Here is a 71,660-nt window from a genome sequence, read left to right on the forward strand (position 1 = left end):
TACAAAAACAATCCAATCTCTTTCTTTCACTGGTACTCTATCTTCCGAGAGTTTCTTCCACCGATAGAGAGTTCTTTCACTTTTCAACTTTCTATTTTTTTTTATCTTTTTATCTTTTTTGAGCATCTAAAGAAGTTGGTCGAGTCAAGCCTCCACAGCAATCCTCCTCTAATGAGGAGGATTGGACTGAGCCGGGTTGTACCTTGGAGACGAGATCGCCACAGACCGAGGGCGAATCACGTTTTTAGGGCAGTGTATATTACATGCCTCGATCCAGATAAGCTCTTTTGATTTTATTCTAGTAGATTATTCCTTTATAACACTTCTATAAAATAAAAATATAACAATTTCTAGACAAAATATTTCTAATAGTCACTACTTGGAGGTTGGTGTCTAGGTAGGTCGCTTAAACTTCTTAAGAAAGAGCTCAAGGGTCTGACTGCAAGTTGTCTGAGATCAAGTGCAAGAAATGAGAGGTCCCCAACGGAGGTAGCTACCTCTAGCTAGAGGTTCTTTACAAATATAAGTCGGAAATCAAAATACGGATCAGATAGTTGTCTATTTATATCAATATCTAATTTTTTTTATGAATATAGATACAAATACCGATATTTATTAGATGCTTAAATTTTTATTCATATCTAAACAAAGTCAGATATAAAAGTTGGATGTTGTCCGATCTATTTTTATTGTACGACATATTATCTCTTATTTAATAATTTATGTTTAAAAATTTACAATTTATTTTTTTATATTTTATATTCTTTAAAATGTGTTCGTATTTATTTTTTTAACCCCACCGGAGTAGCGGGTGTATACCCGGACATCAACTTCCTCACGTTCCTCGCCTCGGCGGCAACGGAACGCTGTCATCGCCGGAGCGTTGGCTTGGTGAGACAGCGAGGTATCCATCCCTTCGCCGGACCGGAGATGGAACGGAGATGCCGGGCTGGGGCTCAGCGACGCGGATGGCCGTGTGGGAAGCCGGAAGAATCCCTTCTATTCTCTTCTTCCCCCATTCGGGATTGTCTTCCGTTCTTTACGACGACAAGGTCTTATTTTTGTTTAAAACGAGAAGCGCTTCAAGGTCCTTTTCTTCTCCCAAAATATCGTGGAAAAGATTATGTTTTTAGTTGTTTTTGGATTGGATGGGAGCTATGATTTCAATGCAAGGATCTTTCTCTGTTCAAAATTTCTTGGTCTGTTCTTCTTCTTGGTTGCGCTGGATTTTATGGTTTATCAGGGTTGATTTGTTGAATTTCATATCTCGCGTCTCGTTCTTTTGATTGGAGCTCCGTTGCTCGTGAATGCAGAAATATGGGATTTTGGAAGCAGTACCTACGATTAAGTGGAAGGATTTTGGGACAAATTTAAGGTAACAATAGGATTTATGGGACCGTTGATAGGTTCAGGTGGAGTACAAGTCTTGTAGGTTCATGCTCATTGGCTCAAGCTATTCTATTTTTTTTTCATCATTTTCTCTTGGGTTTTCGGTTCAAAGGTTGCTGGTTGCTTGTTTTAGCGCTTTATGCACAATGTCTATTTGGCTGGCTAGATCAACCTTCAATTTTAATATTTGACCGGAGGACCAATCACTTTTCCCCTTAGTTGTACAAAGGTCTTTGCGCCTATCATTTTGCTCATTCCAGCCTTTAAAAAAATAATAATAATAAACCACATGTTTGCCGGTATTGTTCTTATTTTCCTATAAATTCTGAAAATATTTCGTGTCAAACCTGCAAGATATCTTATTTAATCAGGTTTGGCTTGATAAGGCATGAAATATGGTGTAATACGCTTACACATGTATAAGCATGAAGAAAATTTTTATGGAGAAGCAATCTTGGTTTTGAATCAAATTGAAGGAATATTGGCCATTTAAACTACTCTCTGATGGACTTCTAATATGACTACAATCTCAAAAGAAAATTGTCACTAACTTATATTTATAGCCATAGCTTCTCGCCACCTTTTGAGTTAGAAAATATTAGAATTTCATCAAGGGCCATGAGATCAATCGTAGATCGCGGAGAGTCCTTTCAACAAGTCAAGGATAATCAAAAGCAAATATTCTTGGAAAAGTTATGCCTTCCTAAATATTGGAAGAAAAACATCACTAAATTATAGTCACGGCTTTTGACTCCTTTTTGACCCAAGAACCATTGAAATTTCACTGGAGCTCATGAAGTATTAGTTCTAGATATCAAACAGCAAGGTTGGCTATATATTGATGGGCACCTTATTGATATCTTACCAATATGGTGCTCGTCAGTATGATACATGCCCCCGTATGCATGGCATGCTGCTGGAGGTGAGACAACAGCTATACCATGTCCCAATATAGTGTCGAATTGTGCCCACATACTGTATTAGTGCCTTTCCAATATGATAGGGAACACTCAATACTGGGTGATATGTCTTGATATAGCAAACCTTGTCAAGGAGGCCTTTCCAACAAGTCCAAGATCATCGAGTTTTGATTTTTTGGAAAAGGTTATGCCGTTTGGAAAATAACTGCTTTTGTGTAGATTGGGGCAAACCTCAATTGTTTGTTCTAATATAGCTCCAAAAAAAAAAATCTATCATGAATTATAATGCAATAATTATATAATTGTATTATATTGCAACTATCTAATACTTGGAGTAGCTTAACCTTATAAAATATAAAAAATACATAATGTATATCTTTATTTTCAAAACTAAAATTCTAATACGAATGCCTCTGGTTATGTACTAATATAATTTTGATAATTAAGTTCTGATAATTATAATTTTCACTTCCATTGTTTCTTCTGCATGTGCATTAGCCTACATATGTGTACACACATAGACATATATACATATATATGTATGTATACAAATACATTATTTCATGGAGTAATAACATATTTGCTTTAAACTTTTTTTTTTTTTTTTGCATTTATGATTCATGATTATGTCCTTCATTAGTGGATTATCTAAACTAGAATCTAGTTAATCTTTGATTATACATATATATGTTTTTTATGATTTATGATTCATGATTAGTGTTTCATTGAGAATAAGTGGGGGACATCCCCCACCTACCCCACTTATTCTGCCAAGCAGCATTTTGGCACCGCGGAATAGGCTTATTCCCCACTTATATCATTCTAGGGATATCTCTCCGACTTCCATCATAAGCCAATTTTGGCCCTAGGCTTAGATAGGCTTAGCTCATGGAATTGAGTGGAAACTTATTCCTCCCAATTACCATATTACCCATCCAATTACTGTAATGCCCTTATCCACCACAAAAAATGGAAAGGCAATTTGTCTTTGTGATAAACCTAAAACATTGCAATATCAGATGCACATTAAGTAGATTTTTTCCCTTGTCCTTACCCCCTGCGCTTATCCCTCCAACCGGATACCAAAAAGCTCTTATCCCATGAAGTAAGTCCTATCCAATTTACAGTACCTGGATAACTTTTCCTTAATCTCTCAAAATTTATTTCACAACCAAATGCAACCTAAATTAATCTTGAGCCAAGCTCGATACAAGTTCAAACAAGTTTTAGCTTAACTTAAGGTTATCATGTCGATTAAACTATGCCCTTTTTTAGCTCATTTTGAAATTATGCTTTATAAGGCTTGACGCCTTGACCAAATAATAAACAAGCCAAACTTAAATTTGAGTTTTGGGTTTGAAATTGATTCAAGCCAAGCATGATCAAATCCAGTCTTGATTAAACTTGACTTGGTCACACCCCTATCATGGGTAAAAATCAGATTGGACAGAGATTAAGTAGGTAAGGATTGAGTCAAGTCAGGAATGGACACAACCCATTTGTAGTGCTATGAAAAATAGAATTCTTCCTTGGTTGAAGGTGGAATGAAGAAGAAAAAAGACACTAAACCTGAGAAAAAGAGCATGTGCAATGCATGATAGATGCAGTTGCTCAACTAGTGGTGCTTGGACATAAAGGAGAGCAATGCTGAATTTTTCTCACAAATAAGAGAAGTGTTGAATTGTGAGATAACCTACATGTTCTCTCTTATACAAATTACACATGCCCAACTCTATTTAAATACAAATGATAATCATCCATGCATTGGCAACCTAGACTGTATGGTTATAAATACCCTCATGATGGGGAAAACCCCCTATGACTTCAATTTAGACCGACTCCCATGTGAAATACTCTTCACTCTGTTCATGTTATATCTTTCTCCTTTTCACTTTTTAATGTGGAGGAAGGTGCCTCTTATTGTCTTATAATGAAGGCAAGGAGCCAAGGATCATGCCTCATATTCAAATCCTTGCAATCCTCATTGCAAGAGAACATGAGCATTGTACATTGGGAATAGCATCAAGAGCATTTCATACAGTGCAAGGAGGTTTAAAGTGAAAGGAAGGGATTTCTCCTTGTTGTAAGTTTTACAATCATGAAGTCCAATAGGCTGCTAGTTCAAAGGTAACTAGAGTTAGACACGCGCAATTCATGTATGTAAACATGTCTGTGATCACCCAATTTAGCAACTATTTTTCTTTCTTTCTTTGGAAAATATCAGCACTCTTTCCTATTCACCATTTTGCTAGTGGTTCGATTGCATTACACATGCTGCATGATCATATCCACATGCCTTCCACTGATGAGGGTTATTTTTTTAATTCAGTTCCACCTTCAACTAGAGAAGAAATCTATGCTACATATGGCTAGAAATGAGCTAAGTCAACCCATGACTCGACTTGGTCTAGGCCATGCTCATTTTCTAGACTCATGGATAAGGGTGTAACCAAACTGGGGGTTGATCAAGCTTGGTTTGAAATTATTTCAAGCTTATATTTTGCTTGCTCTATTTGTTATTTAATCAACCCTAATTTTGAATCTAGCCGAGGGCTAGCATATTTTGATTAGTTCGATAACCATCTATTCAACTCTACTAATCAAAAAATTAATCATGAAACACAAATTCAGGAAAAAACATTAAGTATACTGTCAAATATGTTATTCCTTCATGAAACAACTTATGTATGTATCTTTGCATGTATCTTTGCACATACAAGATTGTGGTACTAGTACCGTGATCGATGGCTAGCGTAGATGTGGTATTGGGTTAGCACGGTACCAGCATGGTGCCACACCAAGACACGGTACATTGGACCATGCTAATATGTTGGTTAGGTACTAGTAGCACCTAAAGCTCCTTGCTTAACTCCCTCATTTCCTCTTCGGCAACCCGGTTGAAGGCCTCTTGCATGTCCTCTTTGGCAGCCATGCCGCTAGCGCGCGCGGGGGCGGGGGCGGGGTGGGGTGCTGAAGAGGCTATTATCAAGGGCATGGTGGAGGCCTTGGAAGTTGTCTAAGGTGAGGTTAACGACATTGAGGCGGCTGTAGGCAGCAAAGGTGGAGGCAACCTTGGTGCCAAGTCTAAGGCGATTGACGGCCTGGTAGAGCTCATTGCCGGTGATCTCACCATCGCCGTTGTGGTTGAAGTGGTCGAAGATGCAGCGAAGGCAGAGGCACTTGAGGTTGGAGAGTGGAGGTAGAATGACAGTGAGGGCTGGACGAGGTTCGAGGTGATCAATGGGGGCAGTATGCTTGCCCCCGAGACCTCTTTGTGTGACAAAGAGATAGAGGCAAGGAGGAGTGGATCGCTAGGTTTGGGATCGAGGGAGAGCATATATATATGAGAGGGAAGGTTCGGCCCTGGGACCGCTTGAAACTGGTCAAAATTCAGTTCAGCCCGGTTCAGCCATGGGACCAAATGGGAAGGCTGTTTCATCCCAATTCTTGGCGAGATCAATACGGCACGAGGTGTACCGCACAGTTTGGGATTGTCAGACCAACTCTGTGTATGTGTGTGTTTATGATTTATCCATCCATCCATCCTTGTTTCTTTCAATTTCAGCTTGAAAACAATTTCATTTATCCATAGGAAAAAGAGCTAAGAAGCTAGGCTCAAATGCTATTTGGTCATGTAAGTTGTGACTTGTGAGAAAGAAACTCTATAGTCCAGGATCTCTTTGCTGAGGTTTTTAACTCTAAGGATTATTTGTTTAAAGAAGTATAAAGTTTGATTAATTGGCGAACCAAATATTCATCATTTTGAATTGGACATATGTGTGGAGTAGGATATCGTGGTTTAACTAGCATTCTGTACCCTGTGCAAGTGAAAGGAGATTTATTCATCTTTGATATATGAAATTGACTATAAGGGTGTTGAATGTTAAACTGAGAGCATGTTTTGAAGGTTGTAGTAATGCAAGGGCTAGAAGCACAACTAACTTGCTTATAACAGGTTGTATCCTGATTTATGTCTGACCTTAAATGATCGAACCTCCAGTTGTTACTATCTAATTCTTTTTTTTATATATTTTAAATTCCCTCTTGGATCTTCAGAGAGCAATTGAAAATCAGAAATTTTCTGGTTATCAGTTGAAACAAGTAGGTTGAAATCCATGACCAAAGTGGGAAAATCGTTCACCCAAATCAAAGATAAAACCACAAGTGATATCTAGACAAAAAATTTGAAATTACTTTCTATAAATCTTCTCTCCACTGTCTCTAAACTTGATTAAAATAATTCCAAACATTTTCTGAGAATAGCAAAATTTGTGATGTAGAAAGTTGTCATTGTCACTTTAAAACATAATTCTGATGAATAAACCTTTTCCTAGGTCAACCTAGACTTAATTAGGATCTATCTATATAAAATAATCCTACTTAAAATACATTAAATGAGCCATTAAAGATTTAAACCCTGAAAGAGAGCACAAAAGTCACAAGATTTTTCAGAATATCTGACCTAGTCAGCAAAAACTTATACAAGAAAATAATAGATATTTCATATTTGACCTCTTGGCATGGCATATAAGGCATCAGCAAATGTAACAGAAAAGAAGGACCTCAAGGAAAAAAAGTTAAAACACATGTATCTACACCTTATCTAAATTCAAATTGCAAAGTTAGTTCGGCTATGCAGAAACATTGCCATCAGATTGAACTGACTGCCAGTTAAATTGTCTCAGATCCTAAATTATTGTATTTAAGTTCTTTAAGATCTAGGAGTCAACTAAAGGCACCTGTATATTTGTTAGAAGCTTCTGATTGCACCATAGTTAGTGTCAGATTCCTTGGAAACTATGAAACCACTGATTGAGCACAGGATTAACTAGTCAATTGGAACATTATAAATACCTTATATGCTCCAATCTTTTGCATTCACAAAGTTGGTTATGGTATTATTGTGGTGCAGACTCCATCCAAATCCTATGGTTCTAACTCATAGCCAAGAAAGAGGAGCCTGGTGTTGATTTTAGATTATGGTCGAGCATCCCTTGTGAATTATAGTTGTCGACAGTAATCATGGATTGAGAGCCTTAGGGTGCTGACTTTCCTAGGCAATCCTCTAGTTATTCTTTTTTTCTTTTTCTTTGTAATTTATGCTTTCACAGATCCCTATTCTTTACTCTTCCACCTCATTCTATTGCTTTTACCTATTTATCTTGTATTGTGCACTCAAAAATTATGTAGGAAGAGACGGACCTCGCCCCTTGCTTGCTTCATTCTAACAACACTATCATTTGGTTAAAAACTTCACTGTACGATGGATATGGATCATCCTATTTTACTTGCTTCATTATGTGCTTCAATCTTGGTCTCATAGTGTCTCTGTGTGTATTTTTCAATCTTCTGTAGTTTTGACCCAATAATTGATTGCTTGTCCTTGTGTGACTTTCTTACTTGTACATCTAGTTTAATTGTATAGCAAAATCTTGTTTTCACTGGAAAATTTGCTCCTCAAGTTTCCCTTGTCATATAGATTACAAAGACTCATAAAAAATTCTTGAAAGTAGGTCATCGATGTTCATTATGTAATATTTTTAGAATCCACATTCTCTATGTTCCTTTGACAGGTAAAAGTCTTTGGAATAGCTTTTCTCAGTTTGTTAATACCAATTGATACTTTTCTTTACTGGACAGTAGATTACTGAAAATGTTCAAATTATGTAATATTTTAGAATCTATATTTCTCTATCTTCCTTTGACAGATAAAAGTCATTGGAATAGCTTTTTCAGTTTGTTAATACCAATTGATACATTTTCTGTAAAGAAAAATGCAGGATCATTTTTAGCCTTGTCATTTTTAAAATTATCTTCTCCTTTTGCATTCTTATACTTTATAATTATGTATACTTTTTTTCCTCATACTGGGAGAATTAAGGCAATTTCTAAATTGTATGCTGGAAGTTTCTTATAGAATCATTAGTACTACAGAATTAGCTGCAGCTGGAAAGAAGTAGGTGAATGTTGCCCTCGGTGATGACCCCTCAGCGTACTTGGTCAAGTTTGGAATTCCATGAAAATTTATTTTGGGTCTCTCTGTATCTAGAATGCTGGGTTTATCTGTGACAGCTTAAGAAATTAAGCAAGTTTGCACCCTAAACACCGTCTCTAGTTGTGCTGTATTAATTGTAATAGTTTCTTAAAGAAATCTCACCTTATAAATTTGTTAATTTTTGTTCAAATTCTTTGAATTTTATTTTCTAACTAAAGTCTGTGTCCTATACCAATGGAAGAATGGACCATCATGGCATGTTGATTTTATTCACATGCAGGAATTTTGGTTGTGGTTGCAGCCATTCTAGACTGCAGATAAGATGTGCCACCAGCAGTCTCAGGTTTGTTTGACTGCCGATGAACAAGTTGCAGCTGAAGAAAGTCTTTCAGTTTATTGCAAACCTGTTGAATTCTACAATATTCTTCAAAAAAGAGCCTCCAAAAATGTAAGTTCCTTAAGCATAGTTAAATGAACTGCTGTACCATTTGACTCTTATCATGTCTATGCACAGAATATTCATTCTGAATGTAGAGCTAGTTCTAAAGTTTTTAACTTTGTTGATAATGCTGCAGCCATCATTTCTTCAGAGATGCTTGCAATACAAGATACGGGCAAAGCACCAACGGAGGTTTTGTTCTGTCATATGCTTATTATTATTTTTTTTTTTGCTGTCAATACTTCCCTTTGTTATCTGGCTTGATCTTGCTTTCTATATGGAGTATTTGTTAAACTTATGCATCATTGTATGTTTTTTCCCTGTCTAGCAACTACCATGCTGGGTAGATTTTGGCTCAACACCAGATCTGTGTTTTAATTCAATTGATTCCTAAGAAATAAAAATATGCTACTTCTAACAATCGGCTACTTGTTTGATATACATATTATAAAATGTTTGCACCCTAAAACTTGGTATGATTGACTTTATGAGCATCAGGAATGTATACTTTAGGATGATATTTGATAGAGAATGCAAGTTATATATTATTTCCTTTCTGGAATGCTTTTGTTTTTTATTTTCTGTTATTGCTGCACTTATCTTTCTGCAACAATTTGTTTTCTCATACACCTTTACTGAGCAGGCTAGAGTATTATCTTAATAAGAAGAGGCTAGCTTTATTGTTTATGATATATGGATACCTCTGACCTTTTTATATGACACATGATTATCTACACAATGGTCCATCTTTGATTGGAAAGAAGTCTGTTAAAATCGTTGCTGCCTGGCAGTCAGGGTGTTAAGAAATATTTGAACGTCATTTGGAGAACATATTCAATAATTTTGGTTAAGTTGTTTTTAAGCAAACCAGTTGGCCCAAGTTTTCAGCCAAGAATCACTGACAACAACGAAAAGCAGTTTGTCTTAAACATATTGCAGTTGAACGAAATACATGTGGAAATTCTGCCATGAAGAATTTGAAGATTGGACTTGGAGCAGCAGTGCCACATCCATAACCGTACAAGTTTTCCTGTGGGTTGGTAATCATTGGAATCAGAATTCATTCAATAAGCTGGATTTTAGCCTCAAGTTGGTTTTCAGCCCTGATTTGGTTTCTGTTGGGTCAAATTGATTTCTAAAACCCAGCTCAGGGAAATTAATTAGGGTCAATAAGGCTCTGTTGGTTTCCTGAATAAATCTGAATAAACCTGATAAAGTCCACCATTTTAGTTTTATCTAGGTTTATTTAGCCAAAGAACTTTTTGGGCAACTCAGTAATGAGGGTACTTTTGGGATTCCAGAAAAAAATGGAAAGTACCTTGTACCTATTCTTAAAATTATCATCATTATTATTATTATTTATTTATTTTGGGGGAGGAGGGGGGGGGGGGCTAGATGGGGAGGGACTGGATTGTTTACCTGGTTAATGAGGAATAAGTACCTTTTCAAATAAAGTGATTCAAATATTCTGGTTAAAATTATCGAGGTACCAAACAAGGCCTAAATGATATTCTGGGGATTTCTGAAGGCCTAAAACCTATGGCTCTTTTCTCTCCATTCTTTGAGAACTTGTTGGAACTACCAGAAATTGCAGTTATGCTAGTGATATAAAATTTAAATCTATATAGATCTTAGTCTAGTGTTCGTCTTTTTTGTGTCACAATCAACTTCTAGAGCTTTGGGATTAAATCTAGATAAATACTCAGATTTTATATTTCTTTCCAAATCCTCAGGTTGATTAATTTTTTTTTGTTTACACTAGGATTTTGCATGAATTCTTCTTATAGGCTTTTATATATTCAACATTAGAAGGGGAGTTGATTGTCGAGAATGCTTTAAAATTGAGTTTTTAGATTTGAAGCTTTTGGGTGTAGATTTTCCATATTATAATCCCCTACATCACCATATACAGATTATGGACTCAAAACTGCCCTACAACTTAATGCTTATGAATCCATGAAAACAATCTTAGCAATGAATCTGAGAATTACAACAAAATTTTGAAAAATATACTTAACTTGCCATTAACCTCTTTTTTCTTGTTCAACTGGTCGAATTCATGCCATCAGCCTTTTAGGATTGGACAAGCCAAATGTTTTTGTCTATGCTCCCATATGTTGAACTTGTGTCTTTTACAGCGTGGCACTATCTGATGCTACCATCATGTGTTGTGCTGTGCCAATCATGTGCCATCGTTTAACACAAAAGGAATTAGTCCATGCCAATCTGTGTATCTATGTCTTCTGTTGGAGCACCCACTGACTTTGACCATTATGGAGCCACATGGACAGATATGTTCATACTTTATACTTCCTGTAAATATATGGCACAATCCAATCTCTTAATCCTGTATATTGTGGCCCAGCTAGAGAAGTGATAGTCCTTTGGTGCACGGCATCATGATCTACCACTTAATTGATTGTTCTGGTTGTGCATTCAATACTTCAAGATACATACTACTTTTCTATAATCTGGTAGTTATTGTATGGTACATTATTCTATGTATTGGTGCTTCAAACCTTAAGTTTTAAGTGGGCTAGAGTCAAAAAAGAGTACATTTAAAAGAAGCTACCACTGGTGCTATTACCAAAAAGAAGGAAGTTAGGAGGGGGGTTATGAAGGATAGAGTGAGGAAAAAATACTGGAGAAGGTTTGGACATTTCTATTGCAGGCAAAGATGCCCTTAGAGAAGACTGGATCTCAAATACATGGAGTTGGAAGAAGAGACACAGAGGCCAATGACAACTTGGATAGAAAAGTACTTTCCATCTTTCTAAAATGGAGGAGTTAAGATATATTATAGTGCTAGAAGTTAATCATAACCAAGGTCCCCTGTACTGGTACCGGTCGGCGTACCGGTGGCGGGCCAGACTAAAGTTGAAACATATGATAAAAACCTATGTTTAGGTTTAGGGTTGAAAGTTGAAACATAGATGATGCATCTTTTACTTCCTTCCGTTCGAAATAATACAAATGATAAAATGATACAATCTTCAAATTAAGATACAATCATTTACATACATTTAAAGCATTCTCGGATATCTAAAATCGGGACGAGTGCTGATGGCTCTCATAGATATCCGGATCATAAGTATAGTCAGGAGGAGGCAGATCAACCCAATCAGAAGGAACGCGCGCTAGATTAGAAGAACTGTCGGATCTCTAGCTCACGCTCTAGATCTGAGAGGTGTCTTCTGACTGTGTAGGGGCCCATCCGAATATGGCAAAAGTAAATTCCGATTTACCATATCCATATTCGTCAGGCTGAGGTTGTAGATAATATAATCTATATCCATATGTGAGCTCATCTGCAACTGTATCCTGTCTTCCTGAACGACCTCGAGGAGCCCGTCTTCTATATCCAATGATATTCTCACGGACTCTATCAGATGGTCGATCGTGGTCTGTATCCTGTGTAGCACCCATAAATTGGGACTCATCGATGAAATGAAGACCACTCTCCGGCTGTGTCTCATAAGTACCATACCGTCCTCCGCTCCCTTCATGGCTAGAAGATCCATCACCACCAGAACCTTTATTGCTGCTTGTCTAAGTCTTCTCCTTGACACTCTCCATTGGGACCCTTTGTTTTTCTTTTCTGGCCCTCGCTGCCTGGTTATGTCGCCTTCCTCTGTTGAGCATCTCTCGATTAGCTCTCTGAGAGGGTGTTTCATACCAATCATGTGGTGACTGGCTCCCCTGTGCCTGCGGCTGATTAGCTCTGGGAGCGCGTGGAATATTGCACTCAGCTCATTGCTCTGGATCGACCCTAGCCTCGGTGGCTATGAAGCTGGCTGGTCATGGAGGCGATCCTGGCTCGTCAAGCTCGGGCTCCTGTGCTGGCCCACAAGCCAGCCGAGCAGTGGATCATCATCATCATCGGTGAAGGTTCCGTAGATCGGATCTGCGTACTTGAGCTCCACTTTCTCCTGAATGCTCTTTAGCCTCAACCATAGATTGTAGTGCACATAAACAAGGTCGTTGAGGCGCTGTTGTGTCAAACGGTTTCTCTGTTTACTGTGGATGAGGGCGAAGGTGGACCAGTTGCGCTCACAACCACTAGAAGAGACTGTTTGAAAGAGGATCCGGATAGCTATCCGTTTTAGATTTTTGGCGGACCCGCCAAAATGCACCCACCATTCAGTTGCAAAAATATTTATAAAAATTACATATATGATAGGGCCATATTAATAACCCAGTAACACCAGGCGAATGTCTTTTTGATGTGTGACGTACCTGGATTCATACTCTGCTTGCTGACGACAGCCGCTTGTTGTCCAAAACTGTAGGTGCCCTCTCTAAATATTTTGCTTTGTGAAAAAGAAGCATGTTCTATCGTGTTAATAATTGAAGATGCCGGTATACTTACACATGCTGGTAATTACTAAATCATAGTTACCTCTTCAAAACATAGGGCTGCAGTTTCTGGATCATTCTCCATCTTGTAAATGACATTACGCAAAGCCTCCATAAGTGCCTCATCCATACCAATTCTATCTACGTCGTACTGAAACTAGGGATTTAGGTAGTATGCTGCACATATACGAGACTATCTTAGCATAATTATACAAGTACATCTATCACTATAATTGTCAATGTTCTTATTTACCTGCTAGATGCAATTTTCTACCCATTTGCGCTCTCCACTGTCGCTCAATGATGTTGATGTATGACTGGCCATGGGCTAGATCTGCCTCCATAATCTGAGCCTTTGTTTTGCCCATCATGTGATACAGAAATTCCATTTGGGGGTACATCTCGTTATTTACGGCCCGCAGCACTTCATATAATGGTTTGATAGCATTGACTATTGCAGCGGCTCGCTGCCAGAACGACTGTCTCGTCACCAAGTCTTCTATCTTGCTTCCTTCAATGCCGGCAAAAGAATATCTACTATTATTTCACTCAGGACTGACAAACATCTGACGCAGGGCTCCTCTCTTCTCGAGAATGCAATCAAGTGCAATGAAGTTGGTAGCAAACCATGTGACTCCCGGTCTCAAATCTCTCCTCCATACTTTCTCATCAGTGAAAGGACCTAGGTATGGTTATAAATATACTTGGTAATGCGTTGGGCTGTCTCCACCGTTTGCTGCACCCTACGGATCTTTTCAATGTCCATCAGCATGAGATCGATACAATTGCAGCAATGGGGTCCAGAAAATATGTGGTCGCCGCTCCATCAAGATTTTTCCGACGGCCTTATATTGCGGTCTATTATCAATAACGACCTGCACGATATTCTCCTCTCTTACCAGATCAATCATATCCTCTATAAGTTTTAGGATGTACGAGATGTTATGCACATGGGCTAAAGCATCAATCGATTTGTGGAAGAAGGTCTTCATATCACAATATGTCAGAAAGTTGATGCTCCGCCTGGTCGGACCGGTCCAACCATCGCACATGATGGTTAGTCCATATATGGGCCACTTGCTCTTGAAGGAGTCAATCTATTTCTCCAGCTCCTTATTGTTGTCTAGAAGCTCACTGTAGATGTCCTTCGGGCCTGAAGGAACTACACCGGGACCGACAGCTTGTATGACGGAAATGGCAGATCTGTAGTACGTGTGTCTGCTACATTCGCTGGGATGTGGCTAAAGTGGAACCAGAATGCAACAGCTCGCTATATTGTTTTCTTCTTATCCTTCATCCACATTGAGTCTATCATCTGCTGCCTTGAATCTCTGCTGAAAAGAGCATGCAGATCTACATCATGGATTTCGCTCTTGGTGGAATCCCTCTAAATGACTTCTTTCGGCTACCAAAACCACCCAGCATAGATCCAATTCGGCCACGTTCTCTGCCGATGCCCTCCCTGACTGAGGTTGTCCTCATGAACTCTGGATCTTGCCTGGTGCTCCCGGAACTGCCACCCGACTTGTAGGCAGAGGGCCCAAATCGAGCTCTATGCCTAGCCACCTCCTGCTGCCACTGATTATTCAGGCTTGCCTGCGTGGCAGCCTGGATCTTTGCCTCATTTAGATTTTCAACCTCCTCTGGCTTCCTAGAGTGATAGGAAGGTGGCTCTGCCGCTCAGTGATCCACCTCCGCCCTTTTCTTGGAAGTCCTCTCTTTCGCTTCTTTGACCTGACCGAGATTCTGCCTCATTAGCACACGGGTCTCACCTGGGCAATTCGGGCACGTAACAACCTCACCGGAATTTCCGGCTAAGTGTTGCATCAACCTGCTTACCCCTTCTCCCTTAATGATCTTGTCGCAACAGATGCACTGAAACTGGTGCCGCTTCCCGACTCTTCGCCCATAAGACCAGCCAAAATTACGCTTTGTGGGGTTGGTTTTTCTTGATAGCTCCATTTCTACAATAAATTTATAACGTATCAAAAAATTAAGCCAATATAGTAAATTTTGGCATGATTTTCTTTTTTTTTGGCAATTTCTAAACTACTTTTTTTAAGCAACTTATTAACAAAATTAAAGAAATAAAATAGGAGAAAGAAATCACACCTTAAATAGTCCCCGCTTGATTTTTTGGGAAGGACCTGCTCCTCAATTTGTGGGCTATCTCTCAAATTTGTCATTCTTTGGTTACCCCTCAGAGACTTAGAGGCCACTTCATTTATGTTGGATAGCTGAGGGCCTGAGGCTCTCGTTCGGTTTTTATAGCCGAACGAGAGTGAACTGCACGACCTACGTCTGCGGGGAGGTTTCTTTTTTTAAATAGTCTGTCGCCGTTTCGGCGATAGAATTCAGCGCGTGGCCGAAAGGCCGCACTTTAGCTGCGATGTGGCCAAAAGGGCCACAACTCGTGGCCTTTCGGCCACAAAAAATTTAAAAAGGTGGCCCTTTCTGTCGCCATTTCGGTGACAGATCTAACGCATGGCTGAAAAGCTTTTCGGCCACCTTTAAAAAGGGCCACAACGCGTGACCTTTCAGCCACAAATAAATTTAAAAGAAGTGGCCGTTGTCGGCCACTTCTTTTAAATTTTAAAACTTTACTGTGGCCTTTCGGCCACAGTAAAAGAAGTGGTCGACAATGGCCGCTTCTTTTTTTTTGAACCACAGCCCGCGGCGCTGTGCTTTACCACAAAAAAAAAAAGCTACGTACCGGTGCGAATCGACCAGTATGCACCGGTATGTCATTAGTACATGACCGGTACTGAGCGGTACCAGTCGGTACCAACTGGTACAGGAGCCGTATCGGTCGGTTTTCCAAAAACCAACCCGCGGTACCGGATCCCATGCTGATCCGGTGCCGTTTTGCTCCTGGACCGACCTGTACTGGCCGATACGGACCAGTACGACATTCCATGATCATAACCTTCAAGGCTCCCACCTAAATTGTCTGCTTTATGAATTTTTGTTCATGCATCTTTCCTTTTAAGGGCTAGGTCATTGCAGTAGAACTTATGCTAAGAAAATTATCGATTTTCTTTAACCAGCCCATACTTTGTAGTCTCATGTTGTTAGAAACCCTTTGTAGTCTCATTTTTAACTAGCCCATACTTTCTTTTACTAGCCCATACTCATTCTAAACCCTTTTGTATGGGCTGTAGTATTGTACCATAATGATAAACACATCATATTGTTAGAAAATCATGAAAACACATTACTCTTTGAATAGTAATCATCTCAATCACATTATACCAACCCAAATCTAAAATTAACATCAAAATTTCATTATTACAGAGACATGTATTACTCTGCAAAACTATAATTTCTAATTATTTGTATCAAACAGGGGGGTGGAACTGATTTGTTTAGGCCAAAACTAAGCTGAACAAATCCCGAAAACATGGTTTTGGTTAGTTTTGGCAGTTGTGGTCAAAACCAACAGGTTTTAGTCCAGTGTTGGTTTCACCTGTTTCAGCCAAAACTAACCATAGACGCTATGTTTATTCAACATTTTGGTATCTAGTACAATTTTGAGTCCATTACTTCATTTAATTAAGCATATTTACCTAGATAGTTCTGGTCTTGTTCATTTTTATTACTACATTAGTTCAAAAAAGAAGTTATATATTTGGATGATAAATTTTAACCCTGAGAAGTTTTCTCCTGAGATTAAACTTTTTGGTTTGCAATTTTCTTAGGAATTTGGAAACATTCGGGAGTTTGATTTTAAGAAGTTCAAAGGAAATGCATCTTTTTCTTAGTGCACCGAGGCCTTTGTAAAAGGCTTTAGTACAATACTTTAGTGATTAAATTTGAGACAAGTCTAAAGCTAGTTCTAACAACTGAATAAAAGAAACTTTTAAAACAATAACAAGCATGTTTTCTATATAACATTAGTATAAATGCTTTATTATATATACTATATGCATTCATTTGAAAGTCTACATAACTTCTAAAAAATGAGAAGGGGATCCCAAAGTCAAGATATTTTAAAAAAATTATTCAAAATGATAAATAAAACATCTATTTATTGGGTGGTAAAAGCTTCATAGTTATTAGATATAATGAATTTTGAACATTTAAACTTCAGTAAGTAAATAAAATATTTGCCCTAAATACAACTCCTTAGTAGATGTGAATTTTCTTATGCACTATATGTACTGGTTTCAGCTTAAGACTGTAGAAAGTATACGAGCAAAGATGTTAAATCACACTAAATACTCCATAATATCATGGTCTTTTGACCGCCTCCTTTTTTTATTTTTTTTAAGTTTTTTTTATAAACCAAAACTCCATAGCTAATATGGAAATTGTTCAACCAGTGAAACCGCCAAAATCCGAAACTCATCAAGACCAATCAAAACCAAAGTTAGAATAGCATTTTTTAGCATTTTAGCAAATAAATGCCATCTTTTTTGATGGATATTGCTATTCATTGTTGTTTATCGTACTTTTATTGTCAATTTGCTACAATGTTGAGTCAGTAGACTAGTTAATGGAGGATTGTCCATTATTAAGAAATCTAGGTGCACTTGTGTTAGGCACAAATATAGAAATTAGGAAATTTTATTTTATTAGAAAATTAAAAAAATATATTTTTATTAGAAACTAGAATTTTTCTCAGAACAGCAGCAAGTCAGCACCTGGTCGAATTCGAAAATTTTTGTAATATCCCAAAAACGAGGAATGATTAAAATCGTATCAATTGGAACGAAGTTAAGGCATACCTGAAAGCCGCCAATGTCACTGAAGTGTATAATTTGGGGATCTATACTAATCCAATGCCACAACATCAAGGAGGAAAGGCTTGAAGGCGGATCGTCCAAAGCCTGTGTTTTCGACTTCACGATCACCCACAAGTAAAAAAGCGAGGGAAAAGTCGACTTTCAACATAGCATCCGTTGCTTGCAGGTCCTTAGTTTAGTCAAGTAGGCGAGGGCATTTCCATCGCGAAGGATTCAATCCAGCCACAGGTTCCCCTACGGCTACCTTGTTACGACTTCACCCCAGTCGAAGACCCCACCGTGGTAGACTCTAGAATTAGAATTTTATGTGGACTCTAGTATTTTATTTTTATGCGAACTCTTATTAGGGTTTTGGGTTGTTTATATAAACCCATTGCTATGTCAACTGACGATATAGATTGAATTATTGAGATATCTCCTTTCTCTCTCAGTCTGCCTTCTTCTCCTTCTCTACTCTCCCCTTTGCTTCTTCTTCTCTCTCTATCCCACACCACTAGTACTAAGTTGATTGATATATCGGCAGTAAGGTCTGCTGTACCGATTGTACTGACATACTGGTGGGAACCGGTACCAGTACGGTACCGGTTCCAAACCGGCCAATAGAGCAGACACATGCGGACGCGAAAAAAAAATGCGTGTCCGCGCGCTTCCGCGTGTTAAATACCACTTTGTGGCATTAAATGGCCCACGCGGGCTGCCCCATGCGGACGCTCTTTCTCGCGTGCCCGCGCGGGGAACCGCATGCAAACGTGTTCTCAGCGCAGGGGACCCCACGCAAGCGCAATTCCTAGCTCGGGGGATCGCTCCTAGGGAGCAGCGCACGAGCACGGTTCCTAGCTCATGCCCGCGCGCGGGCGCGTTGCCCTGGGCACGGGTGCACGGGGAAGCCGTGCTTGGGCCAATGTGACCGGCCCGGTTCGCATCAGTACATAGCAAAAATTGGCCGGTTTCGGCCCCTATAGGGCTGGAACCGTTTTTCACAGTTGAACCGTACCGGTTGGGGCCGGTATCGGTACGGTATGCGCTGAATCGGCCGGTTTGGGCTGGTTCAGCAGACCTTGATTGGCACATAACTTTCTAAAATATGGAGAACTGTATCTTGCTGGGATGCTTTGATGCATATATATTACACAACAACATGTCTTGGTTTCTTAGACTCTGATAGCCAATCACGAATTGATGAGAGAGAAGGTTTGTTCCTTCATGACATGTATTTAGCTTACGTTCTACTGATTCAATTAAAGTAATAGATATTTCTTCTTTATGGACATAGTTTTATGTAGTGTCTTGAGTATCAAAACATATACCTCTAGTGAGTTACAGACAGGTTAGAAAAGATCAAATCTTTGATGATTCCATCATACATGATTGATTTGCGAAAACTTCTGGATAGGTATCCTTTTCCTGGGCCTAACATATGATTTTCATTGGGTGTTTGTGGAATCTCTATTTAATGATTTTTTAATAAATTATTGCCATAAGCAGAGCCACAAATAGTGTTCCTTATGTACTTAGTGGCATAAATCTGCCTTCTATTTCATGATGATAGTTTTCTTCCACCTCCATCTTGTCTGCATTTTCTGGGATTTTGAGCTTCTTCATGCGCTTGGTATTCCCATAGTTATGGATGTTGATTTTATTGATTTCCACAAGGTGTTGATGTTTTGAGTTTTTCTTAACTTCCAGAATGTGCCAAAGGCTGAATATTTCATGCACTGGCTGATAAAAATCATCATAGATTTTAATTGCTTTGATCATGTAGGATTCGGATCACAGTATCACTTTCTAGGGCCAAAAATGTGGTGGTACATTCAAAAGATGTGTTTCCGCTCCATGTCTTGTTGGGAAGACCTTTTGCTGATGTTACTGTTACACAGGTATACGATCACCCAAGTGGACACATCAATAATCTCTTTATGCAGCAAGTCTTTTTTTTATTTTAATGTTCTATAGAATGATTACTGTATCTTGTGATGTGATGGACACCAGACATATGCAATATACCAAATCAGTCAAACTGGCGTGGTTACTTCTTTCAGTGAATTTGGAAAGAAAGATCAAGTGGAAGCAAATTTTGTTATACCTGAGATCAAGAAACTAGCAACCGACACCAGAATTCGAATTCTGAACATCATCCTTGTCAGAAATGGTATAGAACTATAGACTGTATTTCATGATTGTCTTATTGATCTAATAATCACTCATTTTTATTTGAATGATATGTTTGTGTTAATTTAATAGACTTATAAATAGTTTTCATGACTTCATGTTAAATTTCTCTAGGGGAGCCAAAAGGTGCTTCTGGTAAAAATTTTCAACCAATAGACCGTAAGGCGTAAGGAACTCTCTTCTTTTCTGAATAAGAAAACATTAGTTGCATGACTAATTAGGGTATGGTTTATTAAACAATAATATATGCCATGGATATGGCAAATAATTATACCATATATAATTGTTTATGTAACTTGAAAAATTGACATATATATATATATATATATATATATATATATATATATATATATATATATATATAGTTTTAAATTGCCATGTTAGCTATTCACTCCCCATATACTGTTATATTTGAATCTGTTTACCTAATTACAAAGTCGTGATGAGGGCTTCATGTAATATACTTGAGAAAGGGAATGATAAAGGTGATAAAAAGAAAAGGACTTAATGAAGAAGGGATGTGATGTAATTAGGTATAAATTGTAGCTATTTTAATTTTAGCTTTATTTTCAGCTAATTTGATTTTTATTGAGTCCTAACAATCTTATGCCCAAGTCTTTTAGGAGAATATTAAGAAATTCTATTTTCCAAGGATTTCAATACTTAATTTTAGGGCTAACTTTATAGTGAGTTTTGGGGACATTTTGAATAGGAGTATCATCTAAATTATACAGGTCCTACTTTGGCCTAGGTTGGATTTGTAATGTCTGGTTGTGACTTGGAAAGATTTTTGATGGCCTTTTATTTGGGACCTTATGAAGTTATAAACATTTTTAGGAAGGTTTACTGTTGTCATTTTTTGCTAGGAAAGTATAGGGAAAATTTATAAGTGTCCTGGTCAGTTGAAGAGTCATATTCAGTAGAATCATTGGTATCTTTAGCTTAAAAGGAAAAGAAACAGTATATATTAAGTTTTGGTGATGAAGGTTGAGTTGAGCAGATTGATGTCCTTTTCCTCTTTGGTTATTTTAAGTTTTTAACTTTTTTATCTCCTCATCTCTATCTAGATTTCTCTTTAATTTCTTTCATTCTCTCTTATACTCTCTTCTCTTTGCTCTCACCCTTCAACTAGTCTATTTTTCCATTTTTATTGTCATAGAGTAAAAATCAGACCAAATCAGCTCTGAAAGTTATCTTTATTATTCCAACCAAATTCCATACTAGAATCTCCAACCGAGCTGCATCAAGCCATTAGCCTGTTACAGTTACCTGTGATTTTCATTTAATGTTTGCAATTGCTTGTACTTTTAATTCCGAAGGACTTGTCTGTATCAAACATACTAATTTCTAAAACCTTGCTATTTACTGATTATATCTTTAAGTTAAATAAAATGAATGCCATGGGGCATCAATAGGGCTGGATTTAGGCTTGTCAATAGATTGGATTTGATCCTAGCCTGAACTGGTTAAGCAAGGCTATGGTCAAAATCAAATATCTGAATGTAACTCGATCAGATTATTGACCTATCAATTAGTTTGGGCTCAGTTTTTGGTTAGATCGATTAGATTATGACTCAACTTGATCGTATTTACTATATAGTAAATAAAAATAATTATATAATAAATATACTATACATTAAGTCCATTGTAACCAAATTATGGTTTATAGAGAAGAATACCCGTGAGTTAAAAGCCTGTTGATATGATTGGCAGAGACAGAATTTCTTTTGATTTTGATTAATGATCGCCCATGAATTTCATGTCCATTTGTAGCATCTAAGGATTCTTTGCATTTTGCAATAATCTCCATGCCCTTTTCAAGGACCCTCGAGGACCTAGACTTGTAATGCTTTCATGGAAAGGCTTCTTCAGTTTCTATTTTTAACTTTGAATATGTAGTTAGAAACCCTTGATTCAATTAGATAGAACTGGGAACACTATGCCACCATTATAGAGTTGTTATCCATGCCAGCTTTAGCTATTGTATCCTATTTAGATGTTAATCTTTACAACCTTTCTTTTCTCACCAGGTCACTTGGTAGTCTTTCCATATAAGCTTGCCTCATCTTGCCGGATAGAATCCACCTAGATCTTCAGCATGATCTAAAGTCTCTCTCTCTCTCTCGTGCATGGGATTCTATTTCTGTCAATATCCAAGATCCCCAATATCTCTCTCTCATTTTTGCTTACAAGATAGTGACTTATATAGATAACTGCCATGGAGTGCACTTGGTGGATTGGGAGTCAGTTTGCCAACCCATTAGGGCAGGAGGACTGGGCATCCAGTCTTTGCTGATTAGAAGGAAGACATTGATTGCTCGGCATGTAGCTAGAGTCATCTTAAAGCCGCAGTGCCTTTGGAGTCGGACCATGGTCGCCTGGTACGATTCTGTTGAGAGTAGCGTGCTTCTAGATGGGGGGCGGAGGGCCTCACCGATATGGCGCGGGATTTGCAGATATGTGCCCATGGTTATGTCGCGAGGCAGGTGGCTGATAGGTGATGGCCAACGAGTAGATGTGGTGGAGGATGCATGGGTGGATGAGATCCCGCTGAGGCAATGGCCGACCTTAGTCAGTGTTGAGGTGGGGCGGGGACTCCGTGTGTGTGACCTGCTCCTTCCCGGTGGAGGGGGGTGGGACACCTGCCGGATCGGACAGCTGTTCGGTGAGCCACTTGTAGAGAGGATTCGGGCGATCCCCATTCCGGAGCACCCCTGCGAGTTTGGAGCACGTCTTGTGGATCTATAGTCAGGGTGGCTGATGTTCGTGATGTTGTCCAGGGCGGCGAGCAGCGAGTGGTGGACCTCGATTGGATTTGGCGGTTTGGGTTGCACCCTAGGGTGGCCTTATTCCTTTGGAAGGTCGCTTGGGGTAGACTTCCGACGAGGCTTCAACTGTTTGAGAGGGGCATGGACATTCACCCCCAGTGCCCTATGTCTGACAGATGAGTCGCTTGATCATGCTATTTTCTAGTGCCACCAGGCTAGGAGATCTGGAGGTGAGCAGGGTTTTCTATGGAGTTCTGGTGCCATGCAACATCCTTTCTGGAGACTCTGAGATGTTCAGCGGGTGCCTCACAGTCTAGACCGGAGGCGGTACGGGTGACCTATACTGCCTACTTAATATGGCTCGCGAGGAACGCATGGACGTTCGGAGAGTCTTACCCCCTTCCGAGGGTGGTGGTGGAGAGGGCGAGGCTGCTAGCTATGGAGGCCTCCCAGGCGGACCACTCGGATAGACCTTTGATAGCTCGGGATATTTGGGGCTCTACCTTTACTCGTAGAGCGTCTCGTACGGTGTTTTTCACCTGAAAGCCCCCACCCCTGAGCTTCCTCAAGGTTAATTTCGACGGTTGCGTCCTGCAGGCGGCGCGAGGGGAGGTGCGAGCTTTGTGATCAGAGGCCCAGACTCCAGGGTAATTGTTGCTGGGGTTGTCAGTTGTTTGATACTTTGGTGCCCGCGGCGGAGTTGAGAGCAGGGCCTCTTCCTTTGGTCGTCTCCTTGAGATAGTTTGCTCTCGAGACAAAGTCAATCAAAGGTGGCTGAGGGATATCTTTGTTGGCCTTCTAGAGGGAGCGGCTTGGTCTGGTCTGTGCTATGTGCGGCATGCCTTGCAGGCGAGGATGGTCCTTTTGGAGGGCGACTCTGTGACGATCATTAGGTGGATTCTGCGGACCTCTAGGAGGATCGGTGATTACCATCCGTTACTGAGAGATATCCGGGCCATGGTTCGGGACGAGCTGGTCATTCAGGCGAAGTATGTTTATCGGGAGGCCAACGGGGCGGCCGAATGGGTGGCTTCTTTTGTTGCTGACCATTCGGGAGGACACCTATGGGTGGGTGAGGCGGAGATGCCTAGTACTCTCCGGGATGTTTTGTATTTTGACGCTCTTGAGTTTTGGCTGTCTTCGTACATGTTTGGTATGATACTACCGTTTTTAGCAAAAAAAAAAAAAAAAGATAGCTACCTTGAGATTAGTGATCTCAAGGTATCAGAGAGTGAAAAAGACACGAGATGGAGGAGAGATTCTTTGAGGTGAGGTGGGTGTTATTGTGTTTGTCCTGGGGAGGGGCTGGGTAGGATCTTCGACAAGTTATAGAGTTAGTTTAAGGGAGTAGGCGGATTCTGTGCAAGAAAAGAGAGAAATTTTTAGATCTCATAGAACACGCAGCTTTTATCCTGTGAGATGAGGCCGGATCATATGGAAAGGCTACTAGGTTACCAGGAGAGAGAAAGAAAGGCTATGAAAGTTAACACCTAATGTGATCCGGGCTGGGTAGGATCTTTGACAAGTTATAGAGTTTGTTTAAGGTAGCAGGTGGATTCTGTGCAAGAAAAGAGAGATTTTTAGATCTCATAGAACATGCGGCTTTTATCCTGTGAGATGAGGCCGGATCATATGGAAAGGCTATTGGGTTACCAGGAGAGAGAAAGAATGGCTATGAAAGTTAACATCTAATGTGATCCGATAGGAAAAATTACGGACAGTTTAGAAAACAAATTTATAACAGTTGCAGTTCCAAATCACTTCAAAGAAATCCCCAAGTAACATTAGTTTTTAACTTGGAAAGAATGGCAAGTTTGCTCTGTTATCACATTTAGTTTGTAGATCAAGGTACCGACAAATATTGCTTCATATAGGAAATATATCATGGATATCAAAGTGATTTATAGAAGTTAATCTGAAGCAATGGGTTGGTGGGGAAGGTATAGTGGCATGCACCCTAGTCCCAAGCATATTACTTGTGAATATGATATATGTTTTAGGATATGGTATGATGTTCACTATAGATTGACACTTGGGTCCTTGCCTCTGATATTAGTGTGCATCATTTTGCTTGTGAATGCATTAAATAAAGATGATAAGACAAGTATGATATTGTAGGATAGGTATGGTAGCTTACTCTTGATTTGTGCTTTGCTGATGTTTTCTTTCTATTGCCCCTTCTTTAGCTTCTCTTTTCCTTTTTGTTTTGTACTCACTTTAAAGTTTCATGCTTGGAACACTTTGTTTCCGAACACGAGTTATTTTTGGGCTGCAAAATTGTTACGTTTCTTCTCATACACAAAAAACATGTCTTTGTTCATTTTTTCTTGATTGTTAATTCAAAATGGCATTCCTAGTAGACACATCCAGATTCCTATAATGTTTCACCCCTTTTTCTTCTGCTAGCTGAACTTGCAGGAAATTGCCTTTGGGGCAAAATACCGATTGATTCATTTTGTTCATCATCGGAAAATTGTGCGGCCTTGAGTGTGGGGCATCAAACTGAGATGCTTTCAACTGTTAATTTGCACCCTGGCGTTTCGGAGGTATGGTATGTCTTACTACTGAGACGATATTTCATATTGATCTCACTTTTTAGTTCTACTGTTAGTCCTTTATGGATTCTGCTAATGGGACAAGTTCATGGGACATTTGACAAGCCATCACTTTTTGTTCATCAACATGACATCAGCTGGATTTCCAAGAATAATGTCTTGTATAACTCAACCTATTGTCATACTGATGAAAATGGTATGCCGCATCAGCTGTCCCATGGAATCTGTCCCATGTAGTCCCCCAAATATTTTCCATAATTACTTCTAATAAGGTCATGGAGTTGATAATGCTTAAATAATTCATTCCCATGAATCCATGATGTTAATTATGCAGAATACCTACTCCAGGAAGTGCATTCTCACTATATGCTTATGCAGATAAACTGAGTAGGATTCAAGGCTCATATATTTATGAACCTTATAGAAGTTTATGCTCATAATAAAATTATATCAAATTAATGTGCAGAAAATGATGGGTGTATATATATTTATTTTCTTTCTCTATTTATGTGATGTCTGAAATTTGCACATACAAGCTAGAAAGCTGCATATGGTATAAAACATAAAATAAAAAAAAGGGTTCCTATGACCAGGTAATAAAGTAGAACTTATTTCAGTATCGTGGATTCCACCTAAATTATGTTTTGATTAGACATTTATTGATGTAAATTAGAGTCTGTTTTAAATTGTTAAAACTGTTGTTACATTTAATATACTTTATACTGTGATGAGGATACATGCTGCAGCAGTTAAATGATCTTCTATGCAACATCATTTACTTGTTTCTTCAGGTCTTTTACAGCACTTTGCATTTCTGTAAAGGGAATTGGATTAGCCAAAGCCTTTTTTTTTCTGTGAGTTAATATCCAGATTGTCTCATTTATTATCTGCCTTCAAGCAGTAAAAAACTTGACTGTTCATGCCAAGGTCTTAAATACCAATTCAACTGGCTCTACTGTAGCATACCACAAAGTGCCAGTATTGATGTGCCGCATGGTATGGAGCCATAGTGACATATGGTGCACACCTCAGTACCTCCTACACTGATAGGCATACAGTGCATCAGTATGGTCATATACTGTACCAATCTGTACCTTAGTGGTAAGGTATTGGTGCTGTTACTTCAAAGTTCAAACCCTAGTTCATCTAGTTTTTACGATGAAATGCTAACATATGCTTATTGAGAACTTGATTTTTGTTGTGTCAGATGAATACTAGCATACACACTGAATTTGCTTTCAAATCTTTAATTAATACTAATTTATTGGTATCTAGCTCTTTTATCTTTTCCTTCGAGTAAATTTCTATGTTAGACCAGCAATACTAATCGACGTTGGCTTTTCATGACATGGTCCCAGATTTTTTTGCCACTTTTACTCTGCTGTATTCTTTGTTCCCAATTTGAGTAGTATGTTAAAATTTTTCTGGTGTAACTTGTTATATTTGAACAGAGCCTTGTCATTTCTACTATGAGCTAGGTTACATGATAACATGATATGCATGCCTTCTTATGCTTGGTAGTGAGGGACTATACCTTAACTTGTTAAACAATATTGCCCAGGCCAATCAAGGATGTAATGCTTGAATTACAGTCAGTCCAGTCAATTGGCATGTATACCTGGATATTCCCTCCACACCCCAGCTTGACAAAATTCATGATTTGTAACCTCTTTTACATGAGCAGATATTCCAAATTGGCCAAGCCACCATTCTGTGACAAGGCTAGGTTTTACAAATCATGTAACACCACTTCGTGCCTTTTCCTTAAATTTATAGCTCTGTCATGTCAAACCAGCGTCACCTGGTTATGTATATTCTGACAACACTCAACCACACTTTTGCTGTAACTCCTAAAAATCACAGCCTTGACCTACATCAGATTATGTTCCATTGTCAACGAGTATGCCGAATAATATATGATTGTCTTCTGCATTAGTTTGTCTGCCTGCATAGATCCTTCATACTCTGTTTGTTCTACATGCTAGTTCCATGTTTTGAGATTTTTATTTTTTGCAGCCTTCTTTTTTGGAGAACTGCTTGACTCTACATTCTCGACGCATGGATTCTATGGTGAGTTCATGCTGCTTACCATACATTTTTCAACATTTATTGATCCTCCAATGATCGGTATTTTTTTTTTATTGGAAGTGCTCATATCAAGTGCAAGTGAGTGTACGTGCTCAAGAGATTGGAGCAAAAGAAAAGTCTCCTTATAATTCTTACTCATATGATGATGTTCCAACATCATCACTGACACATATTAAACGGTATCTACATTTATTTATTATGTTGGTGTAAAATTTTCAGCATTTGTCATTTTCTACTATTCAATGAATTGTAAATGTTTAGTATTTTTTTTTGTTCTGCTTAACTATTGATTTTGTTGTCTCATTCAATTTTTGAATTTTGATATGATGTTCAATTTGTTCATCATTCGTGATGTGTTCTTTTCTAGTAGAGAAAACATAAACACCATTTGGATAATTCAAATGAAGTTCCAAATTATAATTGAATTTTAAGCTTCTGCTTTATGGTTGTTAGTTGCATTAGATAGTTGAAGAAAACAAGTAAATTGGCATTTTTCACAAAACAAGATCTAGAAGGTTGCTTTACATATAGAAGAGTAAGATTATCTCATGAATTTCTAGTGTCTGGTTTGTGGGCATCAAGGTTGGCGGAACCATCTCGAACCGGGCGATTCTGGCCATTTTGAGCCATTCCGGCAGCTGACCGGCATGGTTCTGACAACAGAAACGAAATCCGTTACTAGGGGGAGAAGGAGAAGGAGAAGGAAAGATAAAAACAGAGAGCGAGCGAGGGAGGGAGGAAGAGAGAGAGGAAGGAAGAGAGAGGGAGGTGTAGGCCGGCCGGCGGAGGCCAGCAAGCCGTGGGGAGGATGGGTCCCGTGTTTCGTTCGAAACAGGGGTCCAGCCTGTTTTTTATTTTGCGATTTTTAAGTGAAGGTTGATTTTGATAATCATGGGACATGGGTGATTCCTTGACAAACTACATAACACCAGTTTTTAGCTAGTGGAAACATTGTGATTGCTCTTTTTTTTAAATTTATTTGCAATGGAATAAAGCGGAGCCCTGGAGATGAAGATACTCATCTGAAGAATTCAAAGTTTATCAGAGCAATATTTAATAATCCTGTCGGTGGGAAGGTAGTGAAAGAAAAAAAAAACTTGAGCTACCGATTGAATACACTGGCGGTAATGTTACATTTTAATATTACAGGTAGTGGTGTTTAAGTTGTTCATACATGAACGTAAAATATAAAAGGTCAAGGCTTGTGCTCAAAGTCCTCTTGATATTAGTTATTGGGTGTTTAGAGTCTGTTACACATCATGTAGGACTTAGGAATTTATCTGTAAATACTTTTATATTTGCTGCAGTTATAAACTAAACATGAGGTGAAGTAATACCCATATTTGTAAATTCAAGGTTTATTTTGGTTTCTATGCACAATGAAATTGAAAAAGAATTTAGTCATTTACTAACACTCCGAGTTTCCAACTTGGCTCAATTGATCTTATGTATAATTTGAAAAAATGAAGGTTATTTCTGGCATCCTTTATTTTTTTTTGAAATAAAAAAAAATGTGACATTTTCATGCGTTACTTTTATATTGAGCGGAATTCATGCAATTATGTTGCCCGGACATAAGTGTGATGGATGCTTACATAATTAATGACAAGAGATCTTAAATACAAATCCTTCTTTGTTTGTCAAACATTGGGTTCATTCATTATTTATTATTTGTTGCTTTCAATCTACTATATTTATATTATTTATTAATATCATATTCCCACTAATGGTTCTGTTTTTGCTGTCTAGATTGAGAAGTGGTAACGTTGTATTTAACTATGGATACTATAACAATAGACTGCAGAAGACTGAAGGTGGTTCTCTCTCTCTCTTCCCCTTCCTCTCTCTCTCTGTGCTTCACCCGTATGTGATAGATATAGTTGCTTTTATTTGGGACTTAATGCTAAGTGGAAAATTTGCGATGGAATTTTCCAACCTTGAGCTGAAGGGTTGATCCATGAAAGATGAAAACTTTTGATATCGGTATTAAAGTACAAAAACATTCATTTTTGGTTTATCTAAAATAATCTCTTGGAAAAAATTCAAAAAAGGCAGAACTGATTCTTATTCAATATAATATATTGTATTAAATATATTCGTTTTAAGAAAATTTTTTGATAAAAATTGTGTAATGCAAAATTATGCATAAATTCACCACAATCTAGGGACATCATGTGGACTTGATGCACAAATATTTATCTCTATAGCTTTACATTGAGACAGGTGCAGCTGATTCTTTTGAGATGGAACACCTCTAAGGATGTGCCACCTCTTACACAATAACTTAAAAATATTTGACATACAAGATTAATCAAGCACACAAGTAGCCATTTTATTTAAAAATGTTAGTTAATTTTTGTGATCTTATGGTGATAATTAGCTAAGATTTAGTTATTTGGCATGGAACCAGACTAACAATACAAGTTTGATAAGTGTTGCTATTTCACTTGAGATGGAGCACCTTTGGACATGTTTTGACTCTCCTAGAAATGATGAACAACAATCATTAAAAATATGCAGTATTTTTTCTCTATCTAAAGTTTTCACCAATCTGTTTTCTTACAAACAGTTACTGAGGACTTCTCCTGTCCATTTTGCTTGGTCAAATGTGCAAGCTTTAAGGTAAGTCTTGTGTTCTTATATGCAAACTTCCCTTGTGTTTTTTATATTAGTTCTCTGATATTCTAAATTTCATGCTTTATAGGGTTTAAAATGTCACTTGACTGCCTCTCATGACCTATTCCATTTTGAGTTTGAGGTCGGTAAACTTCTAAGATCTTCACTCTTACATATTCAATCACTGTTAAATTGAAAATGAACCTGACTTGTGCACAGGAAAGTGAGGAGTATCAAGCTGTGAATGTTTCTGTGAGGACTGATATTCAGATATTTGAGGTTAGTATTCTGTCATTACTGAAATATAATATATCAATAGTATTATCTTGCAGATTGTAGAGTGATATACTGGTGTCAGATGCTCTATGAAAAATTGGCATGTTCATAGACGTTTTGCATTTTGCTGGAACACCAGTGAGTTATTTTGTTATTGCTGTTTCTAGGATGTAATGGATCCATGCTTTGTTGGAAATTTTCATATTTGTTGAGCCCACTTTACATGACTGTTTTTAATATTTGATGCATGATAGCAAAAAGAAAGCTCTTCCAAGATATAAACAAGAGAAAGAATAACTGTGATTATTATGCGATGTTGAGATCATACATCGATTAGATAGATTGGTAAAAGCATCTTATCTCTCTTTAATGAACAAAACTTGAACCCTCATGTTGTTACTTGAAGAAGATAGCTTTAGGAAAAAGGAGCTCTGTTGAGAAGAACTTTTTCCATGCAATCGTCAACGATAAAGAACTTCCGTTGAAACTCTAAGGGGGTTGGAGCATATAGGATATGCTATGAATTGAGTTTGTATTACTATAGCTTTTGTATAGATGGGGTCATGCTTATAATCTCTTGATGTGTCAAATGTATATATTGTGCTACTCCGTAAACGAATGCTTTTGCTTGCTCTTTTTAAAGAACATATTTAAATTTCAAATTTTTCCTTTTGTTAATGGAAGAATGGACATTTCCATGGTTTCAACATCTTGAGGAATGAATACTTTATGAACAAGAACCAAATGCAATAACAATGCACTGCCACTGGTTGAACCTGGATCTCCTCTGGATGAGGGCAATTTCTGAAGGTTAAATGAAAAATGTTAAAATAAACCCAAAAGTAGTGGATGGTTATGCCCATAAACGAAATCCTACCAAATCGCAAGCCACCATGCAGTGCAACATGTTTAAATAATGATGGGATGACAGCACGAACCCAATTGTTAGGCTATTACTGAACATATCTGCAATTAGAGAAGCAACTTTGTTACACGGGTCACCAAGGAGCCAACAAAAATCTAGAGGATCACCATTAAATTAGTGCAGCAAGGACAAAGGGCAAAAAACAAAGTAAATAAACTTGTTTCTCTCATTTATCATAATTTAGGGCTAAATGTCAGTTATAGAAGGTTGGTAGGGTAAAACTACATACTTATTAAGTTGCTGAAGGTGCTGTGATAGCTCTAAAGTGCACAATGTCGAAAATTCCTTTTGGAAGTTACTATTTACTGCAAAAGCTGATGAACACAATGGACAGTAATCTGGAGCTCTATTGGGCATTCTAGCTATAAAACATTGCTTTGCCTGATTTCCTGATCAACAGCCTGTTGAATTTGTTAATCACAACAGACTATTAGTTGTCAGGTCTCAAAACTCGTGGTTTTGATGTTCTTTGTGAAACCACTGGTTAGAATATTGAGCACAAAGAGGATTATGCATTGCTTGATGCTAACTTAAAAAATTTGTGATGCATAAAAGCACTTAGAAGCAAGAAACTTCCACTCATGGGCGGCTCAAATACATTCCGGGGCCTAAGGCGAATCCAATGAACGAGGCCTCTTTTTTAATAATAATTTTTTTAATAAATATAAAATACTTAAAAAATATATATAAAAATAGATAGCTATCAAGTACATTATTTCAACAAAGATACATGAATCTAACAAAGATAGACAAGAAACCTTTTCAATTTAATATAATTCTTGAATGGAAGCACATAAAAGTAATTACTCTAAATGAAGGGCCATGAAACTGATTAAATAACTGAGATAATGCTTGGCAATACTGTTTACCATGAAAAGGTCATCCCATGGCACTTCATGGTCAAGGTAAAGAAAAGAATTTGTCCATAAAGGAACCTCTCTATAAGAGAAAGTAGGGTCATTATGGGAAATTCACCCCATCCCACCATCTCCCTTTCAAGTGAGTACCCAAGCGGCAACTGCAACATCACAGCACAGCAGCCATTCAACCCCCTCCCTCCTTTTCTCTCTCTACCACCCGAGAGGGGAGAAGAAACCGAGAGGAGAAAACTAAAAGAATCTCCACCCTCCAAGAAGTCCATCTCCAATCCCCCTATCTTTCTTCCGGATGGCCCAGCTGGATTAGGAGTAATGTGAGGGAAGGAAAACCAAGACCCAAACCAAAAAAGAGAAGGGATGAAAGATAAGAGTGGCTTCAGGCGTCTATCAAGCCAACCAAATCCCTCCTCTCTCTCTCTCTCTCTCCCCACCCAAAACAAAACTACTGTCCCCAACTTCCCAAATTGCCCCTCTGCAGGCCAGGAAACTCTCCACCTCCTTTCCATCAAGGGGGAAGACTCGTAGCTAGCTCCAGATCCCATTTTATATGGGCCCTTTGCTTCCTTTTGGTCAGCCTCCCGGGGGCCTTCCATTGGCCCGAGGCCTTAGGCGACCGCCTCGGTCGCCTAGGGCTCGGGCCGGCCCTGCTTCCACTTAAGGTGGTGCTTCTGCTTCAAAATCTCTGGAAACTCATCCAACACCTACTTCCTGACCGTTTCTTGTCCCTTTTTTTCTTTTTTTAAAGAGTTCGACTTTCCCATTCCTGCAGCCAATTCCACTTCCAGACCTGCATCTGCACTGGCTTCTGGTAACTAAGCTCTAGCAAGATCAATATGAACAAGAGTTGAAAGGATAAATTATTTGTTTATATCTTATACATGGGGAAAAATCCCAATATATATATGTCCTAAAATGATGGTGCATTTGCTGCAGTTTATATAGACCACTATTACGAAGCCAATGAATGCATACTGCATAAGTTGACTATGTCTATTCTTCTTTCTGTGTGGTTGTTTCCAATTTTATTAAGATTGGCTATATAATTGTGTTTGGCGGAAAACCTTGCTTTGATATTAAAATGGATGTCAAACAACTAAAGTTTGGGGAAGAAACAATTTCCAACATATTGACTTAAAAAGGAGAAAGTTAAATGCCTATTTCTTATAACTTCTTTTTTTTTTTGAAAAAAAAAATTAAGAACAAAACAGATAGCCAAGGTTGTCTCAGTTAAAACATGAATGAAGAGTCTGACCATTTGCTTGAAATTGGGTATTGACAAAGTCCCAACCAAGAACATGATTAGCCTTAGACTAAAGCTAATGACATGTCACCATCAAAACAGGAAACCTTTTAAGATCATTTTTCTTATGACAATATACTTGATGTATATCATGCATAAAATTTTGCTTCTACAATACAAACTTTTTGCAAAGGATAATCAAAGCAAGTCAAAGTACCAACTCAAATAAGAAGAAATTTGGCTATCAAACATTAAGGATTAAACAAATGTAGCTATTGTCTCTTACTCTTTTGTCCCGTAAGACTGTTCTATGCTGATAACTTGGTAAAGTATGGACTCATCGGGTTGCTTCAGTCTCTCAGAAATGCTTGTTGTTGAACTCCCTCGTAGGACTGCTGGAAAATGTCAAAGCGTACCAAAAAATCTCAACTTGTGGTTCTTGAAGCTCAAGGCTTTTATTGAACTCAATCCAAAACCTAATACAATTTTCTAAATAAAATTCTATACATGTTACTGAGAAAAAAAATCAAGATAATATTTTCTATGAAAGTGAATTTTGGATTTTTAAGTTTTATTAACTTGCTTGAATTTGATAACATGTAGCATAAACTATGTTCTCATCCATTTTCATCAGCCATCTGACCTGGTAGAGGAGGTAATGAAATTTGTAATCTGAATTGACAATTATTGTTCGAAGAGTTTTGATTAGCAACCACTGAATTTGAATAGTTGAATATTCTTTAGAGAGCTGTGATCAGTAGGCATCAACTCTTGAGCATTGAACAATTTTTAGATATTAATCGATGCATTAATTAGATAGATACTGAAAGGATGTGCAGTTGTCCTTAAGTTTCAGAGAGCTATGTGGTTAAAAGGCCTTGCAATTTCCATTTTTTTTATTTATCTAACATGATAACTTACTCTGCAGGTTGATCCAAAGTTGGATTCATTTTTCTACTGGTAATATTTCTGTACATTTTTTAAGTATTTAAACTGTCTAGCGATCTCTCTGTGCAAGGATAATTCAATGAACTTTTTTTAACTGAAATCTGAATCATTTTGGCAGCTCAAAATTTAGGAGGCATAGAAGAGCAAAAAATATTTTTCAGGCTGTAAGTCATGTATGTTCACATGTTTTGGAGTCAGACTCACCTGAAGCAGCACAAGAAGGTTTTCATGACAATTATCCATGGGAGAATGGCACGCATTCCTCTTGCAGGCCCATTTCATATCCAACAGATGCTTCATTTATGAATAAACATAATGGTACGTAATTCATTTAGCACGGAAAAATGAAATTGCATTTATTCTGTCCTAACTTACAAAGACTGATTAATCATTTATGAATCAGATAATGGCTTTTATAAAGAGGAAAAGCTTCAAAAGTCATTGTTCAATGAGACTCAGTTGCTGTCTGCAAAGCATAAGGCAGAAAGCTTTGGTTTAGAGAATCGTCATGCAGCAGATTGCATAGAACCTGTCTCATCTAGCCCTGATACCACAGTTGTTTGTGCTACTACAGCTCAAGCTTCTACCGGTAATGATTGTGCTCAGCCTGTATCTGAAAGCAGTCTAACACCTGTGAATGCACTGCAATACCTGAAGACTCAGAAGCCGTGTGTTAAACGAGCTAATTGCAGAAAGTGAGTTTCTAATTCTCAAATTTTGTGCATAGATTAAAAATTGTTCTAAGTATTTGCTAGCTAATATTTGCATGCTTTTAGTTTGATACTTCAATTCTCAACCGCAGCAGTAGCTGTAACGGGATAATTTTTTCCATTTTTATTTTACTGCTTCTGTTTTCTTTACAGCTGTTCACTGCTACAAAAGCGCCAGTTCTTTCACTCTCATGGATATCAGGTGACCCATAGGTCTCTTCTTTTAATTGCTTAATTTTCTAGACATGGAGAATTCTTTATTTACCTAGTCAGCAGGGCCTTTATGTTTCCTAACTTAAACTAATATTTTACCTCTTATCTTCAGATATTGGTCTCTTGCATCAGTATGAGAACTTAATAACATGCAATATTTTTGAGTATGCTGTTAAAGAAATTTAATAGGACTCGGATCTACTATTTAACTGAGTAAAGATGGGTAAATCAGCTCTTGCCAGCTACTTTTAGCAAAACTTTTAACATAGCATGCTCAAAAAATTAGTGGAATATTTTGTCCTCATCTATCCTTTAATGGGGAATAATGCAGGTAATACAGAAAATGGATGCCTCTTTTGCGAGCATTACAAGTCAAAAAAATTCATGCAGAGAGGATAGCTTGAGTCTGAATTGTTTCACACTACTAAATTTAAACTGTGACTTACATTGTGATTATTGATAGCAAGGTGCAAAGACCTGGTCTTGGTGCCAGCATCGCTTGTGGCTTAGGTTAGTACGGTAGCTAGATTGGTAGATGCTGTGCACCTTGGTACGATAATGGGAAACTTTTTTCTTTTTCTAATTTCTTCAATTTATGCTTGTTTAGGGTTTCTTTAGGTCATATATTAGGTTTAGATGAGGCTTTAGGGTTCATCATTGTGTTTATGATGCAGATATTGGTTGAATGTTAGCTTCTTTCTCCCCTCCCTTTCTTTTTACCTTTTTTTCCTCCTTGTTCAAATGACAAAAACAAAAGGAAAAAGGACCAGGTGCCATTTTGATCTCATCCCAGTGGCATTGGGCAAGGCTATTGGCGCTGGTCATGTCTTGCTTGCTATCAGTTGGTACCAACTGGGATGCTCCTCTTCTAAGCACATCAAGGTCAGGTGCATTCTAAGACCAGACAGTCACTTTTTGCATTGGCCAGTACAATCCTTGATTCATAGCAATCAGGTTTGCTGCTCTTTTTTCATGAGCTCCAGAAGTCATGCTAAGGGTCAAATGGTGGTGGTTTCTCTAGCACATCAATGTAGCCCTTTGACAAGATATAGCATAATTATGGAAAATTTTCATTCAATATATAATGGTTTTAATAAATAAAAGAAGTACCCAAATTCCCTTTTCCTTTTACAAAGTAGACTATTGGAGGATAACTACAGATATTTCCTCTTCTGAACAAGAATATAAAGTAAACACTTTAGTATTTTGTATGGCCTTGATAGAGCAAATCACCAAAATATGGTTGGAAATTGAAATCTTATAATTTACAGCACTGGAGTCTCATTGCCCATCACAAGAGAAATTTTTTAAGGTGTAGCAATCTTTATGTATATTATTTATGCAAAAGTACTACTTCTATTGGATATCTTAATGACTGAAATACTTAGGAAAATTGTTGAAACGAACAAAAGCACTACTTAGGTACTCCTCAACTCTTAGAAAATGCCATGTTACGAGGTAGGCTTTCTAATGACCAGAGTAGTCATTCTTTTCTAAGAGCAAGTTATATGGGGAAAGAGAAGCAAACGGAGAAAAGTGTAATAAAGGAATAGGAAGTAGGAGAGGGAAAACAGGAAAAAGAAAAAAGGAAATGAAGGTAGTAAGAGAAGGGGGTTGAAGAAACATTAGCAAAAAGAACTAGAAAAGAAAAATAAAATGCTTTCATTTTGATTAGGATAAATAGTGAAGTAGAAAGAAGATGAGAAAGAAGACAAAAAAAGGAAGTTGAAAGAAAGGGATATAAAATACTACAACCAAGGGGGAAAAAGAAGAGGAGGGAAGGTTACGAGTGAGTGGCGGAGGAAGAATAGGAAGGGGAAAATGTAAAATAGATTTGAAAATGGGATTTAAAAGAGGGGAAGATGTGAAAATGAAAGGAATGTGGAGAGAATAAAGGAAGAAAACAAGAGTATAAAGAGTGGGAAGAAGAGAGAAAAGAGTAAGAGAAATAAACAGAGAGAAGATGTGAGGAACAAGGGAAGAGCTTCTTGATGAGCAAATTAGGAAGCAACTGACAAAAAGGGTTTTCAATGATCTATGATGAGTGGGAACCGTTCATTCCCTCATAAATAAGTACAAAGCACATGGGCTCATTTATGTGCCAATGCATAGAGGCCTGGAGTTATCGTAACTTGATGAGTTTTACATATTACTACTTTTAACTTGTTAAGGTGAATAATAAGAATCATAAATAAATTTATTGTTTGATTTGTTGATAATATGAGTTAAAATGTTCCAATAGCTATAATTTTGTGAACTAAGTTGTTCCATGGGGTGTATATGGTGCTTGAAATAGCTAGGTGGATCTAGCATCCGGTGACTAGGCAGTCATCGACTTGGTGATCGGACCTGCTTAAGAACTTGGAAGGCTGCGAGTTAAATGAAACATAGATGCTTAACTCAGATCGACATTTTTGTCCATGGAAATAGTCAATATGTTTGTTAGCTTGGTAGCTGGTATTTTGACCCTATATCTGAGTCTCGACAGACATCCAAATCATGACAGGATCAGCCAAGCTCAGGTGGATTTCTGGTTGCTTGCTTTTCCCTGCTAACACTATTCAAGTCACATGAAACTTTGACTTCCTAGCCTTAGAACATGATGTCTCAATTAGGTCATGAGTTTCCAACCTTGGCGCAATCCATGTGAACATATACATGTGAACCTGCTTATGATTTGCATGTCAAAAAGCATTCTTAAGACTTTCTAGTTTCTATACAAATTGTATATGGGCTATATATATATATATATATATATGACTACTACTCTTTGAAACTTGAGATAAATCATGCTCAAACAATTTGCAATGATAAAGGTGGACGTGGACCAATCATTAGGTAGTAATAAATCCATCAATTTGTAGATCATAGGAAAGGCATTCTAGAAATTAATTTTCCAAGGTTAATTAGAATGATGCTTGAAATGCATAACCTCAACAACATTAAGAAGAACCAAAGTAACCAAGCCATGGAGGTATGTTTTGAGGCTTAGTTGCCAGAATCGTGAGCAGGCGATGGTGTGATTGTGGGGAAGCAAATATTTTAGAAACACTTTTAATAGAGAAATGCTTAGAAAGTGGGTGTGGGTTCAAGTTTCCAATAGATTGTGAAGCAGATGAATCACCCTAGGTAGAAGATTCCAGGTACTAAGAGTCAAGGTATCAAGGAAAAGCCATAGATAAGTTGAGATGGTGATCAGAAAGACCTATTGTAGCATTATCAATAACTGGGTTGCAGTACATGGAAAACAAGTATGACCTGATAGAAGTTGCAGGTGCCATGCTAAATGTTTTGGTATCTTTGAGTGGCACTGTGAGCTTGTGCTCCTTAAAAAAGTAGCAAAAAGGACCTACAGGAACATCATTGATAATCATTGATGCAACTTGTGGAACCAAACATGACCTAGTGGAAGTGCTAGTGGTCATCCAATTCCTTTAGTACCTCTGAGTGGGACTACAAACATTTCTATGAGATGGTATCACCGGGATTACCATAGGCTGGCAAGGTTAGCATGGACTAGTCATGGTTAGATGAAAGGTAGTTTCAGAAACAAAAGAACTAGCTAATGAAGAGTGGCAACTAGATTGCTAGGTGATAGATGACATTGGAGTGTGAAGGCTGCGAGTTTGTGGTGGGTGTCTAGGAGGTGGTGTCGGAGGGAGAAGTGAATGTTTCTGCAACAATCACTATGTGGGCTTTCCAAGTTCAATGCACTTCACCAACATAAGAATGCTATAATTTGCATCATTGCAGTTTTTTTCTGTGTGTTTATGCCTTTTCAATTGATTTACTATATGCTGCTAAGTGACTTGCATCACTTCCTGTCAAGCTTATACTAGTCAGTATATGTGATTTCTGATCTGAACTTATATGGTTATTCATTTTATGTTTGAAACATTTCTCTCCCCTTATATGGTCAAATTCCTAGCTGAGATATAATGAATTCAAGCTTTATTTCCTAAGTTTATTGAGATTATTTTTTTTCTTCTTTAACTCTTTCCGACATTCTATTCTAATATTTCTATTTATGAAAAATACTTCAATTTTAATTTCTTAGTTGTGCATAAATTAGTTAGAGATTGATATGTTTCTTGTGTTTAAAGCCAATGGCATGGGAAGAAGTACTATCAGATCAGGACAGTGACGATGAAATGGATAATGACATTGCTGATATTGAAGACAGAATGGTAAGATATGGTGATTACATAGTATTCCTCTTCACTTTTCATATATTAGAAATTTATTACATACAAAATAGAAGAGATATATTATTCTGTGTTTCTGGAAATTTTTATCTGCTTGTTTTATTGCCTGAGTCATCATCTTTAGAGCCTTCTGTTTTGAGCTTGGTTTAAAACTCTTATTATCAAATTAAAATCTGGTTGCATGGGACACTGGATCTTTGCGGTTATGAAATTTAGCAAGCTATTCTTTTAATATTTCTTGCAACATCATACGAAAATGTTATATTTATCATGATGCCCACCATATTATGCAGATGCTTGATGAGTTTGTTAAGACGACAAAAGATGAGAAGCAAATTATGCACCTCTGGAATTCATTTGTGAGAAGACAAAGGTCGTGCTCTATCTGCTTCAAATTCCATTAATTTTCTTTTGCTGTTAATCCTGTTTTGGTAAATTAAGGGTATAAGGATTAATATGAAACCAAATTTCCTTTTCGTTAATTTTTTAATTTACATTCTCTTGTTTGCTTAAAAAGTACCGCAAATTAATAAAAAAACTGCACTCCCTTTTGTTGTTGAACGGTCTAGCAAATTTTGAAGTACTGTCTTAGGCTCCGTGAGATGTGAATATCGGCAGCAGATGTTATTTCAAATGCAAAAAGTCTGAATGGCATAAAGTTCAATTTTGGTTAATGTCATATATAAGTGAAGAACATTAAGTAATGTTACCCTGTTTACAAGTAACTTGAAAGAAAATATCATATAGAGGAATTGCATTTTGTTTAGATATGCTCTCTCTCTCTCTCTCTCTCTCTCTCTCTCTGTGTATGTGTGTGTGTCTTATAATTTTGCTTCCTTTCTTTTCCCTTTTTTTGTGTGTGTGGGTTGGGGGTATACATGTTCAGCGTGATGAGGGTGATGTTCACCAACTTTAGTTCTGATGAGTACAACTGCTTCTTTGCAGGGTGGTAGCAGATGGTCACATTCCATGGGCATGTGAGGCATTCTCCCGGCTTCATGGGCAGGACCTTGTGCGAGATCCCGGTTTGCTATGGTAGGGTTCTATTCTGTGATGTTTTGCTTGCAATTATACATGCATATGCTTGCATATTGCTCCCTCATTCTTTTTTCACCTTTCCCTCTCCCCGTGCAAAGAGATTTTTTGCTTCTGGAAAACTTCTTTACATGTTGACATTCATAAGCATGCCTCCTCAGATGAATATTCTCATACTTTAAATTGTATTAACATCTCTTCTGCTGGTCTTCATCTGGATGGAATTTTTGGCCAAGTTGCATCTGTGCATTATAAATTGCAACATTGGACCAGCTATTTCATGAAGGTTCTATTAAAAGGACTGCTACTTCTCCTACTATATTTTAGTTATATTCTTTGTTCGCACAATAAATATTTCCACATAGCCTTTATCAACATGTAGTTATTCTCTCTTTTATTCCTAAGTAAACTGATTTATCAAATTGATACAATTTTAGCTAACAACCTATATTGGCAATCTTTTGTGGCATGAGCAGGTGTTGGAGGTTATTAATGATTAAACTTTGGAATCATGCTCTCTTGGATGCACAAACCATGAACAATTGCAATTTAATTCTTGAAGGATTTCAGAATAAGAACCCGGATCCTAAGCAAAGCTGAGGAACTGTATGATTTGCTAATTAGGGTGGTCATTTCTGCAACTGAAGCCACCTTATTTGCTATTTCCATGCCCCTTTCATTTCTTTGGAATATTGTCTTTTTACCAAATTATAAATGTAAGCTATTGGGTTCTCTTTTTTTTTTTGGTACATTTAGAGGGGGAGAGACTCCAAAACTAAATTCTGAAAAGATACACCCTACTTCTTCAGCAGACACCAGCCTAGACAACTTCCAAAGAAGACATCCAGTCTCAAGAAACTCCATAGCCCGAGAAAAGGATGAGATGGAATTTTCTTTTGCATGGGATGTACTGCAATTTATCATGTCTTCTTACATGAATGTTGATGACTTTGGAAAACTAATTTTGAAGCAAGATAGTCATTCATTTTATATCAAGTGATTTAATTTCTATGTCTACCTTTTTTTTCTAGTCTTATTTCTTCTATGTGAAAGCCACCAGTCATGCTGCCGAGCCCAGGACTGCTTGTCCCCAGCCGGCTGGATTCCAAGTTAATCAAATGATTGCTAATTTGAGGGATTTCACCAAAAGACCTTGAGAACAAGATGGGGTTTGCCTGCTTCATCTGAGTGGATTGAGGATGACTATTTCCTAACCACTTATCGTCCTTTGCTAAACATTTTCAAAATTGCAGTCATAGCTACTTAATCCATCTAGCTTAAATTACATTTATTTTTCCATCTTTCCCACACTGCCAAATTTATAACGATATGGCAGAAAGGTTTGCAACATTATAATTTAATGTTGGGCAGAAAGTAGGTTAAAAGAATAGGTTCAGTATAACATAAATGAGTGTCCTGAGGTTGCAGAGAAGAACACGCAATAAATTAGAAAGCATTGAGTGAGATTTGAGTATATTAGCGCTGGAAGCCCTAATAAAAGCGATGGTAGATGGTGTGGATCTATAACAAAAATTGAGGAAAATCAGTTAAAGAGAGGAACTCTATTATTTCTTGAAGGATTTAGCAAAAGGTTCTACTTCGGGATATCCAGGCAATGGTGAGGGGTGATGTTGAGTTTCGGGCTAGGCATGTTGACAGAGAAGCCAACGGGGTTGTGGACTAGATGACTTCGTATGTGGTTGATCATTTTGAGATATCCTATAGATCAGAGAAAAGAAGTTGTCTAGTGCACTCCATGATGTGTTGTTTTTTTGACTTCTTTGGATGTATCCACATTAGAGGTGGACGAGCCATTCGTTGTAGCAAAAAAAAAAAAGAAAAAGAATTTAGAGAAAGGAGAGCAAGATCTGACGAGGATAAAACTGCGAGAAAAATAAAATAGATAGAGAAAAGCTTGTACTGATAATAGAGGTGGTTGCAACCATGAACAATCAATTTATAAGAATTAATAAAGCATATAAAGAACAGTTGGGATAAGGTTTAAGGTTTGATCGTTACAGATATAGAACTTAGCTTCAAGATTTGTAGTAGATAAGTAGACAATCAATAGCAAGGGAAATGATTGGCTCTGAGATGATGAATCTAAAGCAATGCTATGTGCTTCCCTCATTCACACAAAAAGTTCATTTTGCTGATGTGGCATGACGTGATTGGTAAAATTTACTAGGAGCACATTTTCTACTCCGGTAGCGCCGGTTTAGTCTGTACTTGTTCTTCTTCTCAAGAGTGTAAAGCATATATTGGCATGGAGGCTCCCAATATTTCTTCTTAACAAAGCACACGGGCCAATCCAATTACCTCTCAGTTGGACAAAGTCTACCGTAAGAATGGCATGTTTCTCGGTGTAGATCAAATGCACCAGCTTGGGATCTAGAATAAACACCTATTAAATCAACCAACAATCGTGAATGAAAAAAAAAATAGAGAAAAAATACATTTATTCAAAAAACATATAGACCGAAATAACGAATTTCACCCCTCTTGCAAAAACATCTCACGAGAAAGAAATTCTCCTAATCCTCAAATTACACTCCCCCTTGTAATACCAATATCACCATCTTCTACCAAAAGATGAAAACATCACTCTTATTAAAAAATAAACTCAGATTTAGAAGAAGACTTCTTGACAGTTATTAGATCGCTATCAAAACCATCTATCAATACTAGAATTTATCCCTTTATATAGGCTTACTGGTAAATGATGCATGCATTTCTCTTTATTAATGTGTTATATATTTAGAGAGGAGCTAATGATGCTACGGATTGGATAGCGACTTATATGGCCAATCATACTGGAACTACATTATTGGATTCTTCGACAAATCTTTCTGTTCAACTTTTGAATATTTTATTTTCTAATTTTTACAGATGTATCTACGTTCATATTATTTAATTTATCTAATTTACTTTTAAAAAAAAAAAAACTCAGGTATATTGAACCCAAGTCCCAATCTAACTAACATGGATCAACACTAAGAGACAAAAAAATTAAGTTATGGATGAGTTGAAGTTCGTGATAACTTCTAGAAATCACCACCACCCCAGGATCTAACGCGGATGAGGATCATAGAAGGGGTGGAGGGAATGCCGGAGTCAAATGGGGTGGCCCAAGTGAAGGAGCTCAAGCAAAAGGCAGCAAAGGATACCATATGCTAGATAGGTTCGGGTGATGATGTCTAGGAGTTTTTCTTATAAATATGAACTTTCTGGCATACAATCGCTTCTAGGGTTTTTCTTATAAATATATATTATTTTAGTATCTTTACAACTGAGGACCTCACGTAAAAAGGCTAACAAGAAGGTATTATCTGAGTTACTTGATCTAATATAAGTACCCAATATCTATCCAACAAATAATAGATGTGGGACTAAACACACGGCCGCATGGATCATCACATACTTTCCCATCTAAGCTCTAGCGTTTTCGCTAGGCTAAAAATCCAAATCTATTCAAATTTAATCACAAACACCACGATCAGCTTATGGTCAGCTCAAATATATTCATGCTGCAGTATACTATAGTCCACTAAAAAGTATATGGTTGTATTACGTAGCTGATCCGGATGTTACAGTATAAGAGAAGGACAATGCCTCAAAAGAAAGTTTATAAATATATCAAAACCGAATAGAGTCCATAGGTATATGCAGACACAAGGGAAGCCAACGGGGGCAGAATGCCAACGCCCCTCTCCATCCAGTCCTCTGTAAATATGTGTGACTTGAAACACCCCCAACGGCTCTTCCCATCTGCAAGAATCTAGAAGTAGAGGATCTGAGAGGTGTAAGGAAAAACTGTTTCGAATGCTAATAACTGTGGTGGAATCCTCTTCCAGCGACACTTGGGAGGCTTCAAATTTTAAAACCGCACAGCATAAACCCTCCCAAGTTGTAGTTAGTTCAGCAAAAAGGACAGAGCATGAAGGCAGCTTCTTCCCCTCGGCATGGAGAGGAGATCCCCTTGGAAATCCCTCATAATGCAGCCAACTCCTGCTGATGGTCGTTTCACGGAGCCATCAAAATTAACCTTTAGCACACCAAGGGGAGGTGCCAACCAATTTACTAATAATTTCGAATATCGTACTGCATCGGTTCGGTACCAGTATCTGATATGAATAGTATACCGAGTGTATCGGTACGCTAAAAAAATTTCGTACCGTATCGGTACTGTGCTAGTGTGGCACCAATATAAAGTCCGATATCGAGATGGCAAACTTTATAAAAGAGTCTGGCTCTTGTTCACGTCGGTGTCAGCTAACCACGATACTAACCACCTATCGTATCAAACTTTCTGGTGGGGTAACTATTCCACCAATCACCCTATAATTTTTGTTCATCCAAATGACATAGCCAGTATAGGCTGAGGTAGGCTTGTTTCTCCTCTCTACCTTGGTACGAGCAAAAAACCTTTACCATTTCTCATTAAATTCCTTCAATAAATAGTTTTGGATGAGAATTATGATCCTAAATACTTAGGATTTGTACTGCATGTAATTCCAAGTACTCTTTAGATGGACTTTCTTTTCTTTCAAAGAAAGAGAGAAAAAAATTAAAGAGGAAGATCCGTCCGTAATATAACTAAGCCTATATTTTAGGAACGTATCCTAAAACCTAAACTAAGAAATGCAACAAGCATATGATAGCTAATAATATACCTAATAATTATCACATACTCAAAACTTTGCTTTGATACATCTTTATCTTGATATATGTTTTCAGGTGTCGTTTAATGTTTTAAATTAAAAGTAACGTTACAGGGGTTGAATCTGGCGTTCTAAAAGCTGCGCCGTTTTTGAGACAGGGAATTGGTGCAAGTCACCATCTCAGTGACATAAGGAACCAATGATCCGCTGGCACGTGCCAACTTCTTTTTCTTGGTACCATTTTTTGTAACTGGAACATAATTTATTTTAACATATGTTTGCTTACGTGCTTGAGCGGAGCACCTCTCAAGCCATGTCCAATTTGGCAGCTTTTGAGAAGACGTCTGCGGCGGCATGGAACCCTAACCCAGCCCTAACCCAACCTCGTGGTATTCGCACGTGGTAAGGTTAGCCGCATCTTTATTTTTTTTTATAGTAAATCAGATAATTTAAATTAAATGAGAAAAAGATGCGTTCACAAGGATCTGGAAATAAAATTTTATAAATTAAAAAAAAAATCAGCCACAGACACCTATAGAATAGACCCCATATGATTGACTATATATATTGTCATCTAATCAGTAATGTTGTTCGATTCTCTATAAATATACAAAATTTTAAAAGATTATAATGATTGTAGTAGTTTACAGCAGACTGTAAAATAGGACGGCGTCTTCGCTCTAAATGAGTTAGATCAGAAAGTCATCTGATAACTATCATTAGCATATGAATCTGCCCTGATAACCATAAGTTTAGCCATCGGTTATCAAAAAATAATAATAATTGATAACCCATACGGCATCTTAATTTTTATTATTATTTTAGTTGATTTTATTTTGAGAGACTCACGAATCTCGTAATAATAACAATGCGTATAAGATCGGATTCACAACTCTCTCTTGTATTAAATTACTAACCGCTCTCTTATCCCCAACGACCTTCTTATTTTATCCAGTTAGGGTTTCTGAGCCCCAGGAAGAACTTGTCATGTCCACATGCTTTTATTTTCTTAATCTTTTCCCCATAGAATCTACTGTTATTTAATACGGTTTAATATAAAAATTCGTTCCATTATGATGTTGTTACGACGGCTTTGTTAGCCTGCAACCACGTGATACAGAGGTAGAATGGACAAATAAATGAAGCTATCTATTGTTTTGGTAGCATCTCCACTTGCTATTTCCTCTGAACTTGGCGACATCATCGAAGTGCTTAGAAAATAATAAGGATTTCATTTCAGTAAGAATAGGACATGATCTTTGTTTGCTTATGCACTTAATAGTATTTTTAAAGCATACCTTAGTGCGAATGAGGACTTTAATTTTTGTTTAATTTTGTATGGGCATGTGCAGAGTAGCTTAACATGAAAAAAGAAGAAAAATTATATACAAAGAAGACTTGTTGCCGTAGAATCTGGACCGAAATTGGAGTGCAGCTCGGATGACCTTGATGCTGGTCGGAGGCGAGCTGAATAGCTTGGTTGAGGCGTCAGGCGCTGGTCTTCTTTGAGACGGTCTCCAGGCAGTCCATTTGCTGGAGAGTTTTTGGCGGGGGACCTTCTAATGCCTAAGTCAGAATAAAGAGACAACAGTATAAAAGGAAGAGAATTTTAGCAGAGGTGGTTCAGGTCTTTCAGGCTGCCCTTTTATATGGAGAAACTTATTTTGTTATTATTTAGGCCGACGTGGCATGAATAGATGGCCAGATAACTATCAGTAGTACGGCAGCGGTGCGGAGTCAGCCCGTGTGGATGGCATGTTGAACATGCATATTGTTTTTTTTTTTTTTTTGTTCTTCTTTAAAAAGATTTATATATAACGTTAGAACGTACTAAGAAGCAAACTGTGTGGCAGATTGGGTCGTCTTTGATATCTCTGAGAGCATAATCCCTGGTGGCATTTACTTGAGGTCACTCTAGCTTATTGACCACTACCAATATGAAATTGTTGATGGAGTCCATCCCTTGATGTCTAACACGGGTGAATAAGAAAGTTAAATACTGATTAAAGATTGAAGAGCCTGGGCAAACAAGACAAAGTAGTAAAAGAGACAAGGGATTAAACTTTTGTTCTAGTTAATCATACTACGAAAAAACATTATAGAACGTATATCCTAAGAAATACTATTAACATAGATATGAAAAAGAGTACAATTAGAGTAACATTAAGAAGAGATAAGATTTCCGCCCTGGCTTCCAAGAAGTAGCTAGCAGCCGCAATGGTCTTTGATTCAGTGGGACACAGATATGGCTACAAGATTAAAAAAACAAAAAAAGTGGTCTCCACTTGCACGCTCTTGATCTTATCCAGCCACCAACTTGTCTTGTAGCAGGATATGGCTTGGCTCGCCTCTTGATGCAACCATGGGGCGCAGGGCCACTGGATTCTGCTTCAGACCTCTGGGCCACACATTTACCCATGATCATATGATCATCACTTAATTGATAATTTAGTCCCTAACACAAACATGCAGGCGTCTCTTATCTTGAAGCCAGTCAGGGATCTAATACCGGTACAAATTTCTTATTACAGGTCATAGGAGCCCTCTTTACCATTCCAGACTACTCTATTTGTATAGATACGGCAAAAGGGTGCATCCAATTTTTTTTTGTTTATTATTTTTGAGTTCTTCATCGTAGAGTAGAGTAGAGTAGTTTGGTAGCTGATAAAGCTCATAATTTTGAGGTTATAAGTTCAAATTCTATCTCCGCAATATTCTGAGCTAACTATGGCCTAAAGTCGTATTTTTTTAATTAATAAGATCCAAAAAATTTATCAATCCCAGAGGATACAGGTTCATAATGGACATAACATGAAAACTTTAGTCTGAAAAGGTTATATTCATGCTCTCTATCGCTTATATGTGTGGATCTCTTGAGATTTGCCTATGTTTTCCATGATGTAATAAGGAACCGAGCGGGGGGGGGGGAGTGGAGAAGAAGGATATAATGCAACAATTTAGCTGACATGGCAGAAAGATGGATTCCGTTCATGACTGACATCATCAACCCACGGGCATTCCCCTTCGAAATCCCAACCTCAAACGGATTTGAAGAAAAACAAAGGCAATTCTTTTATACACGTGCTCGACCCAAGGAAACTTCGGAGAACCACATTTCCCCTTCTGTCACCTTCCATTTCAACCTTCAAACTTGTTAACATGCATGAACCTTTCGCTCTATATAAATCCCCGTCGCACCCCATTCTTTCCATCAAACCAACAAGTTCAGAAACTCCAAATTTCTTGATTTCTCCTCTTCTCACCTACCCGCGACCGGAAAATGTATGCTCAGGGGCCAATCCCCGATGCCGCCGACGTCTCCCTCCTCGAATCCATCCGCCACCATTTGCTCGATGATTCGAACCCCTTCGACTTCCCCTCGAGCTTACCTCCTTCCACTGCCGGCGGCCTCCCATTCCGTCCCGACGACTCCGACGACATGCTCCTCTACGCCTTCGTCCAACACGCCTTCCGGCCTCCGGCGGTGGCCGTCAAGATAGAGCAGGCACCGCCTCCGCCGACGCCGGCGGAGTTGCTGGCAGCGCCGGCGAGGGGGCGGCACTACAGAGGAGTGCGGCGGCGGCCGTGGGGGAAGTTCGCGGCGGAGATCAGGGATCCGGCGAAGAATGGGGCGAGGGTCTGGCTGGGGACCTTCGAGACGGCGGAGGACGCGGCGCTCGCCTACGACCGCGCCGCCTTCCGGATGCGCGGTTCCCGCGCGCTCCTCAACTTCCCACTCTTGGTCGGGTCCCACGACGCCGCTCCGGCCCCGGTTAAGAGGGCCTCGTCGGATCTGCCAGGCACCCCCTCGTCGTCGCCCAAGAGAAGGAAGAGAGGGGCGGCCTCGGCCGGCCCGGTTTGTTCTCCGGCTCCGGCGCCGGTTCAAGTTTCCTCTCCGGCCCCGGCCGGCTTTGGGTCCGCGTTCTCCGGACCGGGCTCGCAGCAGACGAGCGTCAGCGTGGATAAGCTTTGGGTTAGCTATTAGTGGGAATGGGTGAGACAAGCCAATTAAGACCGTTTGCTTTTGTTTCTCAGTGTTGTTGTAGGATTTTCCTTTAGAGTGCAAAATAAAGCAGAGAGGTCAGAAGGATTTGTTCGATTTGTTTACATTTGTGAATAATATATGCACGCATTGTTCTTCATTCTTTACAAATGTGAAAGAAATAATTGAGAATTTAGATATAGCAGATAGAACTTTTTGAAGGATTTGAAACTTCTAGATTTAATAGAATAACATGCTTTCATCCTTCCATTCATATTCTACTCTCTGTTATAATTTTTTGGAACTCCAATACCCTTTTTTTTTGTGTGCGTACTTATCAAGCTTCATAGGCTTCTCCAATACTTGTAAGTTGTCGCCAAATCAAAAAAAAAAAAAATCCATTATCATCAATAAAAGTTTTAATAATAGGAGTCCAGCAGGACTCCATAACTCCTGCTTTTTTTGTTTCATGCCGAAGCCCTAGTTTACCACATGATGTGAACTAAAGTTCTACTCCACAATAAATTTCTAGCCCATTCCATTCTACTTGGTTATTCATCATCATTACCTCCATCTGATCATTTATCTAATGTTTTTCGCTTTTTTTCTCTCTTATTTATAAAAATGAGGAAAATAATACCGACCGATACAGGATCACGCTAACAAAGAAAAATAATATGCACTGGTATAAATTGTTATGCGATTCTTAAAATTATGCTAACATTCTCTCTTAAACTTAAGATGATACTATAAAGCTTCAATGAAATAGTAGCATCTTAGGCCGTGGGCGAAAAAGATGAGGAGAGAATTCTCCACCAGATAAAGAAGATCCTCCGAGAGAGGGCGGGTCGGGAGGGAGCTTTGAGATTCGGGTTTTGGGGGGAGATCATTGGGGAATTTCGTCGAACGGGTGCTGGCTGGGTGACATGGCTAAACCTGGAGCTAGGACGTCGACGTCGTCGGTGTAGGGGATGGCCGGAGTTCCGAGGAACGATGCCCCGAGGAGTCCGGTCAGGCCCCGGACGTGGGCAGAGGTGGCGAAAGGAGCCCCGAGGCAATCGGCGTGGACCAATCATCGTATTTCTCCCCGGGAGTTGGAGGTGTTGTAGGAGAGGTTCTCGGAGGTGGTCGAGGTTCCGGAAGAGGAGCTAAAGGAGATGCGGTCGAAGTGGCGTAGTTCCACGGTTCTGGTGAGGAGCATGGGGAGGAATGTTCCGGCGGATTGGGTGCGAAGGAGGTTCGACGGGCTGGAAAGCTGGATTACGACGTCGGAAGCTTCACGTTGGTGGATGGCGTCATTGCTATCAGATTCGCCAACGAATCCGACCGAGAGTCTGCAATGGCGAACGACCCATGGATGGTGGCCGGTCAACTGCTCGCCATGGAGAGGTGGCGCCCCAACTTCATTCCGGGTACTGAGGGCGTCGGGCGGGTGGTAGTCTGGCTCCGGCTACCTGGGCTGCCGCTGGACTATTGGAAGAAGGAGACAATCTTTAGGATTGCGGCGCAGGCTGGAAATCCCCTGGCTTTGGATGAATGCACGGAGAAGAGGCGCAGGTTTGGTTTTGCGAGGGTGAAGGTGGAGGTGGATGCGTCTGCTCCGCTCAAGCCAGGGACGATGGTGCTAGGGAGATCAGTGGGCAGAGAGGCAAAGTTCTGGCAGGTTTTCGTCTATGAAAACCTGCCAGCCCCATGTCCCAAATGTGGGCGGCTAGGGCACTCTGCGGCGGCATGTGAGTATTCTTCTCCGGCGGTGGTGGGTGCGGACCCGATGATGGAGACATTGGGATCTGACGAGGGTGCAATGGGGAAGCTTTCCGTGGATGTCCCGGATTGTATGACGGGGGATGGAAAGCGATCCGGGGTGGAAGGCCTCTACGGACCATGGCTAGTGACAAACCGAATCGGTCCGTTCTCGAGTGCTTCCCGGAAGAAGGAGGCGCCGGGTAGCGGTGCGAGGAAGAAGCCGGTAATCTCCCCTCCGAGTCCCGGTCCGACAGGAGACACTCAGGCAACGGCGGCCTCTCCGGTGGACCTTGATGGTTGGCAGAAACCGTCTAAGGTGGCCCGCCAGAGAACGCCGGAGAAGGACGTTTCGGCGGCGAGCGCGGGCGTGACAATGGGGGAAACGAGCCAACTCGGCTCGCGATCCGAGTTGGAAGCTGAGTCAGGGGCAGGGTCTGACTCGAGCCGGGCTGCACCTTATCAGGGCCGGAGTGAGGTGAGGCCCAGCTCTAGTGATGGGCTTCGCCGAGGTGGGCCGGGCCTGAGCCTGTTGAAGCGGTCCAGGAGCCCGACGAGGATTCAATCCAGGGAGGGCTCGATTGGTGGCCCTTTGAGGCCGAAAGGAGGGAAGATGCCCTCCTTTGCGAAGGGCGGACGTCCGGTGCTCCGTCGGAGGAGCAAGAGCTCGCCACCGCCCCTCGCGCCGGTGCACGGGCGACCTCCTCGGGCAGAGCATCCGGTCGTGCCGGGTGGAGGCTCTTCACGGCATGGGGTGGAGGAACCCCACGGACGACAGTTGCTCCGAGCTCTCTCGGTGGTGGCGGGACTGTCGGAGCAAGCCCCGACGGCGACACTCGGGCCGAGTCCGGTGGAGGCGGCAGCGCGACGGGTCGATGGGGATGGTGGATTCGACGCCGGTCGGGAGAAGGAGGTAAGCTCTTCATCCCCTGATTCCATTCCGTGCCATATGGCACGGTTGAATAGTCCCAGTCCCATTGTGCTAAACAAGGGGAAGGGGAAATTGGTTGACTCGATGGAGGGGAACAATCCGGATGACGGTGGCAGGGAGCTTGGGGAGTCTGTGGCTTGTGGCACGGGCTCCATGGGCACTGTGGACCATATGGCACAAGGGAATAGTGGAGGGCAGCATCTTCAAATTTTTCTCCAAATGATGGCTTCGGGGAAGGGAGTGAATAGGGAATCTCAAGGTATTGAAGAGGGTATGGTAGTGGACACAGGTGGCAGCATCAGCATGGGAGATGCGGGCTGTGCGGTCTCATCCGGTGATTTATGAAGATTATATTGTGGAATTGTCGTGGTGCGGAAAAACCATCCTTTGCCCCGGCTTTTCGCAGGATGGTGCAGTAGCACAATCCGGATATTTGTGTACTATTTGAGACCCGGCTTTCGGAAGGCAGTTTATAGAAGGCCAGAAGGGCGATTCCGAGATCGTGGGGTTCTATGCTGTGGAATCCCAAGGTTTGTCAGGAGGCATTATTGTTACTTGGGGACATGGACGGTGTAGATTGGATTGTTTCAATATTTGCAATCAGGAGGTGATTATGGTGATTTCAAAGGACAACCGTAGCCCTTGGGTTCTGTCAGCGGTATATGCTAGCACTGATTATAGGGTGAGGAGGACACTGTGGGAGGAGGCTTCACAGATGATTAGTCAGGGCTATCCTATGCTGGTGGCAGGAGATTTCAATTGCATTGTTGATCCTCAGGAAAAGATGGGGGGTAAACCTTTCTCCCACGAAAGGAAGATTAAAGAGTTTCAGGACTTTCTTACATCAAATGGTCTGATTGATTTGGGCTTTTCGGGCCCTAGGTACACATGGTGCAACAATCAGCAGGGACGGGCACGGGTGTGGGAGAGACTAGACAGAGCATGTGCTACAGCTGGGTGGATCTAGAGCTTTCCTGATCATCATGTCAGACATTTGCCGAGGATAGCTTCGGACCATAATCCATTGTTGGTAAGTACTGAGGTACATATCCCAGTTCAATCCCCCTTCAGGTTTGAGAAGTTTTGGCTATGCTACCCACGGTCCTGGGATATGGTGCGGGAGGCATGGAGTACCCCAGTTAAGGGTGATGCTATGTATCGGGTGTCCCGGAGGCTGGAGTTGACCAGGAGGCGGTTGCGAAGGTGGAACCGTAAGGAGGTGGGGAATATTTTCAGGAGAACAGAGGAGGAGGAGGCGGCCATTGACAGATTACAGTCTCAGGAGGTACAGAGGGGAGGGTTATCGGAGGAGGAGATGGGGGAGCTTAGATCGCACTTGGCCTTACATGACTCCCTTCTTAGGCAGCAGGATACATTATGGAGACAGAAGTCCAGGGTCCAGTGGATCTTGGAGGGAGATCGGAACACTAGATTTTTTCATCAGGCGACAGTGATCAGAAGGCATCAGAATAGGATCAGAGTCATCAGGCGTGAGGATGGGCAGCTGTCGGAGGATCCTGACATGATCCGGAGGATTATGGAGAGCTTCTTTAGAGTGAGGTGGATGGAGCCGTTAGATGGGGGGCGTCGAGTGGAGATGCCGATGCCTACTGTGAGGGTGTCGGAGGAGGAGACAGATGTACTGATTAGACCGGTATCAGAGGAGGAGATTAGGGCGGCAGTGTGGTCCCTTGAGGGGGAGAAGGCACCAGGGCCAGATGGTTTTCCACCGTTGTTCTTCTAGAGGTACTGGATGGTAGTGGGACAGGATGTGACGGCGGCCATACAGCAGTTCTTTACCACAGCTGTGATGTCATCGGACTGGCAGAGGACCTTCATTACCCTGATACCGAAGCGGCAGGATGCCACTGAGCCGGGTCATTTTCGACCGATCAGCCTATGCACCACTTTGTATAAGGCAACGGCGAAGATTTTTGCTGTCAGGATGAGGGACTTACTTCCGAGGCTAATTAGTTCGGAGCAGGGTACTTTCATAGGTGGTCGGAGCATCTCCGACAATGTACTGATAGCTCAGGAGTTCATGTTCGATCTGGGGAGGGCCCCGATGAGGAGGAGCTTGATGGGGGTCAAGCTTGATATGGAGAGGGCCTATAATAGGATGCGGTGGGACTTTGTCCATCAGTCTCTGCAGGTGTTTGGCTTTCCGGAGATATGGATTCAGTGGATTATGGGTTGTGTCAGGGCTCCTTTTGCCATCTTGGTAAATGGCACACCCTCCCGCTTATTTGTGTCATCAGGAGGTTTGCGGCAGGGATGCCCACTTTCTCCTCTATTGTTTATTGTCTGTGCGGATGCTTTATCCAGATTCTTGCATCAGGCTGTATTTTCTCAGGAGCTGGATGCTTACAGGCCAGCAGTGGATGGCCCCTCGATCTCTCACCTGCTGTTTGCGGATGATTGTTTGCTATTGGCCCGATCGACACGGCAGGACGCCCGAGTTTTGGGTAGGGTTCTACGGGACTATTGTGCTATGTCAGGTCAACGGGTTAACTTATCGAAATCTGCAGTTTGCTTTAGCCCGTTGACCAGACGAGAGGAGAAGAACTCTATCATGGAGATTTTGGGGGTGGCTGAGCAGGATGGCATGATGAGGTACTTGGGGGTCCCGCTTTCCGGTCGGCGACTCCGCGGCAGGGATTGTACTTTCCTGGAGGCCAGCATCAGGCAGAGGGTGGAGGGTTGGCAGAGGCACTCACTATCTATGATGGGGAGGATCACGTTGGTTCGGTCAGTCCTTTCCTCGATCCCTACCTATCTACTTTCAACCTCCTTCATCCCGGTGGCGGTTCTGAGGACCATTGAGCAGCTTCTCAGAAGTTTTATCGGGGGGAGGCAGGGTGGTAGAGATGGCATTCATTTGTTGGCATGGGAGGTGGTGTGTCAGCCGACCAGATGGGGAGGTTTAGGGGTACAGTCCTTATTGGTGAGGCGGGAGGCTTTAGCGGCGCGACATGTTGCTAGATTTGTTATGGAGCCCGATTGCATGTGGTCCTCGTTGTTGAGGGCTAAGTATGGAGTTTTGATTCCCGGAGGGAGAGCAGCCCGTCACCACTCTCCAGTGTGGAGGGAGATGTGTGCCAGAGCGGGGGCGGTATTGCCGGAGATCAGATGGGCTGTTGGCGATGGATGCTCGATCGATGTGTTGGAGGACTGTTGGGTGACTGCGCAGCCGATCAGCCGCTTGCCCACCATGGTGGACTCGGGACGCTTAGCTGGATGTAGGGTTAGCGATCTGATGATCCCAGATGAGGGCAGGTGGAGAGTGGGGCTGGTCCGAGAGGTGTTCGGGGAGCAGCTGGCAGAGATGATCCTGGCTATTCCGGTGCCCACCAGAGGGGAGTCTGACAGGCTGATCTGGGTGCCATCGGGACGGTTGCAGGTGCGGGCTAGGGATCTTATGGCTCTCTTCAGTGGGGAGCCAGCCAGGCAGATTGAGGGAGGATGGATTTGGAGGATGCGTATCCATCCGCGGGTGGCACTTTTCATCTGGAAGGTGGGCTGGAGATGCCTACCTACCAGAAGAGTGCTAGTCAGGCGGGGAGTGCAGATCCCTCAGTTTTGCGAGATGTGCACAGACGCCGTGGAGACCATCGAGCATGTCCTGTTGCAGTGTCCCAGGGCTAGGGAGATATGGAGGAGGTCACCTGTTCCTCTTCCTTGTTCTGTGGAGTCTACACAGGATTTGTTACATTTGCTAAGAGCTTCCATGCGGAGCCCTAGGTTTGCCCAGGCGGGGATACTTAGAGCATATCTGGCCTACCACATTTGGTTGGATCAGAATGCACGTTTGTTTGAGGGCAGGAGGTTCCCGACGAGGATGGTGGTGGACAGAGCTGTGCTTCAGGCTGGGGAGGTTTCTTCCGATCTCGACTTGTGTTCTCTTGGGACAGCCAGGGACATCTGGGGTACTCATTGTGCTGTTTTAGCGCCCAGGTTTGTGTTTGCTTCTTGGGTGCCCCCACCCCCTGGTTATCTCAAGGTGAGTTTTGATGGTAGTGTGGCAGTAGAGGGGAGGTCCGGCGGGGTTGGATTCGTCATCAGAGATCATCTTGGACGCCTGGTTGTGGCGGGTGGCCGATGTACGCCTGGGCTCACAGTAGTGGGAGCTGAGCTACGGGCAGCTTGGGAGGGCGTATCCTACGCGAGGCGGGTGCTTGGTGCTAGGCGGGTGCACCTCGAGGGGGATTCCTCTATAGTGATCGATTGGATTCAGGGTGCGGACAGATATGGTGATGGACATCCTCTCATTCGTGAGACCCGCAGGATGGCTTTGGAGATGGACGATTTTGAGGCAGTACATGTTTTTCGGGAGGCGAACAATGTAGCAGACTGGGTCGCCTCTTACGTTGCACGGCATTCAGGGGAGATCTGTTGGACTTCCACGGTAGAGCTCCCGCCCCTACTGTATTTTTTGCTTTCTTCTGATATGGCAAGGTGTACTCACGTTAGAGTTATATGAAATTGCCGTTTACACCAAAAAAAAGAAAAAAAAAGAAAAAAAAGTAGCATCTTATATCACCATATGTGTGTGTGTGTGTGTGTGAGAGAGAGAGAGAGAGAGAGAGAGAGAGAGAGAGAGGGGTCCCTTGAAATGCCAAAGCGGTATATTGAGAAGCACGCTATCCGAGTTGTTAGATTTCACTTTGGGCCCCTGGTGGTGCCCATTTGCCCCCTCAGGTACCATATAAGCCAGCAAGCCAAACTGCCTTCCTTTCCCCCTTTAAATTGTCCAACAATCTAGATTCAGAGCACCATTAGTGGGCATGAGGGGCCAATCCAGCCTTGCTTGCAAATGAGATGCCAATTATTGGACAAGTTGCCATTTTGACAAGATCCTAAGAGCTGAAACCGGATAAGATCCCTCAAAAAAGATAGTATAGGAGCAAGCAAGACAAAGTTTTATCGTTAGACAGCGACAAGGCTTGAATGGGGAATTGGTGTTGACAGATCTATCATGATCGCTCTCTATGCCAGGTGATTGATTATCCTTACATTTGCATTTGGTCAGGAAACAAAAAAATATGGAATAGAGATAGTTATTTCACAACTTTATGTTTATCTTCATCTTGGAAATTTTGAGATAACTGTAGATTGAGAGTATTTTTATTCATAAAAATACAAGTGAAAGGAATGAAACAGTGATTTATTTGAGAAGCAAATTTATTTCAGTCTCCTCTTAAACTAGATATTCCATGAATAATCAGGTTTTCACTTGTTTCTTTTTTTATTCTTTATAAACTGTTCGGCTTAAACACCCTTTATTATAAAGTTATTCATGTTTTATTTCTGAATCAAATGCAATCAATATTCTATAGCCATCAATCATAACACCAACCTTAGGTTGTCCAAAGAATGCGTGCAAAATGTCGACCTTATTTTCAATAATCATATTCATCGAAACTTGATTGTTAGTCGATCTCCCCCGATTCCATGCTCGAGAAAAGAGGTTTTAGATCGATGTGTGTCGCAAACAAGAAAAAACAAGAAGAAACAAGGTAATTGTCACTGCTCTAGGGTTCATAATGCGAAGCAAAGCAACGCAAGCACTTGCAGATGATCAAGTTCTCCAAGGAAGGAATCCACCAGTCTCTTATTGCCCCCATATGCACCAGAAGATCTAGATCAGATTCTTCCACTACAATTGGACCACCCAACAAGTGATGAGGATTTTTGTTCCTCTATTCCCACAATGAGAACATGGCAAGTATCCAACCCAATTGAAAAAACGACACAAGACAGCCTGATTCACAGAACACCAAGCTGGCCATTGAATTCCATCATGGCATTGAAGGCGGCTCGCAGAAGTCGAATAAACGGACGGCGCATATGCCGCAAGCTGTATGGAAGACAATCTCAATCGCACGAGAGGCAAAAGAAGGCAAAAACCAGGAGGAGACGGAGTTTGACTGGTTAACAGCAACGCATCGGATCCCTTCAAACACCTATCGACTTTCAAACTCTAAGCATTCAAGTCGACAAAGACAAAAAAAAAAATAAAAAACTATACTAATATATTTTTGCATGGTCCAACTTTGACTTTAAAGTCTTCCTTATCTCATTCAAGGAGTGCTTTTTTTAATTTTACAGTATTTTTCACCATACTCTTTACACTTACTCGTGCCTCAGAATCAAAATTAACTACCAGATTGTCAACATGCTCTCTGTCTTTTGTGCCTAACCTTTCCATCTAGATATGGGAGCTTTAGCTCCTCAGGCGGTGACATTTTCAAACATTCTTATCAAGTAGGAAAAAACCATGATTTGGTAAAAATAATGTTGCAATGGTTTGAACAGCTTTATAGCACTTTAATTATGCTATGAGCACGTAAGCTTACAATGTAATGGGCATAGTAATATGGCTGTTATCATGGTGTTACAATAAACAGTCGGAACAACGTATTTTTAACGGCTCCATTCCATGGAATATGGTAGGACTTCATTTGGCATTCATAAAAGTTATCTACAATTTCTATCATTTAGTAAATATTAAGTAATGTCTTGACAAAATAGCAATTATAAGAGTGCCTACAGGTTGTGTCACCCTGAATTTTTGCCGATTCCCGTCCATCCTCTCTCTCTCTCTCACTCTCACAGACACAAGCACATTGATGCGGAATTCAAGTAAAAATATTCAAAAGCTTTAAGGAAAAACAATTTATTACCATAGCTTGTGCCAGTTTAAGGTCACGGCCATGGTTATTATAACATGATCCTACCCTTTAAGACAGAGCATCCTGCTTGCAAGCCCTTCCTTTTCCCTGCAGGGTGGCGTTGGAGGCTGCTCAAGATCTCCATTCGCCAACTACTGTAACCAGGATCAGCATCAGTAGAAATAAATCAAGTTCAGCTTCAATTCAGGTATTTCACAGCATAATACCACAATACCAGCAGATTTAGAAGAGGGAATGGCTCAAAATGAAAGTAAAATAAGTTTGAGCGTAATGCCGTCATTGGTACATGAGTTTGCAAAGCCTGGGCATATGGCTGAGGGCATGAAAGGCATCTAATTGTTTGAAATGAGGGGACAAATCCAGCAACTACTTCTTGCCTCTATCAGATTCACTACCACCTCCTACACTATAAAATTTATTAAGGCAAGATGGTGAAATTTTTGATGCAATCCAAATGCAAGGATAATAGAAGTGGATCTCTCTTTCAATCTTTTCTTTGAAAATCGTTGTCAGATGAACATTAGTTAAACATAGGCACAGGCAAAGTAAAGGTGGCTTTATGTAGTCCCTTAAAGGTAGGTTATTACATCTTGGGTCGGCTTGTAGCCAATCTGTTCATCCTTGTAAGCCCAGGCCATCCTGCTTTAAGTGTTTAACTTCTGCCACCAAGTAAGACACCTCGACTGACATTGCTCATATTGGCAAGCAGCTTACTGTAACCAGTTTACTACGGCATATACTGCCAGAGAATGTAACTGGTATACATTATAATATTGGACTCCAAAAGAAAGAGAATAAAATTAGAATAACAAAGGACAAACATAGATAAAGAACAACAGAAACAGATATGATTGCAGAGAGTCCAGGCCATAGATTTTTATGCAATACTTAGATCTGAATTAGTATCAATACCGACCAACTACAACTACTCGACAAGTTACTAAAGATATTTAAAGAACTTAGCTAACCTGAAGTGATTTCTTCACTTCGTCCGCTCTATTTGCAATTTCTTTGGGGTGTTTCATGTGTGCCTCACTCATCATCTCTGCCAATTTGATTTTCTCTTGAATTGTCAGAAGCAAAGAATCTAAAGTGACCAACCTGCAGGAAATTCATCCCATAAATAACACAACCAGCAATCATCACTTCATATGTAGAGGAGAAACAATAGAGAACCAAGTTTTCTCATCCTTAAAAATTTTAAAAATGTAAAGATACTAATGCATAACATATCGACGAAAAAAACTGAATAGAAATAATGAAGCACATTTCTGTTTATAGTTTTTGCCTCTCCCTCCCTTATAAATGTTGCATTGAAAACAGAGATCTGTTGGACTTTTATCTGAAAGATCTGTCAGATGCCAAAAAAAATTATCTTGGTTAGCAAAACTTCTGTCATGAGGTGTGCTTGTATTTAAGAGACCAAACCTTGTTGGTGCTCCATAAGTTTCACCAAACCTTGTTGGTGCTTGTATTTAAAGATTTTCCTATTATAGCAGTGCAACTTGTATAATCTCCAACAAGTCAAGTCTAGTTTCACATTCAATAAAAGCAGAATCTGAAGAGAGAACTTCGAAGATGCTATAATATACAATATTATATTAACTATATTATAATAATATTATATTACATTATAGTAATATTATACTATATTATATATTTATGTATTAATATATATTATATTTTATTATGCTCTATTGTATAATACTATGCAATGTCCTTTATGGTCATTTTGTCATACTAAAAGTATTTTCTCAGTTTGTTTACCAAACACATATTAAAATTTCGCAACACTTTAAAAATGTAGTTACCAAACAACAAATAGCTTTTTATAAAAGCTTTATTTCAAAAAGCTTTACTTTTCGAAAGCTCTACTTTTGAAAGCTCTAAAAGCTCTAATGCCAACAGCAATCCCAAACATGGCCTTAGTTGCTTTAGCTTGCAAAAATAAACAGGCAATAGCCTGAGAAGATAGCCAGAATTTCCTAAGATGAACACATATGCAGGATAATTATTTCACGAGTGTCTAGGAAAGTGAGCAAAAATAAAGCAAAGAAAAGTGATAGATCAACTCACTGTATTCGCTTACTATAGATAACAACTTTCCAATGACTGAATTCAAACCATGGATATTGCACTTAGCAACCATGATCAACTACAAATGGAATCTCTTGGAAGATCTTGTAAAAGGATTTTACATGAAAAAAGTTAATAAATGACTTAAATGATCCTGGTATCTTCGCTTAAATGTTGCACTGAACAGTTTGTGCAGAGGGACACAGCTCTTAGTACGACATTTCTGAGACAGCACAACAAGTGAAAAAGTTTATAATATTCTCATAACTATCTCCTTGCTAGTTGACAATACCTTAACATTAGCCTGAAAGTCTTATCCCATATAAATGATATCAGTTTTGGAAAGTCTATGAAATTTTTGATCAAAAATTCCAATCAGCTTTTGCTACAATAAGTTAAAATAACCTCTTGTCACTTAACTAATTAAAAAGCTGGAGTACAATAATTATCCAAAATGGGAAAAATATTGATTGTGTTTCAGTGCTTGTTGGTTTTGTATTTCAATTTGACACTCCAGCACTTAAGGTCTAAAATGCGGGTACCACACCCCATAACGATTCATACAGTTACCGATAAGGAAATCATATGGTATTGATACTGGTATTTTAGACGTTGCTTTGATCCAACTAATTGACAGAATGACTCACTGGTTGGCACCATGAACGTGGAGGGAAAACACTACATTCAACTTAACCTACGCTTAACATCCCCAAGCCCCTATCCGTACACACAGGCCCTCTAAGGAAAGAAGGAAAAAAATCAAGAGCTATAAGTAGATTATTTTTTCCTGACTTCCACAAAGTAGAATTCCAAACCACCCAGAACAATCAACAATTTAGAACCCTTAACAACCATGGATTAAACAATAAAAAAGATACCACCACACTAAGGATTCACCAACCACTCAAGTATCAACCTGCACTCTGAACAAAAGGGCCCTCTTACACCAAAGCTTAAAATGGATCTTCCTTCAAATACATAGCTTTACCCAAATGCGACAACTTGATTAAATCATAAACATATAAACGATTTTATCATTTCAAACAAAAATACAGAAGAAAATCAAATTGACTTATATTTGCTCAAATATTTGAGAATCAAAACTTCAAAGGGGCAGCATCAAAATACAAGTTTGTACCTTCCTCTACCGCTTCCAGAAGCACCATGGTTGACATCTCTATGGATTTTGTGCTGGGACTGCCATGGACAGCTAGGGCATATGGATTCCATCTTTGTTATCGTCGATCATTTCTCCAAATCTCATTTTATTTGCTGCAGCAAGAGTTTGAATGCTTCGCATGTGGAGGTACTCAAATTGCATAGACTGCCCAAGACCATTAGCTCTGATCGGGATCGGAAGTTAGCTATTCTTGGAAGACCTTGTGGAAGACGATGGGGACTAACTTGCAATATAGCATTTTTCCACCCACAAAAAGATGATTAGACTGAAAATGTTGATCAAACCTTGGCAATTTACTCAGGAGCTTGGTTAGGGGCTAGGTAAAGCAATGGGACATGGTTTTACTGCAAGCTGAATTTGTCTACAATGATTCGATTAATAGGTATAATGGAAAGTCTCCATTCAAGACTATCTATGGATGGGCACCTAAGGGTGTTGTAGATACCGAGGCAAGTAAGTGATGATGTCAAAGAACTAGATGAATCCATTTTAGAAATTCAAGAGGAAGTTCCACTTCAGTTATCTTTTAGCACAAGGAAGCTAGAGACAAACATTGGCAACACAAAGAATTTCATGTGGGTGATTTATTTAGTTAACCTATGCCCGGAAAGGTTTCCTATTGGCACTTATTATATATTGAATCAGTAAAAGATCAGGCCATGACAGTGCTGAAGAAACTTGGAGAAAATGCTTAGAAGTTGAACTACCAGATGGGTTTGCAATCTCACCTATTTTTTATGTGGCTGATCTGTACGATTATCATGATGGTTTGGAGGCTGTGAGAACTCTCAAAATGGTGAAGGCAACAACTTACTTCAGGAAAGAAGGAAGAAATAGAGTGGAAGACATACATGTAGTGAACACTCAGAATGACACTTCAGATTCTTAGTTAAATGGAAGAACAGGCCACTTAGGGACAGCACTTGGATTAGTGAAGAAGAGTCCATGAAGCTAGAACAAGACTTCTGTAGGCAAATGCTCACATGGAGTCGAGATCTTCTTAGCCGGGCAGGAATGATTCGAACAGGGAGCATCTTTTACATGTATGTATATAAACCAGTATTTTGCAGCCTAATTACTATTTTGGGTGCTGGGTCCTGGTCAGGTTCAGTTGGCCCATAGCTGGAGTATTTTTTCAGTTCCTAGTCCACTTCTTAAAATGAGACAGGCATTGGGGATTCGGTCTCTATTTTGGATGTCTTTTGTTGTTGTATTTTTCTAGAGAAAGCTTTCAGAGTGCTGAAGCTTCACCTAGCTGGAGTATTTCAAGCATTAGGAGCTTGGGTTTTGAGGAGTGATCTCGCAACAGCTCTCAGTCCCCTTGTTGCTTCATTTCTGTGCACAAGGCCAGCCCATATCTGCTGGACAGACCTGGGAAGCTACATAGATCAGGTATTATCCTTGGATTTCTGGAAAATCTCGAATCTTGATAAAGTGGAAGATATATGTGTGGTGAAAACTAGGAATGGCAGTGAAAAAGAGTTCACAAAGCCAAATGAAGGCTTATGTAGGCCTGCCAACTCAAATGCTTGCATGGAGTCGAGCTCTTTCTAAACTGGTAGGAATGAAGCAAACAAGAAGTATCTTTTGTACGTACAAATATAAATCAATATTTTGTGGCCTAATTTGTATTTTGGGCACCCAGAATTTCAGTTTGTAATCAGGGATAGTTTTGTCATTGTTTTGGGTGCTGAGTCTTGGTTAGGTTTAGTTGGCCCATATCTGGAGTACTTTTAAGTCCCTAGTCCATCTCTTGAGATGGGACCAACATTGGGGGTGCTTTGCAATTACTTGTTGCTGCTGGTGGAGTTACGTGAAAAGTTTGATTTTTGTGTTAGCTTCTCCTAAAAGCCAACTTTCCATGATAACATGGGAGCTAGTCTCTGTTTTGGGGATCTTTTGCTCCTGTATTTTTTCAGAGAAAGCTTCCAGAGTGTTGGAGCTTCACCTAGCTGGAGGGTTTTAAGCATTGGGAGCTTGGGTTTTGAGGGGTTAACACCACGGCAGCTCTTGCTCTCTGAGGTCCCTCTTTGCTGCATTTCTGCACATGAGGCAGATCTGTGGCACTGTTCTATCTACCGGACAAACCTGGGAAGCTACAGATCTTAGGTATCATCCTTAGTTTTCTGGGAAATCTTGAATCTTGTCCGGCTATGTCTACTTGTGTTAGCTAAACATTTGTGCTCCATTAGATTGGGCTAAATATTTGTGCTGCCCTGTTGTGTTAATATGAGTAGCGTTATCGTTGCGTAATTTTGTTATTTCTCTCTATTTTAGTTCACATCAAGAGGTTACTTCTTAATTTCCAATACTCCATGTTCATTAATTTTTCACCTCTTTCAATTCTTTAAAACATGCTAAACATAAGCAAGCATTATAAACTTAGCCTTGCAAATAAGAACTGCAGATAAATCAAATGTTTTCTTTATACTCAACTATTATTGAGTTTTTGCCTCCAGAGTACTTTCTTTTCCATTATTTTGTTGCTAAAGAAGATCTATTATGAATATAAGATATAAATGCAATAGAAATATGGGAAAACTGATATGTTACTGTCTTGTCAGGATTATGAATAGGCTAACATTTGTCACATGGCAACATATCATAAAAAAGACAAGGCATTTTTTTCTCCCATTCATATAAGAAAGTTCCTGTAGCTTTGTCAATAAAGCTTTCTATGTAGCAAAAAGTTGGAGGTTCAACCATACCTGACAGGCACGTTCACTGTACAAGCTTTTTGTGGAGCCAAGCATAAGTTCAAAAATTATCCAGCTGAATCACCAAAGGATTTTACTAGAATCAAATGTGCCACCATAAGTAAATAGACTAATTTTTTTAGATAGCAGAATCAAATGAATTTTCACGTAAGTTAAAATGATTGAGAACAAGGGTTAAGCCAGACTAAATGAAAATTTTGACAAGGCATATTATTCAATGAGATTGCATTGATGGAAACTGTGGCCTTTGTTGAAAACTTTTTAACCTTAAAGTAGGAATGGAATTTTATATATGGAAGGTGTTCAAAAATGATTTCAAGCTCAGAATTCCATTTTGCAGGAACATTTTGATTACAATATCAAAGAAACAGAAAGACAAACAAGAAAGGTATCACCTTGGAAACCAGATCTAAGTTTGCTGTTCATGCTAGGATGATTCCAGAATAATACTCCCAAATCAAGATATTGCAAACACAAGGGAGGAAAAACCACAATATAATCTTTTCAAAATCACCCATCTTTTTTTTTTACTCAAAATCACATGATCATAAGGCATAAGTAAATTTTCTCTTATTTAACTTGGCAAGAAAATTGAGTTTGATCCGTATTACACGATTAAACAATTTGCTTGTGTATAGTTCAAAACATAATAATTAATATCTCAATTCTAAATTACAATTACACCTTCCTCGCCAACGTCCTCTGCTTTGTTGCATGCTGAACAACCTTTTCCTCCACGGGAAGGCCTTTCCTCCGCCTCACAGAGTTCATAAGCTTCCTTGCTATGTTTGGAGGGACACTGGAACCATCTCCAAATTCTTCGATCTCCTCCGCTGTCTTTGGGACAAAGAAAGGATCTTCAGATAGTGCTTCCCAATGGCTAAGAACAAGCAGTGCACTCGCCCCACCTGAAGTCCATCTCCTAAGCTCATCTGCAAATCCAAAGCTTTCAGCAACTGGCACATAGGCATGCACGGTAAACAAGGCAGACCCTTCTTGCATCTCTTCTTTCAACACTCTAGCCCGCCTCCTTGCAAGAACTGCATACATGGAACCTAAATATTCTGTGGGTGTATTTAACTCGCAAAAGTACATTGCTTCCACGAGCCTTGGCTTGTTTTGCAGCACAGCTGCCCTACAAGCTTCCTTCACAGCCGTCATCACTTGCCCACTGAAGATACCATACTGGTCAGGCTGATGGGCAGTTCCAGAGTTATCAGGAAAGATGTAAGGTTCCACAAGAAATGCCAGACCCCATAAAGGTTCATCACATAGAGGCCCAGCTGCTGTGGCTAATTGAAAACCTGATACAATGCTATTCTTAAGAGCCTCTGCTTCTACACACACTGATTCAGTTTCTTCTTTTGAATCTTCAACAATTGAAACGGTATCAGTTTCCACATCCAGAAAGCCAAGTCTTCTAGAAACATCACAAGAACCACGTACGAGAATACCTTTCTGGTCCTGGCTGGAATTATTAAGGTTACCTGCTTTCAAATCTGGAATAAGGAGGATATTTGGCCCAATCTGCCTGGGCCCAAGCGACCATATTCTCTGAAGAAATCGATACCACATTTTTCTATACTTTTCAGTCTTTTCTTTATCGAGTTGTGCAGAAAGAGATTCTACTTCACTTTCTATAGCATCAATAATGTGTTTCCTAAGTGTTGCAACAGAATTGCCATCATTGATAGGAGTATTTAAGTTCAAGCTTCCATTTCTCTTTACTGACTTGCCCTCTATAATATCACCCAGAATATCAGCGCTATCTTCAAAAACTTTTGTTAGAGCACCTGGAAGTTTCATTACTTGTACCCTTATGATACACCTTCCATTTGGAGTAGTTTTTTCAACATGTTCGGTGCCACTGGATAATGCCTTTGCATTCTCTAATAAAGCAAAACCTTCCCCTTCAATGGTCTCTTTATATGAGACAAGAGGAGGTGAAACTTCCAAGCTCACCTTGGCAAATCTTTCCCTGAGATCCTTTATACATCTGTCCAGATGGACCTCTCCTGCAGCTGCAAGCACCTGCTCACCTCTAGAAGAGACTGTAACCTCTACAAAAGGGTCTGCATGATTAAGAAGCCTCAATCCCCTCATAAGTGCACCCATATCAGCTGGATCTGAAGGCTCAATAGCCACTCTAAGAGTAGGCGCCACTTGAAACATCAAGCTGGAGAAAGGCCAACTATTTCTAGTCGATGAGAGAGTTGCACTCTTCAAAATATACTGTCCCAAGCCCTGTATTGCCACCACATTGCCTGCACTAGCAGAGAAAACCGGTTTCAGACCTTGACCCATCATCAAATATAAATGCTGAAGCTCTGCTTCCTGCACATGCCTCTGCATGGATTCGCCTTTCAATGGATCATATAAAGCAGAGAGCACAAAGACCTTCTGCCCTGAATGAAGGACGCCACTGAAAATCCTAGCAAATGCAAGAAAGCACTCCTCCGATTCACCAACTTCATCTGTAGGCTGATTGTTCAGTGCTTCTCCATTTGAACCCCTTTGTGGAAGCATCTTATATGGAACAGCAAACATCTTGGAAACAAATGCAACGCATGGAGCATCACTGCTAGAATCACAAGCCTCAACACATTTCCTCACATGTTCTGCTTCGGCAACCACATCAGAGCTAAGGCCAGTATCATTCACCACAAGCTCTCTCTTAGGAAGCAATCGGGAAATCCGAGCAGACTGAGAAGACACAGGATCGGGCATGCACTTGACTACCATCGACAGAATAGAATCAGAAAGTGGAAGCCACCGACTCATGACAGCCTGGAGCACAACCCTCGGGTCCTTATTTTGGAGCTCACGAGGTGGGACGGACAAATTGAAAGTCTTAACGACCTTCTCAAGCATCCTTTTACCTCCATCTTCCTCAAGAGTTGCCTGATAGACCTGCCAGACAGGCCTAAGCACAAACTGAACAAACATAGGCTGTCGATCCTTGCTAACACCTTCCATTCCCTTCTTTCCCACAATCATCATCGTCTTTGTGTTATAATATCGAGGGCCCCATAATCCCTTCAGCAATGCAGTCATGCTAGCTCCCAGCTTAGATGCATAGAACTCCGCAAACTGGCTGAGACAAAATCCCCACCCATCCAATGCGCAGACAAAGGCCACATTTCCCTTCTGGGGTTGGAAGACGTCCTCCTCATCATCCTCCACCGATTCCAGATTCACCTCACCAGCCACCCCTGCAAGAAGAGAGTCCACATCGGAAAGATATTTTTCCGACTTATAGGCACTCACAATTCCATTCACTTCATGAACAATCCTCTGCAATCTATTATAAGCTTCCATTGGACTCAATTTAAGCTCTGTGATCAGCCTATCAATCTTATTCAAAACTAAACAAGGAGTCAGCTTTTCTACCCAGGCTTGTCGTAGAACTGCATGGGTTTGTATGTGAACACCTTCGACCGCATCGACTAGAATTAAGGCGCCATCACTCAGTCGCGCTGCAGTGGAGACCTCGCTGCAGAAATCCATATGCCCAGGGGAGTCGATGAGGTTGACAGAGAAGTCTTTGTATCGGAGAGCAATGGAAGAGCTCTTCATCGTGATAGCCCGCCTCTGCTCCTCGTCAAGGTAGTCCATGAATCGCAGCCGGCCGGCGAGCTTCGGGTGGAGGACGCCGCCGCCGCAGGCGGCGATGAGATGGTCCGCGAGGGTTGTCTTTCCGTGATCGACATGGGCAAGGATGCAAATGTTTCGGATCTTCCGGCAGGCAGCTTCCCCCATCCTGCCCAATCAAAATCAATGGAAAGCAAAAAAAAAAATCTCATATTGATTAATGATAAGATTTTACCGAAAACTACCAGTTAATGGCTGGTTTGAATACAATCTATTTCCGAGACCTGGATCGACCAATCTTCTAGGGTTTAACAGCATTAACAGCAACCCAAAACAAAAACTAACAAAAGAGGAGGGGAGACAGAGAGAAGAAAGAAATGAAGAGCAAGAGTCACCTTATTTGGCCTCGCCCCACCGTTCTCAAGCCTCGATTGGAGACTGGAGGAGGTGTTCGAAGCGCTTAAGGGATTGGGAGAGAGAAGAGAAGAAGACGGCAGGGTCGCGGGGTCGAGATTCGCCGTCTGGGGCCAGAGATCATTCTATCTGACGGTCGGCGTCGGCGTCGGCGTCGGCGTCGGCGGGTGGAGGGGGCGGTGGAGTGGAGCAGCCGTAGGGTTTCGTGGAGAGGAGAGAGGAGAAGAGAGGAAGAGAAGGGATCGGCTTCGAACTCGAAGTTTTAACCTGAGTATATTTCGGGCCGGGCCGAGATCAACGAGTCGCTGGCCCAGGAGAGGAGAGCAAGAATGGCCTTCGAGCTCGAAGTAAAGTTTAAGTATATTTCGGGCCGGGCCGAGAGATGAACGAGTCGCAGGCCTAGCCTGGGCTAATTGCAAACAGGAGGGCCGGGCGGAGCCCGAACGATGCCGGTTCCGCCAGGCTGGGTGGGGAAATTAGAGAGGGGAGAGGACGCGGTGGTGGAGTTGGGGTAAATTGCATAATGTTTCTTTTTCTTCAAAAAATAATAAAAAAACAAAATTTACATATATATCTTTTATATATATATATATATATATATATATATACACTCCTATTTTCTAACACAGTTAAAAAATAAATAATTTAAATTTAAAATAACTGAAATATCTTTATAGGTAAACGCGTAAAAAGAAAACTTTATGGTTTTAGCCGACTACAACGCTACGTCGGGGCAGAGAGTGAATTTTCAGAAGTCCACCATCTCCTTCAGCCCTAGCTTGACGCCTGGGGATTGACAGGGGATCTGAAGGATTCTGTGGATGTCCGAGCAGGACGGAATCTGGAGCTACCTGGGTATACCAATCATAGGCAGGAGACTGCAGGTATCAGAGTGCGTCGGGCTGGTGTAACGGATCCAGGGTAGGCTGGAGGGATGGCGGGCAGCGTCTTTATCTATAATGGGTAGGTTGATGCTGATCAGATATGTACTTGGCTCCATGCCCATCTATCTCATATCAAACATGGTGGTGCCAAGGACAGTTCTACTGAAGATTGAGTAACTACTTCGGGGCTTCTTATGGAGCTTGCATAGTAGTGGTCAGGAGGTGCACTTGGTCATGGGAGAGCATATGCCTGAAAGTGATCCATCGATATTAGCAGTGATTGCATGCTGAAATTTTAAAAAAAAATTTGTGACTGCACCTGTTCGGATTGCCTACGTACCCCTTCATAAGGAGGATCAAGCCACACGTAGTTTTTTTAATTTAAAATCGCAGTTGAAAACATTGAATTAAACATTTTAATTCTAGCATGCATAAGAAATCATATTTCAAAACATCACTACAAAAACTCATGATCAATATGCCAGGATCGTTTAAACGATTATACTAAAATATTTACATGATTAATATCAGATCTGAAATGAGATTATTAAGTTCAAAACTTAACTAATCTATGATCCAACTAATCTTCGAATACCCATTGAATAGGTTCTGAAGATTACTCTATGAAGAGCCCCTGAAGAGGTTTAACCCTCGGGGATTAGATCTTAACAAGTACTGGTATGAGATTTATACCTTTGCAAAATCAAAAAACAATGGATCAAATGCTCAAGCTTTGCAGCCACACACTCGTCTGGCCTCTACGAGAAATCCACACAAAGCTCCTGAAGTGATCCAATCCCGCGGAAGTGCTACCTTGCGCAGGATCTTCCTTTGCTGAATTTTGACATTCCCAATGCTATCAACTTTTGATCCGCCTTTTTGGATGAATTTGGAGGAATGGTTTGTAGGGTTTGAAGAGAACTTAGATCTGATCTAAAAGCTCTTATCAGGGACTCCTAATACTAATGGCGTGATGGTCTAAGAGGAGATGGAAATTAGCAAAATTGAAAGGCTGAATTTTTGTACATGAACTAGGCTTTCCCTCTTTTTCTTTTTTCCTTGCATTCGGCCACCAGAAAGATGACCGCTTCTTATTGTCGCCATCCCTCCTAACTCCTCTCCTCTTCACACACCAACAATGCATTATTTTGGGAGGATTTTGTGGAGTTAAGTTATGTTTGGAATTCAAAATTCAATCATAGCTTCATGCGCCATCACATGATGAATGGTTGATCACATCCAAATCCTTCATCATGTCGCCCATTCCTTCACTCCATTTCGAAATTCCCATGCCCACAACCAGATTAGAGGGTCATGAGGTGATTTTGTGGTGTTTGAATTCGAAATTCAAACTTAATTAGAATAGAGATAAGGATGGCGCCATGAAGAAAGAGAATTTGATATTATCCAATTCTTTTCATGAATTTATCTCTCCATGTCGCCCTATCTGATGATGAAGGAGGTCCCTGATGTGTGCCACATGTCCTATGGCGCCATTAAATAAATTAAATTAATTTTTAATCATATTAAAAATTAATTTATGGCGCCATTCATGGATATGTGACATGTGGATTTCAAGATCCGAACAGTTTCAGATCAAATCTATTTAATTAAATTAAATCCTAACAATTAGGATTGTCCAATTACTTTGGGTTGAACCTAATCCAATTAGGTGAATCCCTAATTAAGCACAAATTTAATCTAATTTAATTTGGTCAACCTAAGTCCTCTTGATTCAGACCTAATCCAATGAGGTCAAAAATCCTGATTGAGCCCAGAGTTGAATCTAATTTAATTTGGCTCATCCTCAGTCCAATTATCCAATCAAATTGAGTTTATTAGTAATCTAATTACTAATTAATTCTCCAATAATTACTTTAATTATTTTATAAGATAATTTGCCAATCGAATTGACCAAATTATCTCTGAATGATTCTTAACCATCCATCAGCTTTCTTGATCAATTAGGAAACTTTTATGCATGTGACCTCATATGTTCGAACCTAAGCTGGTAGTATGGGAACGACTTCCTGCACTAATCGATGTGACCATCTAGCAATGGTACCCGATGTCCGAATATGCCGAATATATGCGAAGCAAATATTTTGGAACCCTGGACTATGGTTGCTGTATAATTCATCCCTTTGACTCCTAATGCCAGGATGACCTTAGAGTTCTATCAGCTCTGTAATCAGTGCATCCATGATGTGATTCAACTTTAGAAATCTTGTGACTCCTCATAAGGATTACCCTAGCCAAGATTTTGCTAAATTGAATACAACGCATTATTTCCTGTTTCTAGGAGGGGTCAATTCCATC

General features: G+C 40.1%; 4 protein-coding genes across 8 annotated transcripts; 2 read left to right on the forward strand and 2 right to left on the reverse strand.

The window, feature by feature from the left end:
- Nucleotides 1-796: 796 nt before the first annotated feature.
- LOC103721166 (polycomb group protein EMF2B-like) lies at nt 797-41,466 on the forward strand. 4 transcript variants are annotated; one of them, XM_039114799.3, is made up of 20 exons: nt 797-1,087; nt 8,585-8,752; nt 8,880-8,935; nt 19,607-19,721; nt 19,834-19,993; nt 25,188-25,327; nt 27,353-27,406; nt 27,485-27,603; nt 29,174-29,238; nt 29,994-30,046; nt 30,129-30,182; nt 30,260-30,319; nt 34,288-34,319; nt 34,426-34,625; nt 34,711-35,002; nt 35,171-35,219; nt 39,334-39,417; nt 39,729-39,808; nt 40,381-40,470; nt 40,947-41,466. In XM_039114799.3, exons 2-20 carry the CDS (start codon nt 8,627-8,629, stop codon nt 41,068-41,070), a joined length of 1,953 nt encoding a protein of 650 aa, XP_038970727.3. In that variant the 5' UTR covers nt 797-1,087; nt 8,585-8,626; the 3' UTR covers nt 41,071-41,466. The 4 variants fall into 4 exon arrangements, with proteins under 4 accessions (XP_038970727.3, XP_088569190.2, XP_088569191.2 ...); XM_088713064.2 differs by having other exon boundaries at nt 799-1,087; nt 19,884-19,993; XM_088713065.2 differs by lacking the exon at nt 19,607-19,721 and having other exon boundaries at nt 799-1,087; nt 19,884-19,993.
- Nucleotides 41,467-48,328: 6,862 nt separating this feature from the next.
- On the forward strand, nt 48,329-49,305 carry LOC103721161 (ethylene-responsive transcription factor 1A-like). The gene has a single exon (XM_008811240.6). The coding sequence runs from the start codon at nt 48,412-48,414 to the stop codon at nt 49,114-49,116; it is 705 nt and encodes a 234-aa protein (XP_008809462.3). The 5' UTR covers nt 48,329-48,411; the 3' UTR covers nt 49,117-49,305.
- A 7,225-nt stretch (nt 49,306-56,530) lies between these two features.
- LOC148699744 (uncharacterized) lies at nt 56,531-64,858 on the reverse strand. 2 transcript variants are annotated; one of them, XM_088712441.2, is made up of 4 exons: nt 64,444-64,858; nt 61,694-61,898; nt 59,448-59,580; nt 56,531-58,610 (listed from the first exon to the last, which is right to left on the reverse strand). In XM_088712441.2, exons 2-4 carry the CDS (start codon nt 61,783-61,785, stop codon nt 58,521-58,523), a joined length of 315 nt encoding a protein of 104 aa, XP_088568567.1. In that variant the 5' UTR covers nt 61,786-61,898; nt 64,444-64,858; the 3' UTR covers nt 56,531-58,520. The 2 variants fall into 2 exon arrangements, 1 of the variants encoding a protein (XP_088568567.1); XR_015973970.2 differs by lacking the exons at nt 61,694-61,898; nt 64,444-64,858 and having other exon boundaries at nt 56,531-58,613; nt 59,448-61,687.
- A 149-nt stretch (nt 64,859-65,007) lies between these two features.
- LOC103721162 (Ribosomal protein S5/Elongation factor G/III/V family protein) lies at nt 65,008-68,701 on the reverse strand. The gene is made up of 2 exons (XM_008811241.6): nt 68,439-68,701; nt 65,008-68,212 (listed from the first exon to the last, which is right to left on the reverse strand). The coding sequence occupies exon 2, from the start codon at nt 68,209-68,211 to the stop codon at nt 65,131-65,133; it is 3,081 nt and encodes a 1,026-aa protein (XP_008809463.4). The 5' UTR covers nt 68,212; nt 68,439-68,701; the 3' UTR covers nt 65,008-65,130.
- Between the last annotated feature and the right edge of the window lie 2,959 nt (nt 68,702-71,660).

Source organism: Phoenix dactylifera, chromosome 16 (genome assembly GCF_051530095.1).
Source record: "Phoenix dactylifera cultivar Ajwa chromosome 16, Ajwa_hap1_PhDact_Kaust_v1.1, whole genome shotgun sequence".
Lineage (NCBI taxonomy): Eukaryota > Viridiplantae > Streptophyta > Magnoliopsida > Arecales > Arecaceae > Phoenix > Phoenix dactylifera.

Coding starts and splice junctions, on each gene's coding strand:
- LOC103721166 (XM_039114799.3), top strand. CDS start 8,627: ATGTGCCACCAGCAGTCTCAGGTTTGTTTGACTGCCGATGAACAAGTT. Junction 8,936..19,606: donor CGGGCAAAGCACCAACGGAG/GTTTTGTTCTGT, acceptor TTGATCATGTAG/GATTCGGATCACAGTATCAC. Junction 30,183..30,259: donor TATTCCATTTTGAGTTTGAG/GTCGGTAAACTT, acceptor ACTTGTGCACAG/GAAAGTGAGGAGTATCAAGC.
- LOC103721161 (XM_008811240.6), top strand. CDS start 48,412: ATGTATGCTCAGGGGCCAATCCCCGATGCCGCCGACGTCTCCCTCCTC.
- LOC148699744 (XM_088712441.2), bottom strand. CDS start 61,785: ATGGAATCCATATGCCCTAGCTGTCCATGGCAGTCCCAGCACAAAATC. Junction 59,581..61,693: donor TCTGGAAGCGGTAGAGGAAG/GTACAAACTTGT, acceptor AATTTCCTGCAG/GTTGGTCACTTTAGATTCTT. Junction 58,611..59,447: donor AAGTGAAGAAATCACTTCAG/GTTAGCTAAGTT, acceptor TGGTTACAGTAG/TTGGCGAATGGAGATCTTGA.
- LOC103721162 (XM_008811241.6), bottom strand. CDS start 68,211: ATGGGGGAAGCTGCCTGCCGGAAGATCCGAAACATTTGCATCCTTGCC.